General features: G+C 42.1%; 1 protein-coding gene and 1 pseudogene across 1 annotated transcript; both read left to right on the top strand.

The window, feature by feature from the left end:
- Positions 1-19,219: 19,219 nt before the first annotated feature.
- Positions 19,220-50,985, top strand: LOC126145228 (uncharacterized). Its single transcript, XM_049915541.1, has 3 exons — positions 19,220-19,411; positions 28,089-28,224; positions 50,681-50,985. Exons 1-3 carry the CDS (start codon positions 19,262-19,264, stop codon positions 50,878-50,880), a joined length of 486 nt encoding a protein of 161 aa, XP_049771498.1. The 5' UTR covers positions 19,220-19,261; the 3' UTR covers positions 50,881-50,985.
- On the top strand, positions 44,987-45,104 carry LOC126164157 (5S ribosomal RNA; annotated as a pseudogene).
- Positions 50,986-72,089: the final 21,104 nt, after the last annotated feature.

Below are 72,089 nucleotides of genomic sequence, written 5' to 3'. Positions count from 1 at the left end.
TGATATGGTCACGAGCACAGGAAAGGCACTGCAGGCGATGTCGTGCTGTTAGGAAAGGCACTCTCGTCGATCGTCTGTTGCATAGCCCATTAGCGCCAAATTTCGCCGCACTGCCCAAACGGGTGCGTTCGTTGTACGTCCCACGTCGATTTCCGTGGATATTTCACGCAGTGTTGCTTGTCTGTTAGCACCGAAAACTACGCGAACGCCGGTGCTATCGGGCGTTCAGTGAAGTGTTGTCCGTGGTGAGTGGTAATGCCTGAAATTTGATATCGCGGCACATTCTTGACACTGCAGATCTCGGTGTATTGAATTCCCTAACGATTTCCGACATGGAATGTCCCATGCATCTAGCTCCAACCAGCATTTCGCATTCAAAGTCTGTTGATCCCGTTGTGCGGCCATAATCATGTCGGAAACCGTTTCACATGAATTACCTGAATACAAACAAATGACAGCTCCGCCAATGCACTGGCCTTTTATACCTTATGTACTCGATACTACCGCCACATGCATATGTGTATATCGCTATCCCATGGCTTTTATCGCCTCATTGTATACAAGTAAGTATTCAGCATTGTTGAAGGTGTCGTTTATTGCTCTATATATGAAATGGTTGCTCGTAATACAAATCATTCTCTGACGGACTGATTTTGTAACGTTGGCCCTATCTGATGATAAACTCCGTTTTCGAAACGTGGAAAGATTTACAAAATGAATTATAGCTTCTCTGCCTTTTTGAGGATTGTAGTAGGCCTGTTAGCATCTAATCTCATCTTGTAAACACAACACAATTGAGATAATTTTTGAGGACTGTCAGTTTCATTCGCCACGAAATCTAGATTCTGACTTTATGTACAGGGTGGCCAACGAAATGTGTTACCAATTGTTTCTTTCACAATTTACGACGCACATTAGATATCCCGCTGGGATCTCTACAGCAGTACCAGCAGAGCTTGGAAAAACAATTGAGTTACGAAATGACGTGTAATTCACAATATTGCAGCTAGGAGACTAGTAAGCTCACAGTGCAAGACTGACGACACAGCAACGATCGGCAATTGTGTTACTTTTTCATGAAACGAAAAGCCTTGTTGTGACTCAGAGGCGTTTTCGACAACAGTTTAACACACGATGGGTCCCTTGCAAGAAGACCATCCACACGTTGTACGATAAATTTGTACAGGAAGGAACAGTATTGGAAGCGAAGTGACCTCGGCCCAAGGCTGTTTGTTCGCCGGAGAATACTGAAGCGGTACGAGTTGCTGTACAGAGAAGTCCCGGGAAATCGTGTAGAAAGGCAGCAGTGCAACTGGGAATATCCAGACGTTCCGTTCAACGCATTCTTAAAAGTGACCTCCATATGTACCCACACAAGATGACCTGTGCACAGAAGCTCACTGAAGAACACAAGCAGCAGAGACTACTGTTTGCTCAGTGGACGGAGGATAGGTTCAAATGGCTCTGAGCACTATGCGACTTAACTTCTGAGGTCATCAGTCGCCTAGAACTTAGAACTAATTAAACCTAACTAACCTAAGGACATCACACACATCCATGCCCGAGACAGGATTCGAACCTGCGACCGTAGCGGTCGCTCGGTTCCAGACAGAAGCGCCTTTAACCGCACGACCACACCGGCCGCCCGGAGGATAGGGAAGAAACTCTCAAAAACGTTTGGTTTTCAGGCGAGGCGCATTTTCATTTAGACGGCGTGGTCAACAAACAAATTGTACGCTTTTTGTCCACTGAAAACCCACAAGTGCTTCATGAACGACAACATTATGCTCCGAGGATTACAGCGTGGGCAGCAATTTCCAGTCACGGACTTATTGGACCCTTTTTCTTTGAAGAAATGGTGGACATATTGAGCAAGTACTGAGTTAGAACAAATCTCCATAGACAGCTCTTCATTATAGTATATGTTCATTTCAGATTGTATTGACAATAAAGTTTATATTCAAAAACAAAATGGTAACACATTTCGTGCGCCACCCTGTATATTACGACCATTGCATAGCTTTATTGTAACGCAGCGATAGGCCTTAGAACTCAATGTCGAAACCGAGAAACAGCAAAAGCAAACACTTTTTTTCTTTTTAGTTTCTGTCTTTTGATGTGTACAAAACGTGTTTTCTCTAAGGCTAGTTGTCAAACCGCAGATTGATGTAGTGTCATTATTTTCTGTTTATTATTTTTTATGTGATTAAAATGGCTTGGAACTGCGTTATCTGTAAACGATAACGCAACCACCGAAAACGCTAAACTAGTCGGCCAGATCTGCGTGAAGTGCTCATCGGTTCGCGTTCTTTTTGTCTTACTTATTGCATGCATTTAGGGAAATTGATATTTGTAGTTGTATGAACTGTGACTCTTCGTTTTGAGCGCTAATGTACTGCGAAGAAGATACTATTGAAACTATTGACGCATGTTTTCACGTTGTAATAGATACGGGGCGAATTCGAAATGAATTAAGCTCACTGATTCACATTCTAATGACCAGAAATTGTCCATCTCACCCCTCCTACCAACATCCAACAGATTTCTTCCACCACCAGTACTCGAACTGGCCGCCCGTGGACCGCGTTCCAGCGCGTCAGAGCTGTTTAGGGACCTCGACCGCGGGGGCGGCTCCACGTTCCTTGGAAGCAGTAAATTTAGTTTTTTAGTTGCCTCTCTGGGTACTCCAAAACTGTGCTGGCCACATGTTTCTTCTCGATATGGAAGTTACTGTCTTGTTATTATTGCGGCCATGCAGCGTTTAATTATGTAGGTAAATAGCTTGCCAAGTTCTTAGCCGAAAAGTTCCACTGGTCGGATTTTTTTACAGCCTGCCAAACGCTTCACACGTCGTCGTTTGTAAGTACGACTAAATCGCTATCTAACACATAGATAAGGATAAGGCTTGATTCTGTTATACATGTGTCAGGGTCTTCAGGCGCACTTTCTTTCTCGTTCTGGCAGATATTTGCAATTTCTGTTTTGCATTGTGTAGCTGGAATCAGCCCAAACACATGATGCTCATTAAGTCTTTCATGCGACGTCCAGTATCCCCTTACAAATAAAATGGTGAGCAAGATGTATGAGACAGGCGAAATACCCTCAGACTTCAAGAAGAATATAATAATTCCGATCCCAAAGTAAGCAGGTGTTGAGAGATGTGAAAAGTACCGAACTATCAGTTTAATACGTAACGGCTGCAAAATACTAACGCGAATTCATTACAGACGAATGAAAAACTGGTAGAAGCCGACCTCGGGGAAGATCAGTTTGGATTCCGTAGAAATGTTGGAACACGTGAGGCAATACTGACTCTATGACTTATCTTAGAAGAAAGATTAAGGAAAGGCAAACCTACATTTCTAGCATTTGTACACTTAGAGAAAGCTTTTGACAATGTTGACTGGAATATTCTCTTTCAAATTCTAAAGGTGGCAGGTTTAAAATACAGGGAGCGAAAGGCTATTTACAATTTGTACAGAAACCAGATGGCAGTTATAAGAGTCGAGGGGCATGAAAGAGAAGCAGTGGTTGGGAAGGGAGTGAAACACGGTTGTAGCTTGTCCCCGATGTTATTCAATCTGTATATTGAGCAAGCAGTAAAGAACACAAAAGAAAAATTCGGAGTAGGTACTAAAGTCCATGGAGAAGAAATAAAAACTTTGAGGTTCGCCGATGACATTGTAATTCTGTCAGAGACAGCAAAGGACTTGGAAGAGCAGTTGAACGGAATGGACAGTGTCTTGAAAGGACGATATAAGATGAACGTCAACAAAAGCAAAACGAGGATAATGGAATGTAGTCGAATTAAGTCGGGTGATGCTGAGGGAATTAGATTAGGAAATGAGACACTTAAAGTAGCAAAGGAGTTTTGCTATTTGGGGAGCAAAATAACTGATGATGGTCGAAGTAGAGAGGATATAAAATGTAGACTGGCAATGGCAAGGAAAGCGTTTCTGAAGAAGAGAAATTTGTTAACATCGAGTATAGATTCAAGTGTCAGGAAGTCGTTTCTGAATGTATTTGTATGGAGTGTAGCCATGTATGGAAGTGAAACATGGACGATAAATAGTTTGGACCAAAAGAGAATAGAAGCTTTCGAAATGTGGTGCTACAGAAGAATGCTGAAGATTAGGTGGGTAGACCACATAGCTAATGAGGAGGTATTGAATAGAATTGGGGAGAAGAGAAGTTTGTGGCACAACTTGATAAGAAGAAGGGACCGGTTGGTAGGACATGTTCTGAGGCATCAAGGGATCACCAATTTAGTACTGGAGGGCAGCGTGGAGGGTGAAATTCGTAGAAGGAGACCAAGAGATGGATACACTAAGGAGATTCAGAAGGATGTAGGCTGCAGTAGGTACTGGGAGATGAAGAAGCTTGCACAGGAGAGAGTAGCATGGAGAGCTGCATCAAACCAGTCTCAGGACTGAAGACCACAACAACAACAACAACAACAACACAAATAAAATGATCTTTAAAGCGGAATTTCACATCCTCTTTCGATAAAGCTGTCTCAGATTAGTCTCGTGCGATATCGTATGAATAGGGACAGCGAAACTCGAAAAATAAGCAGAACTCCAGCAGCGGCCTGGCCCGCTCTGGCTGCTACCGCCAGACGTGTGGGACTTGTAAGTCGCTGCTGAGTGTCTGTTTGCTCGCGTTTTATTGTCCCTAATAACACATATCGATAAAACAAATATCACACTAGAATAATCCGGGAGCGCTCTCACGATTGGGCAAGTGAAAACTCCATTTAAAAATAATTATTGTTGTAATTGGAAACGAACCGACGCTTTCTGTTGACGCAGGGCACCGCTTGAAAGGCATGACGAGCAGGAATTGTTTAGGCTGGCTCCAGTTACACATTCCAAAAACAGAATAGGAAATACTCGCCGCAACAACAGAAAAAAATGTGCCTGGCGCCTCTTAGAAGAGACACCCGATATATGCCTAGCAACAACATGAAAAATGGTTTTATTTATAAAACGCCGATGCGAATTTTTCATTCTATAGCGGAGTGTGCGTTGTTTGGAACTTCCTGGCAGATTAAAACTGTGCGTTGGACGATTGAAACACTTCTAACTCGCCCTTTGTCATTTTTCAAGGTCTGAGTGAACGTCTGTAAACTCGTAGAATACTTTGACCGGGTAAACTAAAGTGAGCCGAATCCTTACAGTTTCTGTTAACAAGTGATACTTGCGGTACGAGGAATTACGTCTTGTATCGAGCACAACTCAGGATGCCACACATGAATTTGTACAAAGAAATCAGTCATCTGAAGTAATGCCATTCTTGGAATGTCACACACTCTGTCTGAGACTCATGTACTACTTCTCAAATTCTCACTCAACGAACAAAACCGAACAAAATATTAATCGCCTCATTACGCTGGTCACTTAGCAACTCTGTAAACGGTGTAGGAACTCTGTGGATGGTGTAGAAAGGAAGAAATAAAAAGAGAGGTTCAAGAGTAGAATTAAAAACGAAGGTGAAAGGATTTCAGTTATAAGATTCGCTGATGGACATTGCTTCCTCAGTGAAAGTGAAGAAGAATTGTAGGATCTGTTAAATCCAATGAGTACAGAGTATTGATTCGAAGTACATCGAAGAAAGACGAAAGAAATGAGAAGTAGTAGAAATGAGGACAGCGAGAAACTTAACATTAGGACTGGTGATCACGAAGTAGGTGAAGTTAATTAATTCTGCTGCCTTGTCACGTGATGGACGGAGCAAGGAGGACACTAAAAGTAGGCAAGCAGCAGCCAAAAGGGCATTCCTAGGCAACGGAAACCAACTAGTATCAAATATAGGCCTCAATTTGAGAAAGAAGTTTCTGAGAATGTATGTTTGGAATGTAGTCGAATTAAGTCGGGTGAAGCTGAGGGAATTAGATTAGGAAATGAGACACTTAAAGTAGTAAAGGAGTTTTGCTATTTGGGGAGCAAAATAACTGATGATGGTTGAAGTAGAGAGGATATAAAATGCAGAATGGCAATGGCAAGGAAAGCGTTTTTGAAGAAGAGAAATTTGCTAACATTGAGTATAGATTTAAGTGTCAGGAAGTCGTTTCTGAAAGTATTTGTATGGGGTGTAGCCACGTATGGAAGTGAAACATGGACGATAAATAGTTTGGGCAATAAGAGAATAGAAGCTTTCGAAATGTGATGCTACAGAAGAATGCTGAAGATTAGATAGGTATATGAAATAACTAATGAGTAGGTATTGGATAGAATTGGGGAGAAGAGAAATCTGTGGCACAATTTGACTAGAAGAAGGGATCGGTTGGTAGGACATGTTCTGAGGCATCAAGGGATCACCAATTTAGTATTGGGTGGCAGCGTGGAGGGTTAAAATCGTAGAGGTAGACCAAGAGATGAATACACTAAGCAGATTCAGAAGGATGCAGATTGCAGTAGGTACTGGGAGATGAAGAAGCTTGCGCAGGATCGAGTAGCGTCGGGGGCTGCATCAAACCAGTCTCTGGACTGAAGACCACAACAAGAACAATGTTTGGAACGCAGCATTGTGTTTGTAAAAACGAAACAGAGGAGAATCGAAGCATTTGAGATGTGGTGCTACAGAAGAATGTTGAAAATTAGGTGGACTGTTAAGGTAAGGAATGAGGAGGTTCTCCGCAGAATCGGAGAGGAAAGAAATATATGGAAAACACTGAAAAGAAGAAGGGACACCTTGGTAGGACATCTGTTAAGACATCACTTAGAAAACTATAGAGGAAGACAGAGAGTGGAATACATACAGCAAATAATTGAGGACGTAGGTCGCAAATGCTACTCTGAGGTGAAGAGGTTAGCACAGGAGGGAAATTCGTGGCGGACCGCATCAAGCCAGTCAGAAGACTGATGACTCAAGGGAAAAAAAGGTGTAGGACTGGTACTAGGAGGTCATGTGATTCGTCATCACTGACGTGAGTCATAGCATTGAAGAGGTATGTATGTGACAGTCAGTTGTAAGGAACTAACGCAGTAAGACGGGTCGATGAAGAGGCGTGACAGGGTGGCTGATAGCAGCTACCGTGTTTGGGCGTGCCCATGACTACACCGTGAATGAAATTTCCCGATTTGTTCTTGTACCCAAGGAATAGTCTTCCACATGCAGCCGTGTAACAAGGAATAAGAGCAGCAAACAGTTTTGGCATCGCTGTGGAACTACAGTGATGGTGCTTAAAATTTTAATAAAAAGCAGTCCAGATCGCAAGAACTTACCTATTTTTGGTTCCGGTTATCGATCTCGGTGTATAAACCATTCTTCCGAGCAGAGGCTGCAGGTGACGCAACTGCTCAGGTACGACAGGTACCAGTTAGCACCAATCAGCAGCTCCGTGTACTGCCTCTTCACGTTATCAAAAACTCTGACAAGGACGAGAGGAGTTTCGGCCCTTGTCAATGACAATCGGTTTGAGACCCGACAGTTTTCGAGCGAACACTGTGACGGGATCTGCGTGCAATGGCCATCTGGAGTCGGGTACCTCGAAAAAGGCTTTTGCTTACTGTAGGCATAAAGCTGCCCGTCTTCAGTGGACCAAAGAGCTCAGAAATTGCACAGTAACCAAATGAAGGCACGTAGTGCGCTCCGACGAGTCGCAAATAAATTACTTTTCAAATGGTGAAAGGTGTCGGATGCATCGACGGTCAAGTAAGGCGTGAGTGAAAACAGTAGATCACGCTGGATGTGGTTTTGTGGTGTTCTTTTTTGTGTATTATGACTTGTACCTGTGGTATGAATGGGACAGTGCTCAAATGGTTTAAATCACACCTAACTGGAAGAGTGCAGAAAGTTGGAATAAACAGTTCACATAATATGCAAAAAACTGGTGATTTCTCAAACTGGGGAACAATCAAGTATGGGGTGCCGCAAGGTTCGGTCTTGAGTCCTCTACTGTTCTTTATATATATTAATGACTCGCCATTCTATATTCACGAAGATGCAAAGCTGGTACTTTTTGCCGATGATACAAGTATAGCTATCACACCCGACAGACAAGAATTAACTGGTGAAATTGTAAACGATGTTTTTCAGAAAATCATTAAGTGGTTCTCTGCAAATGGGCTCTCATTAAACTATGACAAAACACAGTATATACAGTTCCACACAGTAAATGGAATGACCCCATTAATAGACTTCGATCAGAAATCGGTAGCTAAGGTAGAATGTTCGAAATTTCTAGGTGTATGCATTGATGAGGGGCTGAACTGGAAAAAAACACACTGAGGATCTGCTGAAACGTTTGAGTTCAGCTACTTATGCTACTAGGGTCATTGCAAACTTTGGCGATATACATCTGAGTAAATTAGCTTACCACGCCTATTTTCATTCTCTGCTTTCGTATGGCATCATATTCTGGGATAACTCATCATTAAGTACACTCCTGGAAATTGAAATAAGAACACCGTGAATTCATCGTCCCAGGAAGGGGAAACTTTATTGACACATTCCTGGGGTCAGATACATCACATGATCACACTGACAGAACCACAGGCACATAGACACAGGCAACAGAGCATGCACAATGTCGGCACTAGTACAGTGTATATCCACCTTTCGCAGCAATGCAGGCTGCTATTCTCCCATGGAGACGATCGTAGAGATGCTGGATGTAGTCCTGTGGAACGGCTTGCCATGCCATTTCCACCTGGCGCCTCAGTTGGACCAGCGTTCGTGCTGGACGTGCAGACCGCGTGAGACGACGCTTCATCCAGTCCCAAACATGCTCAATGGGGGACAGATCCGGAGATCTTGCTGGCCAGGGTAGTTGACTTACACCTTCTAGAGCACGTTGGGTGGCACGGGATACATGCGGACGTGCATTGTCCTGTTGGAACAGCAAGTTCCCTTGCCTGTCTAGGAATGGTAGAACGATGGGTTCGATGACGGTTTGGATGTACCGTGCACTATTCAGTGTCCCCTCGACGATCACCAGTGGTGTACGGCCAGTGTAGGAGATCGCTCCCCACACCATGATGCCGGGTGTTGGCCCTGTGTGCCTCGGTCGCATGCAGTCCTGAGTGTGGCGCTCACCTGCACGGCGCCAAACACGCATACGACCATCATTGGCACCAAGGCAGAAGCGACTCTCATCGCTGAAGACGACACGTCTCCATTCGTCCCTCCATTCACGCCTGTCGCGACACCACTGGAGGCGGGCTGCACGATGTTGGGGCGTGAGCGGAAGACGGCCTAACGGTGTGCGGGACCGTAGCCCAGCTTCATGGAGACGGTTGCGAATGGTCCTCGCCGATACCCCAGGAGCAACAGTGTCCCTAATTTGCTGGGAAGTGGCGGTGCGGTCCCCTACGGCACTGCGTAGGATCCTAAGGTCTTGGCGTGCATCCGTGCGTCGCTGCGGTCCGGTCCCAGGTCGACGGGCACGTGCACCTTCCGCCGACCACTGGCGACAACATCGATGTACTGTGCAGACCTCACGCCCCACGTGTTGAGCAATTCGGCGGTGCGTCCACCCGGCCTCCCGCATGCCCACTATACGCCCTCGCTCAAAGTCCGTCAACTGCACATACGGTTCACGTCCACGCTGTCGCGGCATGCTACCAGTGTTAAAGACTGCGATGGAGCTCCGTATGCCACGGCAAACTGGCTGACACTGACGGCGGCGCTGCACAAATGCTGCGCAGCTAGCGCCATTCGACGGCCAACACCGCGGTTCCTGGTGTGTCCGCTGTGCCGTGCGTGTGATCATTGCTTGTACAGCCCTCTCGCAGTGTCCAGAGCAAGTATGGTGGGTCTGACACACCGGTGTCAATGTGTTCTTTTTTCCATTTCCAGGAGTGTAAAATAGTGTTCATTGCACAAAAGCGTGTAATCAGAATAATTGCCGGAGCTCATCCAAGATCATCCTGCAGACACTTATTTAAAGAGTTTGACATCTTCACTGTAGCCACACAATATATATATTCACTTATGAAATTTTGTTATTAACAATCCGAATGAATTCAAAAGTAATAGCAGTGTACATGACTACAACACTAGGAGAAAGGATGATCTTCACCACTCAAGGTTAAATCTAACTTTGGCTCAGAAGGGGGTAAATTATGCTGCCACAAAAGTCTTTAGTCACTTACCTAATAGCATCAACAGTCTGACAGATAGCCATACAGCATTTAAAAGGAAATAAAAAGAATTTCTTAATGGCAACTCCTTCTACTCATTAGATGAATTTTTGGATATAGTAAGTGGGTAATTTCCCAACCTCCACAAATATGATGTTCCACATCATTACGAAGTGTCGTATTCATGATCTATGGAACAAGTACTAATCTAATCTAATCTAATCTCATTAACGTTACTGTGAGCGTGAACCAAAATGTCTATTTCTTCATTCTCGGTGACCCAAGTGTTGCTCTTTCTTCACGCTCAGTTAGCTGTGGACGCTATCATTTTCCAAGATGACAACAGCTGTGTTCACAGGGCTGTACACGTTCTTTTCTGGTCTGACGGACACCCAGGTACATTATCGTATCTCGACTAACCGCTTTTAATCATCCGATGTGATACGCCCTGCTTAAGTCCGCAGGACAGAACAGGTAGTTTAAATTGTGGAAAGAGGCCAAAAGGGGGCTGTCAGTTACATTAAAAGACATATAACTTTATTTAGTTGTCCAAAGAATACAGCAAAAATTTTGGAACTTAGCTATCGGCTGAATAGGCCACATTATCTTATGCCTTAAGGGCACAACTACTTAAATTTAAAAAGGGCTGAAAGCCATTAACTTAAAATTCAGACTCAAAACAGAATATTTAGAAGACAGAAGGCCTCACGTAAGTAAGTTCTATAACTTGGCTGAAGGCTCAACAAATCGAAACTTGAAAAGCAAACAAGTTTAATTTAAAGACGGCTGAAGGTCCGTGATGTAAGACTGCAGATAAAATTAATTAGAAAAAAAACGCACACACAAGGCCCCACACAGTCTGATACTTGAAAGACAAGAACTTTAATTTAAAAACGGCTGAAGGCCGATTACTTAAAACAACTAAAATAACTTTTAGTAGGCAGAAGACCCAAAGCTTTATCTTTAAACAATATTTTACACAGGCTGAAGGCCCAAACAGTCTAAGATCTAACAAGAAAGGAATTTAAATTTTAAAGCAGCTGAAGGCCCCTTGTTGAAAAACACAGCTACAATAAATTTTCAAAAGGTAGAAGGCCCAAAGCTTTATCCAAAAAATATTTTAAATGAAGCTGAAGGCCAAACAATGCAACACTTGACAAGTAAGGAACTTTCAATTTTAAAGCGGCTGAAGGCTCACTATTTAAAACCCAACTAAAAGCATACAAATTCAAACCATCGGCTATGAGCCATTAAAATACACAGTCAAACACCAATAAGAAAATGTAGTACAGCCAGCGGCGCTCAGAAGTTTCCGAGGGTTGGTCTGCACTTGAAATATTAACGTTCGCTTAGGGGAGACAGGTAGTCGGCCGGCCCAACTCTATCCGATCCGCCGACAACCCAACCAAGAGACAGTCACCGGACCCACCGACAAGACGACTTGCCTTCCACTGGACCAGTGCTCAAGGAATTCCAAAGCCAAAACGTAAAAGGCGTAGTAGACAGCAACAACACGGTGAGGAAAGGACACTGCCTGACTTTTACGTCAGTGGCCAGGGCAGGTAGCCAGAACGCTAACGGCCACAAGGCAGAAAATTCCATTGGTGCACTTGGAATTCAAATAACCAAAATACAGTCAAACTCCACCGGATGTTGGCCAAGCTTTCGCCAACTCGAACACTCGCTTTTGCTCACGGGAATACCCCCAACAGCCAACCATGAAAACCAAGTTCTTAAAAGCATTGTGCCATTAAGTACAGTCCAAATTTAAAGCAAGCAACAAATTTGCATTGTGAAACATATAACTCTCCATTATACATAACATGGTATAACGCTCGGAATTACCCGTGGTGCTTTGCTTACTAACGACAATCAACTTACAAATACACTCTAAGACAAAAAAAAAAAAGACAAAACGACACACCACGAAGGAATTATCCTAATGGGACGGAAATCGATAGATGAGATGCTCATGTTTAGAAAAACAAATTATTACAATTTCAGAAAAATTGAATCATTTATTCAAGAGAAAGAACTCCATAAATTCAGAAAGTCAATAACGCATTGATCCAACTCTAGCCCTTATGCAAGCAGTTATTCGGCTTGGCACTGACTGATAGGATGTTGCGATGTCCTCGTGAGGGATATAGTGCAACATTCTGACCAACTGGGGCGTTGGATCGCCAGAATCCGAGCTGGTTGGAGGGTCCTACCGATAATGCTCCAAAAATTCTCATTTGGGAAGCGATCCGATGACTTTGCTGGCCAAGGTAGGGTTTGGTAAGCACGAGGACAGGGTTATAAATTCTCGCTGTGTGAGGGCGGGCATCATCTTGCTGAAATGTAAACCCAAGATGGCTTGCCATAAAGAGCAACAAAACGGGGCGCACAGTATCGTCGACGTCAGCTGTGCTGTAAGGGTGCTGCGGGTGACAAGCAAAGGGGTCGTGCTGTGAAACGAAATGGAATTTCAGACCATCACTGCTGATTGTCGGGCCGTATGGCAGGCTTCAGTCAGACACGTCTTCGGCCTGAAATCTGATTTATTCTAGTACCATTGTCTTCAGTGATGAGTCCCGCTTCGAATTGAGCCCCGATGGCCAGTGAAAGCGTGTCTGGAGACGCCCCGTACAGTGATGGGATTCCAACCTGACTTTCGGCCGCCACACGGCGTGACAACCAGGAATGGTGGTCTGAGGTGCCATTTCTTTTCATAGCAGGATCGCTTTGGTTGTCATTCGCGACACCCTTACAGCGATATGTCGATGATTTTGTTACCGTTCATAGCAGCCCATCCTGCGCTTACATTTCAGCAAGATACTGCCCGCGCGCACATGATGAGAGTTTCTGCTGCATGTATTCGTGCTTGCCAAACCCCTACCTTGGCCAACAAAGACGCCGGATCTCTTCCTCGTTGAGAACGTGTGGAGCATTGTCGGCAGGACCCTCAAGGTGGCTCGGGATTTTGACAGTCTAACGCGTCAGTTGGACAAAATCTGGCATACTATCTTTCAGGAAAACATTCAACAACTCTGTCAATCAATGCGGCAAGAAAAAATGAATGCCTTCTCTGCACGATAGCAATGGAGATACTATCGAAGACAGTGCTTCCAAAGCAGAGTTACTAAACACAGCCTTCCGAAATGCCTTTACAAAAGAAGACGAAGTAAATATTCCAGAACTCGAATCGAGAACAGCTGCCAACATGAGTAACGTAGAAATAAACATCCTCGAAGTAATGAAGCAACTTAAATCACTTAATAAAAGCAAGTCTTCTGGTCCAGACTGTATACCAATTAGGTTCCTTTCGGAGTATGCTGATGCATTATCTTCATACGTAACAACCATATACAACCGTTCGCTCGACGAAAGATCCGTACCCAAAGACTGGAAAGCTGCACAGGTCACACCAATATTCAAGAAAGGTAGTAGGAGTAATCTACTAAATTACAGGCCCATATCGTTAACGTCGTTATGCAGCAGGATTGTAGAACATATATTGTGTTCGAACATTATGAATTACCTCGAAGAAAACGGTCTATTGACACACAGTCAACATGGGTTTAGAAAACATCGTTCTTATGAAACACAATTAGCTCTTTATTCACATGAGGTGCTGAGTGCTATTGACAAGGGATTTCAGATCGATTCCGTATTTCTGGAAGGCTTTTGACATTATACCACACAAGCGGCTCGTACGTGCTTATGGAATATCGTCTCAGTTATGTGACTGGATCTCTGATTTCCTGTCAGAGAGGTCACAGTTCATAGTAATTGACGGGAAGTCATCGAGTAAAACAGAAGTGATTTCTGGCGTTCCCCAAGGTAGTGTTATAGGCCCTTTGCTGTTCCTTATCTATATAAACGATTTGGGAGACAATCTGAGCAACCGTCTTCGGTTGTTTGCAGATGACGCTGTCGTTTATCGACTAATAAAGTCATCAGAAGATCAAAACAAATTGCAAAACGATTTAGAAGAAATATCAGAATGGTACGAAAAGTGGCAGTTGACCTTAAGTAACGAAAAGTACGAGGTCATCCACATGAGTGCCCAAAGGAACTCGTTAAACTTCGGTTACACGATAACTCAGTCTAATCTGAAAACTGTAAATTCAACTAAATACCTCGGTATTACAATTACGAACAACTTAAATTGGAAGGAACACACAGAAAATATTGTGGGGAAGGCTAACCAAAGACTGCGTTTTATTGGCAGGACACTTAGAAAATGTAACAGACCTACTAAGGAGACTGACTACACTACGCTTGTCCGTTCTCTTTTACAATACTGCTGCGAGGTGTGGGATCCTTAACAGATAGGACTGACGGAGTACATCGAAAAAGTTCAAAGAAAGGCAGTACGTTTTGTATTATCGCGAAATATGGGAGAGTGTGTCACAAAAATGATACAGGATTTGGGATGGACATAATTAAAAGAAAGACGTTTTTCGTTGCGACGGAATCTTCTCACGAAATTCCAATCACCAACTTTCTCCTCCGAATGCGGAAATATTTTGTTGACACCGACTTACATAGGGAGGAACGATCACCAAGATAAAATAAGGGAAATCAGAGCTCGTACCGAAAGATATAGGTGTTCGTTCTTTCCGCGCGCTATACCAGATTGGAATAATAGAGAATTGTGAAGGTGGTACGATGAACCCTCTGCCAGACACTTAAAGGTGATTTGCAGAGTATCCATGTAGATGTAGATGTAGAACTCCAAGGGGCAGAGTTGAGCCAACGCGCTATTTACTTGCTCAATTTCTGAAGCTCTTTCTCTTGAATAAATCATGCAATGTTTTTGAAACTGTAATGATTTGTTTGTCGGTACTTGTACACCACATCTACCGATTTCCGTCCCATTCTAATAATTCCTTCGTGGTGCAAATTTTTCCTTTTTTTCCTTAGAGTGCAGGTTGTTCCCCCCCAACTATATTTGTTTCTGTCTGAGATTTAGCCCAACTGTACCTCCCACTCTATAAAAACCTACGTATTACCAAAGCTTTGTTCTCACAAACTGTTGTCCAACTTAAACTCGTTTGCTAACCTTTGACTAAACAGAAGCTAATTTAAACTGAACTGTAACTGATCTAAGGGCAGCTTGTCTTTTCATAACGTGTAGGCTCTCACGGCCGGCGTCTTCATTAGTTAAAACTTCCGGACTGAGAGGAAGAAGAAGTTTTACAGATCGACCATGGCCTCTCAGCCCGGAAGTTTTAATTAATGAGCAACTTGTCTTTATTAAATGGTAACTGAAGTAAAATAATTATCTGGCCCTAATCAAACTTCCAGTTACCTCGCGTCTTGACAACATTGTTGCGAATTTCTCGAAAGCACAACGGCAAGCAGGCAGCGGCTGAGCTAGGTTTCTATTTCTAAATACATATTCAAACTGTTGCATGTGGTAATGCGTAATGATAAACAGTGGGATGGGGAGAGTAACTATTCCTGTGAAATGGTATTCCAATACAACGATATTAGAAAGAAGTATGTATTAAAAAAACACAGAGAAAACTTCGCATCGTCTTCACACATAACATTGGTCTGGACAATACTATGCTTAACAAAGTGAACAATGATTTAAAAAGGGTACAATGTTAACAGAGAGTTTCTATAAAAACCAAACAGCTTAATCGACTAATATGTTGATGCATGGCTCAGGGAAGTGGGGTGGTCTTTCTCCCAGCTCTGAGCAAGTCAAGTAGCTGATAACAATCATTCCTAGCTGCTTAGTCCTGCAGTCTTAGCTCAAACTTCTTCTCTTCAAAAATAATGACATTATTCAAAATACATATTCTCTTCGCTTTCTGATATGTTCATCTTGCCCGTTCTTGCTGTCCTTTATAATCAATCTTTCTTCATCTAACATAATGTTCAATTGAATGTGAATTCCTAAGGGACCAAACTGCTGAAGTCTTCGGTCCCTAGACTTACACACTACTTAAAGTAACTTACGCTAAGGACAAAACACACACACACACACACACATCCATGCCCGAGGGAGGACTCGAACCTCCGGCGGGAGGGGCCGCGCAATTCGTGACATGGTGCCTCTAACTGCGCGGTCACTCCGCGCGGCCTTCAGCTAACAGACACCATCACAAGTCAACACAGCGCTACTGAATACGTCCATCACCTACCACACATCAACTAAAAAAGTATCAGACTGCCTAGAGGCAAAGATTGTACCACGATAAGACCAAAGATTGTTTAACAGTAACGTAACTTGCTCTCTCTGTCTAACGTGCGCAATTATGACATACAAAAATCAAAATGACACGATCACCTTACAAGGTTACTTATACAGGGTGACTTACTAATACAAGCTGAAACATCGCCAGCAAAAAGCACAGGCAATTTGCAGATTAAAATTTCTCTTACATTTTTTGTTTGTTCTACGTTTTAACCAGTAACCAGTAACCCCATCCCTGATTTTTTAAAGAATCTAACTCCTATGTACAAAACAGCTCCGATAGCTCCTTTTTAACAGACGCTAGTTTTGCACCGAGCTCAATGTTTATGATGTCATCTCTCCTAAACCGTGTGCCGTACAATGGTGTAATGTTGCAGGTACACGCGGTGGCATATGTGGAAACTGTGTTGCGAATAGACTTCATGGTTAAGAATTAATAAATGAAAAAGTCATATCTGGTGCTCAATTTTTACTGCATGAACAGCTGAACAGCGCAAATGTAGTAAACGATACACTTTTTTCCTTTCATTATTTTGTGGGTGTGTCCGCGAGAAAAAGTTTCGAAAACGAAATTAGGTGTAAAGTTTGTTGGAAGTCGGTAAGTTCTCTCATTCCCAAATTCTGGATGAATACAGCCTTGGCAATTTGCGCGCCGTGAATTAAGTTACCTGAAGACATACACACAGTTTTTAACTTACTTGACATACTCTGTTAAATCTTTAACGTAAGATCATATTATTAAGTAGATCATGACAGCATCTTAAAATTTTAAATTCAGTCAATAATTGTGTGAAATATTGAAAATGAAATTTTCGTTGCCCCTGGAAAGCATTAGATAGGCAACCTGCACTGTGCATTGTTTTAGCCGCTTAGTAACACAGATTAACATCAAAGTTTATGTTTACTGGAACGACCTTTGCAAACCGCCAGTAGCCGAAACACACTTACCCTGTCAGTCCAAAAACTTTCGAGACTCGATTGCTGAAAAATACAGAAACTTTAAGACGGTGTTTTCCGTGTCTCAAGTGTTGTAGAATGTCTCACTCCACTTGAGTACAACGCACAGAACATTCATAAAACCATTTCAAACTGTCAGACATGTCATTCTTCGGCTTGAATGGCGGCTATGCTGTCATAGCGTCGACCCTACATGTCAATTTCAGCACTTCGTCGTTTTGTGGTAGGTTCGTATTGATAACAACAAATCTCATCAACAGTGATGATTTTCTTCAGAAAAGAATTATCTGCGTTTTGAATTTCAATTAGTTGAGGCAGGGGTGCACGCGTCGTTTTTGTTCGGGGGTCAAGGTATGAGGGACAAACTTTGTACGCAGCTTTCTCTCCATTGGAAAAGTATTGAACGCTTGAGTTAGAGATGTTGATCCATAGTGAGTTGTAACAAAACAATGTTGACATACTTCGGTCGCACGTCCACTTCTTAACACTTCCTGCTCACAGCTGAGTGTTTGAATGCACGCCTGTCGTTTGCAAATGTTAGTTCCAGCTGCCACCGTAGTTACGGCGCTGACGTCACTTTTTTTGGGTTATCAGTCTTCTGACTGGCTTCATGCGGCCCACTACGAATTCATCTTCTGCGCTAACCTCTTCATCTCAGAGTAACACCTGCAACCTACGTCCTCTATTATTCGTCTTCCGTCACAGTTTTACCCTCTACAGCTCCCTCTAGTACTATGGAGATTATTCCTTGAAGTCTTAACACATGTGAAAACCTACGGAATATCAGACCAGCTGTGTGGCTGGATTGAAGAGTTTTTAGCAAACAGAACACAGCATGTTGTTCTCAATGGAGAGACGTCTGCAGACGTTAAAAGGCTCTGGCATGCCACAGGGGAGTGTTAAAGAACGTTGCTTTTCACAGTATATATAAATGACCTAGTAGATAGTGTCGGAAGTTCCATGCGGCTTTTCGAGGATGATGCTGTAGTATACAGAGAAGTTGCAACATTAGAAAATTGCAGCGAAATGCAGGAAGATCTGCAGCGGATAGGCACTTGGTGCAGGGAGTGGCAACTGACCCTTAACATAGACAAATGTAATGTATTGCGAATACATAGAAAGAAGAGTCCTTTATTGTATGATTATATGATAGCAGAACAAACACTGGTAGCAGTTACTTCTGTAAAATATCTGGAAGTATGCGTGTGGAACGATTTGAAGTGGAATGATCATATAAAATTAATTGTTAGTAAGGCGGATGCCAAGTTTAGATTCATTTGGAGTGTCCTTAGAAAATGTAGTCCATCAACAAAGGAGGTGGCTTACAAAACACTCGTTGTACCTATACTTGAGTAGTGCTCATCAGTGTGGGATCCGTACCAGGTCGGGTTGATGACAGTGTAATACCCCTTCTAGCGCTACGTCAAAGATCTTTGTCAAATATATTTGACGGAATATTTGGTCACATCTTAGATCAAATCTTTGACAAAGAAATTTGATAGTGTAATACCGGCCATATTGCCTTGATCTGCTCGATCAACAAATTGGTCTCCAGTGGAGCACGTATGAGACATCGTCGGACAACTCCAGCATCATCCACAAGTGACATTAACCGTACCTGTATTGACTAAGTGAAACAGACACGGAACGCCATCCCAGCTGCGTTAAGCATTCTGACTGTTACGCCAGTTGTTAATGAACCAGCATTTTCCATTTGCAACGACTTATCTTTCATTACCCTGTCATTTTGCAATATTAATCACGTCAGTATGTGGCCTAGACAACGTATTCCCGAAATTTCATTACTCTACATTAATTATGTTTAGATGTTGCGATTTTTTCCGTCAGTGTATATTGCGGGGGCGCGGCCGAGAGGTGAAGATGAGATCGTCGACCCCCGTGGGAGCGCAGCACGAGGCAGCGCGCTTCGCGGAAGGACGGCCGGTCGGTTCGCCGGGCCGGGCGCCGGCTGCGACTGCAGGTCGATATATAAAGGACCGCGCCGACCGGCGCCGCATCCGCCATGGCGCCCCAGCCGCGCTCTCTCTGCTCGGGACTGCTCGTCCTGCTTCTGCTGCCGCTGCTGGCCGCTGCCGACCCTGCTCCAGCCGACACATTCGTCACTGAGGGATGCGTGCCCTACAAGCCAACGGGCACGCCCGCGGACAGCGCGGTAAGTCGCTGCTGAGCTCGCGGCGCCTGCCGACACGCCCTCCTCTCGCACCGTGGACTGGCACAGTTGCTCAAGTTCCTCTACCCTCGTGTCTGCGCTCACGCATTTGTCTCAAGGGGGCACGCGCCGTCTCCATTGTGTGTGTGTGTGTGTGTGTGTGTGTGTGTGTGTGTGTGTGTGTGTGTCGTTCTTAAGGAGGGCAGGTAGGGGGCGGAAGAGTCGGTCTTGTGGGGGCTGGGGGGGGGGGGGAAGGGATAGTAGTGGAGCAAGCGGGATATTAACTGAAGTGTTCGATACCATTTAGCCGACTCAGCAACGTAGCTGCCGTCTTTGAACCTAACCTAGACCTCAGGCTACGATACAAATCAGTCTGTCACTTCATCTAACTTTATGTGATTTATTCGTTGACATAGTTAACTCACAACCAAACTGTCACCTTCCGCTCTAACGTACACCTCGGGTACAGATCAGTCTATCACCACAATACACATTCTAGAAACTCAAATAGAAATGTTGTCAATGCTACGTTCCCTTTCTGTTTGCACAAACACATATGGCGTCACATAACTCACCATCGATATTTTATGGGACGAAGCCGACATCCAGTATCGGTAGGTTCAGTTGTCTCTTAAGCGAGTATATGGCACAGGAGAAGGGACACAGAGGGACACTGAAGGAAAGAAGTATTGAAAATTCATGGTACATTAAAACTTTCTGCCGTACTGAGACTCGAACCCGAACCTCGCCTTGAAAGCAATTCGTTTACCGACTGAGATGTCCACCCACGCCTCACCACTCACCTTCACACCCCGACTTCCGCACCTCCCTTCCAGTGAAATTTAAAGAGCTGCGTCCGAAGCTCAACACAGGCATTCTTATTATGGCATTGCCTTGTCGAATACTGTGGTGGAAATTTTTCAAGTGTCAAGAGTGCCAGTACAGAAACAGTTTTAATCTGCCAGAAAGTTTCAAGGCACTGCCTGCTCCGCTGCACGGTGAAAGAATCATCCTGGAAGTAAATGTTGTTGTTGGGTCGAAACGGGAAATAAAACTGAGGGTAAAAATTTTATACTGTCTGCAGTTTGAAAACACTATTGCTATGTGTTTACCTTCCCACCGCCCCCCCCCCCCCCCTTTCCAAAGAAATATACTGTTCCTCCCTAGATTCTGCCATTTTGTAAATATTTTATGTTTATATTCATAAATGTGTGAAAGAGAATGAAAAGGTAAAGAATAGAGAAATAACTAATATACGAGACATACTTTCCTTATTTCAAAATTAAAAAGCATTTAGTGTATATTAGTGTATATTTTACTTCGTTTGGGATGTTTATACCATTATGTTCATGTATGTAATTGTGTCATGGGATATGCATCTGATTCTGTGTGTGACAATACCTTGCTTCTTTAAGTAAGGGCGCCGTATACGAGAATATGAAATCGAATTTCTTCAGTGACATTCTACATTAGTTTGTGTTCCTCTGAGTACAATAAGGGGAAGGGTGTGTTTGTCTATGTGTGTGTGCGTGCGCGCGCGCTGTGTGGGGGGGGGGGGGGTGTGGGGGAGGGGAAGGTGGCCAGGGCGGGGTAGGCGTCAGCGGAAGTAAAGAAAAATAAACATTGAGATGAGTATAAAAGGATGATTGCGGACAAAACCTGTTACCTGCTCTTAACTTTCTTTTTAACACATTAAGTTACATGCTTGCAGAGGTCAAGTGCCGCTAAATGTGCTAACGTTGTTTTTATATACCGAATGATTTATCTATACTGTTAACCTAAATGTTTCCCAACCGTTGAAAATAACGCAACAAGGAATTCTATAAGTTATGGAACGCGTGTAAAATTTTATCCTCCGAGATACTGAGGCAGATATATTAACTCAGTTCAGTTTTTTAGTATCGAATAGTGTATTTCGGATATGAAATATAAAGTGACATAAAGAGTTTCCTCAAGGAGAGGCGGTAAAATGTGCTAAATATGATGACAAACTGCCAGAACCGCGAGGGTCCCGCTGCACTAAACAATGTTTACTTGGAAAAGTAGTTGAAACCACGCAGTACATGACAGTCTTGCTCCTCACATTTAATATGTAACTCATTTTCCCATCTCCTCCACTCCCCCCCCCCCCCCCCCCCCAATTGCCTACTATCTATGGTTTTTACTGCAATCGAAAGCCTTGAAAAAAGAAGAGAAGGGTATTATGATGCTTGTAATAGGTTGGAGAGCAACTCTATGTAACAGCTGCTCTCCAAAATATAACAAGTATCATATTACTCTCCTCTTCGTTTTCAAAGTTGTCAATTAGAGCAAAAGCCAAAGATAGTTGCTACAATATCTTGGTTATTGCCACTGACCACAAAGCACCTTTTATCAACTTCCGAAAACGTCATTTCAGTAACAGTAGATTCCACTTAACGCTCATGGAGAATTTATCAAAAATTCGAGCAGGTATACTTTAGTTAAAACCTACATTCATTTCTCATTATGCAGAAACAGCTTTGCTCATGCGTGTAAGAGAGAGAGAGAGAGATGATGATGATGATGTTTGGTTTGTGGGGCGCTCAACTGCGTGGTTATCAGCGCCCGTACAATTTCCCAACCTTTGCTCAGTCCAATTTCGCCACTTTCCTGGATGATGATGAAATGATGAGGACAACACAAACACCCAGTCATCTCGAGGCAGGTGAAAATCCCTGACCCCGCCGGGAATCGAACCCGGGACCCCGTGCTCGGGAAGCGAGAACGCTACCGCGAGACCACGAGCGGCGGACTGAGAGAGAGAGAGAGAGAGAGAGAGAGAGAGTGAGGGGGGGAGGGAGGGAGGCAGATTTATTTGTGTGTTTGTTTTTAGCACATAGTAACAGCTAAAATTAATCAGCTGACAGGTCACGGGGAAACAAGAGAAAGAAAATCATCAGTAGAGCATAATTCTCTGTGTTTTCAGCGCACATTAAATGATAGTTTACATCCCGCAGCAGTGTTTAACTTTTTGTCTAATTGATTACTAAAGTATTAGTTTAGTTTAAATGTACCGGGCACAAAATGGTGGAATGGTATAAATAAATAAAAGCACCTATTTCAAACAAAATAAATTTTGTGCGCTTAATATTTAATAAATACCTGGTGAACCCAGTTATTGTTTTGCTCCTTAAGGATTATTTTCTGTTCTAGGAGTTCTATCGCTAGTATAAAAAACAGATGAATCAACAAATGACTATGAACTTTGTTAAAGAATCGTACTGCCACTACTCCGAAGCAACAGAGAACTCGAAGATATACCAGTTATTGTTTGTAAGTGTGCTTTCAAGATGGTAAGGAGGGGCACATTTCAAGATTTTTCTCCTCCTGAAACTACCATGGACGCTTAATGTTGATAATATACAATCACCTAAACTTTTACTAGAAACGAAATTAAAAACTTAAGTAACTATTGCCCAAAAATGTTGAGCTTTAAATGCGTGCCCTTTTCCGTTACTATAGTTTCTTGGCTCCCAATGTCTTTCCGGGTGCATTTTTAAAATTATGTTGTAATGTATGTTACCTAGAGTGCAAAAAATATTCACCCACTAAGTTTTTCCTATAATCGTGGCGTTAGTTGAGGACGTCTTTGCGGAATATTTATAAGCAAGACAACCGTGCCTAATGCTAACCTGACCACTAAACACAAAAACATGACTTTTTTTTGTTTATTTGGTCGTCTTAGATCAGTGGGATAACAAAGGCCTGTTTCAGCTCAGTATCTGCGTCTCAGCAATGAGGCTTTCCTGTCGGCCAATCATTTGCATTCCACACGTTACTCCACTCACGCCATCATTTCTGCACCCTGATGTCATTTCCTTAAAGTCGAAGCGCAACAAAGGAACGAAGTGCGCTCAGGCACATTTCCAGGATGCCGAAATCTTCGCACAGAAAGAGCTCTTTCAGAATGAAAGACGCATAGAGGAATGCTGATTCTTTCCCCGTGTCGTTTTAGCTTACTGTTGCGTGTACATTACTCTGAGACTTGGGCTTATGCTTCCACACGATCATTCGGTAGGTAAAAGTAAGTCAATCCTCAGGTTCCAGTGACATCGATAGCGCCGTGATGCTAGGCTAGCGCACGCCGCCGGCATCTGTCTCGTTTATTGATCCCACCTGTCTGCTTCCAGTAACAACGCACGTGCCTCACCGACCTCCCCTGCTGGGTCATACCAAACGTGTCTTACGCTTCGCGCAATATACTCGTTATCATTCGTTCTGTTAACACTGCACGTCCTGTCAATAACGGATTCGCTACAGACTCGATGGCGGAGGACAAGTTCTGGAACTGTATTTATGCTCTCCTATTCATTATAAAAAGCACGGCAGAGGCTAATTACTCAACCACATATAAGGAACAAACTGAGGGTATCAAAGCGAAAGAAGGAACGCTGAACTCGGTTTTCCAATGTTCCTTTACCAATAAAAATCCAGTAGTATTACCCCAATTTAATCCTCGCACCACTGCAAAGATGAATGATACAGATATTCATGAAATGTAATCGCAGTTGCGAATACGAACAACCGTCAGCTGTATAACGGAAGGACGACAATGAAAATCTGTGCCGGACCGGGGCTCGAACCCGGATTCCCGCTTTACGCGAACGGTTGCCCTTCCAACGAAAACGGTCGCTACCAGAGACATTGGCTGAAATAAATACTAACAGTGACACGAACACACTGACTGCTCCACGAGCTACACACTTTGCATACATCATGTTTTAATCAACATCTCTACGCAGCTGAGGCAGGTTCTGTTTCAGGTCTGGCTCATGACGCCAGGACTCCACCGCCAAGCGAGTTACACATAGGTGATTAAAGTCATGGGATGCCGATATGCACATATACAGATGGTGGTAGTATCGCGTACACAAGTAGAAGGACAGTGCATTGACGGAGCAGTCATTTGTACTCAGGTGATTCATGTGAAAAGTTTTCCGAAGTGATTATGACCAAACGACAGGAATTACCAGACTCTGAAAGCGGAATGGTAGTTGGAGCTAGAGACATGGGACATCTCATTTCTGAAATCGTTAGGGAATTCAATATTCCGAGATCTGCAGCGTCAAGAGTAAGCCCTGATCACCAAATTTCAGACATTACGTTTCACCACGTACAGTGCAGGGCCTCCACTTAATGAGAGCAGCGGCGTTTGCATATAGTTATCAGCGTTAACAGATAAGCAACACTAAGCGAAATAACGGCGTGGTATGTACGAGGAACGTATCCGCCATGACAGTGCGGTGAATTGGCTATGGCAGCAGACGATCGACGTGAGCGCGTTCGCTAACGGCACGACTTCGCCTGCAGCGCTTTTCCTGTGCTCGTGACCGTATCGGTTGGACCCTAGATGGCTGGAAAACGGTGGCCTGGTCAGATTACTGCCGATTTCAGTTGATAAGAGCTGATGGTAGGGTTCGAGTGTGGCGCAGACCCCACGAAGCCATGAACCCAACTTGTCAACTAGGCATTTTGCTGGTGGCGGCTTCATAATGGTGTAGGTTGTACTTACGTGGAATGGACTGGGTCCTCTGGTCCCACTGAAGCAATCATTGACTGGAAATGGATATGTTCAGACTTCATGTCCCAAACAACAATGGAATTTTACGGATGACATTGCGCCATATTGAAAGATTCCCGTCAAACCTCCTCGCCTAGGGACGCCAGATGAAAGTTGATGTCGTCAAGCCCTGAATGAAAATTGCGCAACAGACAACTGGGGAGGGGAGCTTGAGAGCGCTACCTAGAGAGCGTGCCCTTTTTGTATGATACTAGGCAAGGGGCTGGAGGACTGACACGCTGATGTGTGGGTCCCTGCATTCTATATCTTTTATTTTAAATGAATTCCTTTAACTTGACTTCTTTGTGATTTTTAAAGTATGTTAAAGATTGATGACAATTGATTACCTATTTATTTTAAACATTATCACTCGACTTTACAGCGATTGCAGTAATTGTTCCAGTTCACAGATATTACAATTTTACAACGTATAGCTCAGGTATATTATATACTAATCTGCGCGCAAGACGGAATTGCGTTGGCCAAATGTATACCACCAAAGTCTCCCAATATTTTACATAGGACATCCACTACGTGAGGAGGAAAACGGGCAAACTGGGGACCAGATACATTAACACAGGGAGTCAAATTTCCGAAATTAAACGAGAACATTCATTACCTTACACAATCCGAAGCTGGAAATAAAATAATTAGTACAAATGTTCAAATACCTCTCTTTCATTCTTGAATATTGAGACTGACGCACTGAGGCCACGTCTGCTCACTTACCCGTCTTCTGTAACACTCCACCAATATGGCGGGCACCCGGAGGTCTTCCTGGGTCGCGGTCAAAGACCTTGTAAAAAATAACTAGACTCACTGATGGCGCTGCAGTCGCGGGATAGTTGGAACCTTCGGCTGGACGCCATTATAGTGGTTGTAGTCTGATGTGTTGTGTAGTATTGTTGTTTATGAAGACCCTGATTCAACGTTGTATATTTCTTGGGGCATACATACAGTATTTATTACTCGTAATTCTACTGTCTGTACATTCCAATCAAAAGAAGTACAATGGTGAAGAGTTGAGCAGCGATTAATTGTACAAATAAATTCGAGCAAGGAACGAATATTACATTTCACAGGTATGTGGATATTTTAAGTTGTTTTGTATGTCAGTGCACTTGCTTAATAAATGTTTTTGTAACACGGTATTAGCATAATGTGTGTGCATCTATTTGCAGGTTTCCTTTCTCAAAACCACAGCTGTTACAAAAATGGCTACACGCTGTCAGGAGGCAAGATTTCCGACCGACAGAATACCATTTTATATGTTGTGATCATTTTGAAGAAAGTTGGCTGATCAGTAGTGTTTTCATGGTCTAGGTTAGGTTGAAACTTGATAATTTGGCCGTGAGTTACCAAAGCACTATGCCATATATAACGCACTTCTCGTCATAAAATCTAAAGCAACGTAGAGTCAGAAAATATCTATATAGTGGGCAAATCTTCGAGTATTTTGATGCATTTTGCGTACATTTATCGTAAATGAACTACGAAAAATGCTAGGGGTCCAGTACATAACTTTTAGCTACGACAGATTCCATGTAGTACGTAAGATAAATTCATAAACAGTGACTAGTTGCTGTTTGTTCATAAATTAAAAAGTATATTGTAGTAACGTATTTACATGAGACATTATGTTTGTGACCTAACTCAAGGGAAGGCATTTTATAACCAAAAGCGATGTATAAACATTCGGACTCCGCGCGTCAGTTTACCACTCTAGTGGCCGCCGTCCAGCTATTCAATTTGTCCGCTCTTCACAGTCGACCACTCGTGCGGTTGTGGGGGCCTGGCCGCGGTGGAGGGGATGGTCGAACCACTTGGCCGTGACCAGCCTCTCCACCCCAGACCTTGTGACACTGGAACGTCTTTGACTTTTACCTGCCTGTGATGTCTCTCTGATCCCCTACCCAGGAGTGAGGTTGGCACTACTATACTACAGAACTACTTCCCAACTAAGATTTGGCCACGCTTTACGGAAAGGTTGTGAGGAGGATTAGGAAAGTTCATGTGCAGATTCACAATCACGAACAATAAATGCATAATACACGTCACATATAAATACGTATTATGAAGCCTGACACATTTCATTCCACCAGTCCACATGGGTTCTGTTGCACCCGCGGCCGGCCGCGTCGTGCTATAAAATTGGCGGCAGAGCCGCCTCTGTTTGTATTTCTCGGTGCGAGCGAGAAACTACTGTACCGTTTCAATGTCACCTGACCACAGTTGTCTGCGATTGGTTTGAAGACATCCTTGGCAATTTCAGTGAATGATGTTACTGCCCACATCAACCAACATGAATCCCATCGAACATTTGTGAGACATAATTGAGAGGTCATTTCATGCAGAAAATACTGCACTGACAACCATTTTGTAGGTCGCGCGGTAGCGTTCTCGCTTCCCGCGCCCGGGTTCGATTCCCGGCGGGGTCAGGGATTTTCTCTGCCTCGTGATGACTGGGTGTTGTGTGATGTCCTTAGGTTAGTTAGGTTTAAGTAGTTCTGAGTTATAGGGGACTGATGACCATAGATGTTAAGTCCCATAGTGCTCAGAGCCATTTGAACAATTTTTGAACAACCCTTTTGTAATTATGGACAGCTATAGAGGTAGAATGGCTCAATATTTCTGCAGGGGACTTCCAACGACTTGTTGAGTCCATGCCACGTCGAGTGGCTGCACTATGCCGGACAAAATAAGGTCCGACACGATTTTAGGAGATACCCCATGACTTTTCTCACCTCAGTGTACATCGCAATGACGACATGACTCCTTGCTCGATTAATACAGACTGTATCGTTACTTCGGGTTGAACGATAATGTAGTTGTTGTGGTATTCCGATCCGATGAATGATTTGATGCAGCTCACCACGCTAGTCTATCCTGTGTACTCTTTTCTTGGGTTCATATCGATTTTGATGTATCAGATAACAGTCACGTTTTACTGAAATTAGGTTGCGATACTGTATATCATGCAACTGTGATGTCTTGCACGCATATCATTATCGTTTCTCTGCCAGTGCATAACAGCTTCCAGCAAAACCGACCCCCCTCGATTAGCCGTAAATCCTCTGTAACTGTGTCTGTTGCCCGCAGGCTGAAGGCCGTTGGCTGGTGCTGATGGGCTTCTCGGCGTCCAACACAGTGCGCGCCTACTGCCAGAAGGTGACCGCCAAGGCGGGGTCTCGCCCGGGGCTGCTGCGTCTCTACTGGGAGCTCAGCAAGACAGAGGGTGAGTAAGCCCTCCCGCCGCAGCAGGTCGCACGACACGAGCACGTCACTTCTGTTTCAGGTCCAACGTGCGGTTGAAGGTTGTCACTTACATTTCTCCTAGCAATACCAACGCATTTTCTGTAACGTGCTTTACGAAAGGGGTGTGGATGGTGGATGTGGGGATGGTGGGGGTAGAGGGAGCTCACCTTATGCCTATCATAAAAAGATAAAAAAAGAACAAATTCGTTTATAGTGTTGACTTATATTAAAAATATACACTAATGGCCATTAAAATTGCTACACCAAGAAGAAATGTAGATGATAAACGGGTATTCATTGGACAAATATATTATACTGACATGTCATTACAGTTTCACGGAATTTGGGTGCATAGATCCCGAGAAATCAGTACCCAAAACAACCACCTCTGGCCTTAATAACGGCCTTGATACTCATGGGCATTGAGTCAAACAGAGCGTGGATGGCGTTTACAGGTAGAGCTGCCCGTGCAGCTTCAACACGATACCACAGTTCATCAAGAGTAGTGACTGGCGTATTGTGACGAGCCAGTTGCTCGGCCACCATTGACCAGACGTTTTCAATTGGTTAGAGATCTGGAGAATGTGCTGGCCAGGGCAGCAGTCGAACATTTTCTGTGTCCAGAAAGGCCCGTACAGGACCTGCAACATGCGGTCGTGCATTATCCTGCTGAAATGTAGGGTATCGCAGGGATCGAATGAAGGGTAGAGCCACGGGTCGTAACACATCTGAAATGTAACGTCCACTATTCAAAGTGTCGTCAGTGCGAACAAGAGGTGACTGAGATGACTGAGACTTGTAACCAATGGTACCCCATACCACCACGCCGGGTGATACGCCAGTATGGCGATTGTAAGAGGTCCGAGCAGATGTAATTTCGATGTATTGCTCACACGCTGCCAGCGATATGCAAGGTATAAGAGAATCTCAGACCAGAGAGCAGTGCTGACTGCAGTAGGAACTGTGTAGCTGTAGGAGTAAGTTGTTGCTAGCGAGCAGTCTGGTCTGGTGTATCGTGTTGGCTGGGCCGGTCGTGGTGCAGCGATGCGGAGCCTGAGCGTTGTAGTATAAGCTAAAAGCAGCCTCGCGCATATGTACTATTGTTATATCAAGTCCCATGTAAATGTGTCTAAAGAATCTCTTAATAATAATCTTTCTTATAAAAAAGTAACTTTTGACAATCAATCATCTCAATTTAAAGAATTTACTAATTTCTCCAGTCCATGGTCATTCCGATTATTGCAAAGAAAAATCAGTTGTTCTTTTTATGCATGACAAATCCTGCATATCACAGGCAGCGCGTGAGCAATACATCGAAATTACATCTGGTCGGACCTCTTACACGATGACGAATACACGCTTCCAATGTGCGTTCACCGCGTTGTCGCAAAACACGGATGTGACCATCATGATGCTGTAAACAGAACCTGGATTCATCCGAAAAAATGACGTTTTGCCATTCGTGCACCCAGGTCCGTCGTTGAGTACACCATCGCAGGCGCTCCTCTCTGTGATGCAGCGTCAAGGGTAACCGCAGCCATGGTCTCCGAGCTGATAGTCCATGCTGCTGCAAACGTCGTCGAACTGTTCGTGCAGATGGTTGTTGTCTTGCAAACTTCCCCATCTGTTGACTCAGCGATCTCGTGGCTGCATGGTCCGTTACAGCCATGCGGATAAGATGCCTGTCATCTCGACTGCTAGTGATGCGAGACCGTTGGGATCCAGCACGGCGTTCCGTATTACCCTCCTGAACCCAACGATTCTATATTCCGCTAATAGTCACTGGATCTCGACCAACGCGAGCAGCAATGTAGCGATACGATAAACCGCAATCGCGATAGGCTACAATCCGACCTTTATCAAAGTCAGAAACGTGATGGTTACGCATTTCTCCTCCTTACTCGAGGCATCACAACAACGTTTCACCAGGCAACGCCTCTCAACTGCTGTTTGTGTATGAGAAATCGGTTGGAAACTTTCCTCATGTCAGCACGTTGTAGGTGTCGCCATCGGCGCCAAACTTGTGTGAATGCTCTGGAAAGCTAATCATTTGCATATCACAGCATCTTCTTCCTGTCGGTTAAATTTCACGTATATAGCACGCCATCTTCATGGTGTAGCAATTTTAATGGCCAGTAGTGTACTTTTTAAAGAGACACTGATTTGTAAGTAGGGTCCAAAACCGGAAAATCTTTTTGCCCACTCGTATCAATATTAGCGCACTTTCAGTAACGTTTGCTACCGAAGAGAGGGAGAGGAGGGAGGTACTTTGTGCCTACCGCAAAAATTTTATTTAAAATGCAAAATTCGTTACTTGTTGAGTTTTACTCACAACATATTTTTTAAGGAGATACTGATGTATAAGTAACGTACTGAACCAAAAAAAAATTGTAGTTGACATTCATTGTGGAAAGTGACATCTGTACAAAGACTTAAATCTATTGTTGAGGTTAACTGAAAAAATTAAAACATTTGGAGAATCTGGTCGAATTCCTTAAAACTATTAATACTTTTTTCAAAATTTTAATGTATAAATTAACTGACTGTTGTTCTCCCCAACTCTATTCAATACTTCCTCATTTGTTATGTGATCTACCCATCAAATCTTCAGCATTCTTCTGTAGCGCCACATTTCGAAAGCTTCTATTCTCATCTTGTCTAAACTATTTATCGCCCATGTTTCACTTCCATACATGGCTACACTCCATACAAATACTTTAAGAAACGACTTCCTGGCACTTAAATGGCTCTGAGCACTATGGGACTTAACATCTGTGGTCATCAGTCCCATAGAACTTAGAACTACTTAAACCTAACTAACCTAAGGACATCACACACATCCATGCCCGTGGCAGGATTCGAGCGACCGTAGCGGTCACGCGGTTCCAGACTTAAGCGCCTAGAACCGCACGGCCACACCGGCCGGCTCCTGACACTTAAATCAATACTCGATGTTAACAAATTTCTCTTCTTCAGAAACGCTTTCCTTGCCATTGCCAGTCTACATTTTATATCCTCTCTACTTCGACCATCATCAGTTATTTTGCTCCCCAAATAGCAAAACTCCTTTACTACTTTGTCTCATTTTCTAATCTAATTCCCTCAGCATCACCCGACTTAATTCGGCTACATTCCATTATCCTCGTTTTGCTTTTGTTGATGTTCATCTTCTACCCCCCTTTCAAGACACTGTCCATTCCGTTCAACTGCTCTTCCAAGTCCTTTGCTGTCTCTGACAGAATTACAATGTCATCGGCAAACCTCAAAGTTTTTATTTCTTCTTCATGGATTTTAATGCCTACTCCGAACCTTTCTTTTGTGTCTTTTACTGCTTGCTCAATATACAGATTGAATAGCATCGGGGAGAGGCTACAACCCTGTCTCAGTCCCTTCCCAACCACTGCTTCCATTTCATGTCCCTCGACTCTTATAACTCCCATATGGTTTCTGTACAAATTGTAAATACCCTTTCGCTCCCTGTGTTTTACCCCTGCCACCTTCAGAATTTGAAAGAGAGTATTCTAGTCAACATTGTCAAAAGCTTTCTCTAAGTCTTCAACTGCTAGAAACGTAGGTTTGCCTTTCCGTAATCTTTCTTCTAAGATAAGTCGTAGGGTCGGTATTGCCTCACGTGTTCCAACATTTCTACGGAATCCAAACTGATATTTTCAAAAGACGGGCACAAAGTACCCCCTCCCCTCCCAGCTTTAGTATTGCGATGGTTAAACTGCAAATAGGTGTAACATTATTTGCCTCTTCCTGACTTCCATGAGTACTCTGTATCAAAACGTACACATTATGTTGCGTCAGTAGTTTAGATTACGTCAGAATAGAATAAGGTAAAGGAGGCACATTTTACGCAATACAGAACACCGAGAAAATTCTACAGGTCTATTGAAGAGAGTGCCTATAGTGCGCTTGTACGTCCTCTTCTGGAGTACTGCAGTGCGGTGTGGGATCCGCGTCGCACAGAATCAACGGAAGATATCTAAAAGGTTCAAAGAAGGATTGCTCGACTTGCACTGCTACTAAATAGGGGAGAGGGTGCCACGGATAAGCCGTGGGGGATTAGCCGAGCGGTGTGAGGGGCTGCGGTCATAGACTGTGCGGCTGATCCCGGCGGAGGTTCGAGTCCAACCTCGGGCATGGGTGTGTGTGTTTGTCCTTACGATAATTTAGGTTAAGCGGTGTGTAAGCTTAGGGACTGATGACCTTAGCAGTTAAGTCCCATAAGATTTCACACACATTTGAACTTTTTTTTTTTTTTTTTGTGCCACTGGATATGATACGTGAATTGCGGCGGCAATCATTAAAACAAAAACATTTTTCGATACGGCAGGATCTTCTCATGAAATTACAATCACCAGTTTTCTCTTCAGAGCGTGAAAATATTTTGTCGGCGGCCACCTATATGGGGAGGAATGACCATCAAAATAAAATAAGAGAGCTCAGAGCTCGCACAGGAAGACTTAAGTGTTCGTTTTTCCTGCGAGCTGTGGGAAAGTGGAAGGGTAGAGAAATAGCTTGAAGGTGGTTCGTTGAACTCTCTGCAAGAACCTAACTGTGAATTGCAGAGTAACGATGTAGATGAATTTTTAGTCATCGTTCTTCCGACTATTTTTTTTTTTACGTAAGAGGGACCATCTGTTAAAAAGTATACCATTAGTATGTTTAGGCCTTCCCTTTCTACCTGTGATAAAATATAACGCCATGTACCAGCCACCTTTCTGTAGCGATACTCACCCTCTAGCCCAGCGTTTCTCAACTGCCGTGTAGCGACCCACTGGTGTTTCGCGAATAATGTCAGGCGTGCTGCGAGAATTGTAATGTCTTCTAATCTTCCTCAGATAAAATATCTAGAACTTAAAAAAAATTACCACTAAATAATTTCTTAGAGTAGCCCAAGTTGCAAAAAACTGATCATAATTGTACTTGATTACACGCTTCATAAGAACCAGTTTTTACAAATTCACCGACTTGGGGTAGCTCTGCGTGGCGAGCCGCTGGGCTAGCAGTTCATGAATTTGGGATGTGAGGTGATTTGATTCAATCCGCTGGCAATCTTGAAAATGGTTTCTCATTTTCAGTTCAAGCAAATGCCGGAGGTTGGCTCGTCACTGCCAGTTTCTTCGGAGACTCCCAGCATGAAAAGCCGTATGATAAATAAATAAATAATAATCAAAATTCCCCTGTTTTAGGCTCATGGATTTGTCTGTCGGGACATTTTTTAACGCAGAAAATGATATTTCTTACATTGCAAGAAGTGAGAGATGTATGCTTAAATGAGGTTGGATAATTTCAGATAGTTCGTATTTTCGCTACCAAAAATTGATTTAGCTTCTCTGTTGAACAAAGATCTCTTTAGTTCCAAAGATAATCACGGGGTCCCAATAGAGTAGGGTTCGTCCATTGCTGATCACTTCCTCAGCTCAAAATCAAGACTGAAAGAAGAAGAGTATACAATGACTTTGGTGGGTGAAAGGACACTGAAGCATGACTGCTTTTTAGTGGTTTGCCAAAATATAGTACTCCTAAGTAACGATATTATACCTCCGCTTGGTGATAACTCTGAGATCATATTAAAATAAAATGGTTTATTGTTCTTTATAAAAATGTTTTCAGAATAAACGAAAAAAAAATATTTTTAAAGTCCTCTTTAACAAATCGGAACCTCCCTCCCCTTTTGAAACAGTCTTGGCTACGTCTTTGTGTCGTGGCGACGGTTTCAACGTTCTTTTGCAATCTTAGAGAATGTAAATCTTTAAAGAACATTGCCGAAATAGAGTTCCGAATCGTGTCTACGACACTTCCTTACACAATCCGTAATGAGGTATAGTTAGGGACAGTTCCAGCATCTAGCACAGAATAAACATCGCTGTGTTATATCTGCCGACAACTGTTCCAAGTTTCTAAAGAACTTCCCCTAAATTTGCGAACATCTTAACCTCATTAATATGTTTGCATTTGACCCGCCAAGGTTTGCTGGGACTTCATTTAATTCTAAACGGTAGAGTGATTGTAGTATGTATGTATTGTAGTATGAAAAGCACAATCATGTTATGCTGTAAGTGTATTCACCTATAATTCATCTACGGCTCAAAACAGACAAAAAAATACAAAGTTCTGCACTCGAGGACAGGAAAAAATTGTTAAATATCAATATCGGAAAGGCGTTTGGACCTTGTTAACTACAAGGTTCCTAAACAACATATGGAATGTAACACTGCGTGACATCCAGCCATAGAGTTATGAGTTCTGTAGTCTCGTTGCCGTGTCTATACAATAAAGCACCAAACCAGGGAGACAAAGACAATTTCGGTTGAGTCCTAGGCTGTTACGAGTTGATTCTGCCGACTAGTTTGGTGTTTTTCGAAGGTTTGCTACATCCCTACTCATATTAATACTATAAAAAGACATACAGAGGGATCCAAAAAAATGTATCCATTGTTTAAAAGTCCATAACTGGCAAACTAATTGACGGAGTTGTCTCATCTTTGGTAGTGCAACAGTTTGTAGTTCCGGCAATCGCCACACAAGCGTTGTATTGCGATGTTTTGTTTTGTCAGATGACAGTCGCCAGATAGTCAGTGTTTTGTTGTTAGTTGCACCTAGTTACTCGAGTAAACATGGCTGGCGCAAGGCTTACATTCGATGAAAGGAAGTAAGCTTTGAAGTAGTATTTTAAGTACGAAAACATAAATGAGGTTCAACGGCAATGGCGAAATGAGTATCAAACAGAGTCACCGACACGTTTAACGATTCGTCACATGCGAGACAAATTTGAAGCCGAAGGCTGTCTTAAATATGTACACAAACAACGATCTGGACGACCTGTAACAGTAACAAGTCCAGCTAACTCCCGTCGTGTGTTACAACAATTCACTCGCTCACCACAGAAGTCTGTGTGACTGTGAGCCCGTGAAACTGGAGTGAGTAGCTCAAGTCTTCGGCGAATTTTGAAGACAGCAAAGTGGAAGTGCTACATCCCACGATTGCTACACGCAATGAACGAGGACGACCCAGATCGTAGAATGGAGTACTGCGAGTGGTTTACTAACATGGTGCGCAGCCATGAAGAGTTTGCAGAGTTGATTGTATGGTCTGATGAGGCACAGTTCAAACGTAATGGTACAGTAAATCGCCACAACTGCATCTACTTGGCTGCCGAAAATCCGAACGCCCATGTAGACAAAGCCATGAATTTGCCAGGAGTAAACGTGTGGTGTGGGTTGTCTTACCGGGGCTTGATTGGGCCATTCTTCTTCGACGGCACAGTTAGCGGTGAGGTGTACCTGCAGAAACTTCAGACATCCATTTTACCTGCCATCCGAGTCTTGTATGGAGACGGAAGAGTTTACTTTCAACAAAATGGTGCCCCAGCCCACTACCAAAATCGTGTTAGGGCGTATATCGACAAAAATCTACCAGGAAGATGGATAGGCCGTAGAAGTGCTGGTGTGGAGTATCCACCACGTTCCCCAGACGAAACTCCTCTGGACTTTTACTTGTGGGGAACACTAAAGGACGTCGTTTATCGACAAAAGCCAGGCACATTGGATGAACTTCGAGAATACATCGTACATTCATGTGCAAATATCCAACTGAACACGTTGCAGTCAGTAGTTTGTGCTGCAGTTCGGCAGCATGGTTTGCGTGTGGATGTTAATGGTGACCATTTCGAACACCTACAGTGATATCTTTAAGTTGGACTTTAAGCTACACTTTAACCAAAAATGAGACAACTCCGTCGATTAGTTTGCAAGTAATGGGCTTTTAAACAGTGGATACATTTTTTTGGACCCCTCTGTATTTTGGATATACCAATGTAATATGGCTATCTTAAGGTATAGCAGTGATGCACCTCCAATATATGTTGACTGGGTAATTATGAAATGATCAATATACAATCGCCTCGTGTACTTCCTCTCAAATTTATTTCTTGGGGCACGACACGTTCTCAAGCTCAACTAACCAGTTGCATCAAAAATTGAACTTTTGGAATCTTGCCCCCACTTGGATAAATGTCTGCGGACCCCCATGCGCAGAGTCCAGAAAGAATCACAAACTAGGTCTTTATATTTTTCTCTAGGATATTCAGTCCCAGAATGATATTACAAACAGCTTCAGATCCCCAATTCTGAACAAGGTTTTTGAGAGCTTTCCTTGGTTTTCAGACAAATTCCGAAATTGGTAAACCCCTCCTAAGCACAACCAATTGCGAACGCCTCCGTCGCACTACCTTTCGTTGCAATACGCTTTCGAACCATCTTAACTAACCATTTTCCTTTATTCATGATACCACTGTAAATTCAAAAACAATTTTGGGCATTTTTCCAGTAGAAATTATAACGTATTTTGGATTTTATTTACTGTAGCATTCTCTGGAGGTAAAAGTGAATGATCTGCGTCGATTTGCAGCCATTAAAATGAGACAAAAAGATCTGTACCGAAAACCAGTTCGAATATTTTTGTGAAGAATGAACACGCCACATATTCCACGGAAACCAAGGCTTAAAAACTATTCGAAAAATTACAACGTAACGGAAGAATAAAAGGAAACGTCCGTTAATCCTGATTCTGTATTACGGCACCGAAAGTTGTTTGGATATTAAAAAAACTAGCTAGACATTCTGTGCCTTGAAAGAAAGCGGATTACCTCTATTTATGAATGTAATATTCTGCAAGCGCGGGAAATATTCTTGTGTATGACGAACAGCTTACATAAATCAGCGACACGTTCTCCTCCATCACCCCTGCCTCCCTCCAATCGTTTCATAAGTTTCCAGACTCTACGTGTGAAGAAACCTACTTGTTTGTAATGGAGGAAGTCATTAAGCTCAGAATGAAAAAGTCATTACTGTGGATTATGAGATGACGAACGGAAATGTGAAAGTCTGATGTAGCAAGACCGGAAGAATGTGGAGGACGTAGAATCGCTTTCTAACAAAATTCTTGGGTAGCTGCTTTCGTGATGTTTGAGATGTAGGCCTACAGGATTGTTTTCTGTTGCTACTGCAGCAGCAGCACTTAATACAGCTTCTTGGCCGTTTTCCTTCGACTGCAGCTACAGGGCGCGTAATCTGTTGACAATAAATGACAGCACTTACGAGATGGAATTCACACTACACGAAATTTTTATACCACCAACCAGATGCAATCTTATAAAACTTTTATATGAGATCTTGCTTTTCTTCGATATTCAGGAACATCATTCCCTTTTGTGAGAAAGCATAGCACCTCTTTTCTTGGCTACGAGTGGGCGATATCGTTTAACCACTTATGAAAGAGACGCTAGCACAAATACGCATATAGTGGTTGTGGACTTTCGATTTTTCACTAAAAGTGCTCGCTACCCGTACTTTTTTCTTTCTTTTCACTCGTCAGCCTGAAAATTTGCGAACTGCGCACCTTATTAACTGCAGTAGGACTCTACATCTGCATATAGATACGTCTATACACCGTGAGGCACAGTCGTAGCAGAAGATAGCTTTGTCCCAATTTTAGCTACTCCCCTTCATTGTTCCATACCCACAGGGAACGGAGGGAGCAGAAAACCTGATTGTATATAAGAAATTAAATGAGCGTATGGCATCGTTGGCCGGGAGGTCCCATCCGGGGAAGTTCGGACGCCAAGTGCAAGTCTTATTTCAGTCGACGACACTTTGGGCGACTTGCGCGTCGGTGATGAGGATGAAATGTTGATAAGGACAACACCCAGTCCCCGAGCGGAGAAAATCTCCAGCCCGGAAGGGAATCGAACCCGGGCCTGCTTGCATGGGAGACGAGCACGTTACCACTCAGCTAAGTGGGTGGACATTGAATACACACTATGTGATCAAAGGTATCCGGATATCTGTCTGAAAATGACTTACAAGTTCATGGCGCCCTCCATCGGTAATGGTGGAATTCATTATCGTGTTGGCCCACCCTTAGCCTTGATGACAGCCTCCACTCTCGCAGGCGTACGTTCAATCAGGTGCTGGAAGATTTCTTGGGGAATGGCACGGAGTGCTGCACTGAGGAGAGGTGTAGATGTCGGACGGTGAGGCATGACACGAAGTCAGCGTTCCAAAACATCTCAGAGATGTTCTATAGGATACAGGTGAGGACTCTGCGCAGGCCAGTCCATTACAGGGATGCTATTATCGTGTAACCACTCCGCCACAGGCCGTGCATTATGAACAGGTGTTCAACCGTGTTGAAAGATGCAATCGCCATCCTCGAATCTCTGTTCAACAGTGGGAAGCAAGAAGGTGCTTAAAACATCAATGTAGGCCTGTGCTGTGATAGTGACACACAAATCAACAAGGGGTGCAAGCCCCTCCATGAAAAACACGACCACACCATAACACCACTGCCTCCAAATTTTACTGTTGGCAGTAGACACGATGGCAGATGATGATCACTGGGCATTCGCCATACCCACACCCTGCCATCGGATCGCTACATTATGTACCATGATTCGTCACTCCACACAATGTTTTTCCATTGTTCAATCATCCAATGTTTACGCTCATTACACCAAGCGAGGCGTCGTTTGGCATTTACTGGCATGATTTCTGGCTTATGAGCAGCCGCTAGACCATGAAATCCAAGTTCTCTCACATCTTGCCTAACTGTAATAGTACTTGCAGTGGATCCTGATGCAGTTTGGGATTCCTGTGTGATGGTCCGGATAGATATCTGCGTTTACACATTAATTGCCGAGTGCACCAATCTCGATTAACAGTTAACCGCGGTTAAGTCGGTATATAATCCTGTTCAACGCAAATTCCTGGTGCAGCAACATCGATCTAAGTTAAACGAGGGAATCGACTGCGGTTACATTTAACCGTGGCTCTTTCCCGGTTTTCTCGACATAACCGCGGTTTCAGAATCATGCGCTATTAAGATGGCAGCACGTTTTGATATTATGTTTGGCACTGTGGAAGAATTGTTATACGTTGAGCTTTTAAACGTGGCCGAAATCGGGTTGGAGTGATTGTGGAAAGGGAAAACCCTTTTGAAGATTTTGATGAAAGGAAGTTTGAAGAGAGATGTCGTCTGACGAAAGAAACAGTGTGATGGTTATTCAACCAAATTAATGATAGGTTATAATTTCCTACTGATCGGAATAATCCTATTTCACCGATGAACAGAACTTTATTAACGCCATTTTGTCAAAAACTGATATTTTGAGCCCGTGGCTGTATACAAAATATAGGTTGACTCTTAGATAGAAGATTACAGCAACCAGTCACTTTTTATAATGCTATTTATTTATTTAAGCAGTGCCGTTACCGGTTTAGATCCGACAGATTCATCATCTTCAGACGGCTAGTTCACGTTTTTGATTAGATTTTGCCTTTTGTTTCCCCACATGACGAAATTTCCTTGGGGTGGTGGTGCCCTACAACCAAAAAAGATGTAAGACAACGTCTTTTTAACTGTAATTGTGCCTCACAACGATTTTAAGTGATGTAAACAGATTATTATTATTAAAGGGACATAATGGCGCGGATTCTTCGTCGTAAGTAAACGAAACATCTTCCCTTTAATAATAATGTCCGAAAGGACAGATACCATCTTCATAAAGTTAAGTTTTGCCGGCACGGTAGTTCAGCGTGTTCCGTCAGAGGCTTTAGCTACCCTTTGTAATAAAAAACTTAGTGAACGGATCAACGAACAACCTGAACGAGTGTAATTGGACGTCCGCCACGAACAACTTCAACGAAAAATATAGAACAAAATGAGACTAAAAAAATGGATAGCGCGTCTGCCATGTAATCAGGAGATCCCTGCTTAGAGTCCCAGTCTGGGCACACATTTTCAATTCTCCCCTTTCATGTATATCAACGTCTGTCGACAGCTTAGGGTCTTGATTTAATTATCATTCTAAGATAGCTGCATGGTCACCGACGGCATCTGTTCTTTCGAAAGAACTGATACCATCTTTATATATTTGCGAATATGTCCCTCTGCCAAACAGTGGCAAGGCAGTATTACGCTTTAACACACACTTTAAACACAGAAATCAACATACGTGAATTTTTCTCCTGACTCTGGACACAAGAACAGCTCTTTTTTTATCCGTGGACAAAAGTAATGTGGAAATAAACGAAATACGCTGTTTCAGTCAATAGGTATGAGAATAAAGTATGTGAAAACGAGACCTAACTATTTGGAATAGCAATTATTATGATCGAGCGGTATTAGTGGAACCTTTTCTGTTTGTTAACTTTCGTCAATAAGGATTTAAAGCTATCAGTAGTAGGAAAATACGAGGTATCCGCACTGTAAGCAGAAATAATATGCCAGACATATTTTGTACAGACGGTGTCAACAACGCGTAACTATTTATTTATTTCTTTAACCTGATCTGTTTAGGGCCCTCAGTCCTCTCTGATATCGGACCAACGTTTCACAAATGTTCAAATGTGTGTGAAATCTTATGAGACTTAACTGCTAAGGGCATCAGTCCCTAAGCTTACACACTACTTAACCTAAATTATCCTAAGGACAAACACACACACCCATGCCCGAGGTAGGGCTCGAATCTCCGCCGGGATCAGCCGCACAGTCCATGACTGCAGCGCCTGAGACCGCTCGGCTAATCCCGCGCGGCAACTTTTCACACGTACAGTATATATTACATAATAGTTACCTAAGAAAATAACAATTTTAGTATGACAACTAGTTTTAATAATAATAATAATAACCTATTAATAATAATGTAATAATACTAATTACTACAAATATTGGAAATATACAAAGTAGATCCTAAATTGATACAGTTCTTAAACATAGTAATGAAAAACTGGAAAACCACACTTAATATCCAAGCAAATTCAAATAATGTCACATCACAGCCAATACAGATTAAGCGTGGAATATACCAAGGAGACTCATTAAGTCCTTTCTGGTTCTGCCTTGCTCTGAACCCACTATCCAACATGCTAAATAATACAAATTATGGATACAATATTACTGGAACATACCAACACAAAATCACACATTTGCTATACATAGATGATCTAAAACTACTGGCAGCAACAAATCAACAACTCAATCAATTACTAAAGATAACAGAAGTATTCAGCAATGATATAAATATGGCTTTTGGAACAGACAAATGTAAGAAAAATAGCATAGTCAAGAGAAAACACACTAAACAAGAAGATTACATATTGTATAACCACAGCGACTGCATAGAAGCGATGGAAAAAACAGATGCCTATAAATATCTAGGATACAGACAAAAAATAGGAATAGATAATACAAATATTAAAGAAGAACTAAAAGAAAAATATAGACAAAGACTAACAAAAATACTGAAAACAGAATTGACAGCAAGAAACAAGACAATAGCTATAAATACTTATGCTATACCAATATTGACCTAGTCATTTGGAGTAGTGAAATGGATTAACACAGACCTAGAAGCTCTCAATATACTTACACGATCACAATGCCACAAATATAGAATACATCACATACATTCAGCAACAGAAAGATTCACATTAAGCAGAAAGGAAGAAGGAAGGGGATTTATCGACATAAAAAACCTACGTTATGGACGGGTAGATAATTTAAGAAAATTCTTTATAGAAGAGCAGAAACTAGCAAAATACACAAAGCAATCACTCATATGAATACATCGGCTACACCACTGCAATTTCATAACCACCTCTACAACCCTTTAGATCACATAACATCAACAGATACAAAGAAAGTAAATTGGAAAAAGAAAACACACATGGCAAGCACCCGTATCGTCTAACACAGCCACACATCGATCAAGACGCATCCAACACATGGCTAAGAAAAGGCAATATATACAGTGAGACAGAAGGATTCATGATTGCAATACAGGATCAAACAATAAACACCAGATATTACAGCAAGCATATTATTTAAGATCCCAATACCACAACAGATAAATGCAGACTTTGCAAACAACAAATAGAAACAGTAGATCACATCACAAGCGGATGTACAATACTAGCAAATACAGAATACCCCAAAAGACACGACAATGTAGCAAAAATAATACATCAACAACTTGTCATACAACATAAACTAATAAAACAACACGTTCCCACATACAAGTATGCTCCATAAAATGTACTGGAGAATGATGAATACAAATTATACTGGAACAGAACCAATATAACAGATAAAACAACACCACATAACAAACCTGACATCATACTCACCAATAAAAAGAAGAAATTAACACAACTAATCGAAATATCCATACCCAATACAACAAATATACAGGAGAAAAAATTGAAAAATACACCCAACTGGCTGAGGAAGTCAAGGACATGTGGTTCAGGATAAAGTTGACATTGTACCAATTATACTATCAACTACAGGAGTCATACCGCACAATATCCACAAGTACATCAACGCAATACAGCTACATCCAAACATATATATACAACTACAGAAATCTGTAATTATTGATACATGTTCAATTACCCGAAAGTTCCTAAATGCAATGTAACATATACCGCACAGTTAAAAGGAAGTCACGCTTGATCAAGGTCCGCGTCGCTTTCCATTTTTAACCAGACTTAACGTCTGAGAAAGGAAAGAAATAATAATAATAACGTCTGAGAAAAGAAAGAAATAATAATAATAATAACCTAATAATAATAATAATAACCTAATGATAATAATAATTATCTAATAACAATAATAATAATAATGATGGTGGTAGAGAAAAGAACAGTTTATAGGTCTACTAAATGTAGGTTTTCTGATACAGCGAGTTCTGGGAAAAGGAAATTTAAAGAGACTGTATCGGCTAAGAATAATGGGAAGCGAGGAAGATCAGGTTGGAAAGGGGGATCGAACAAGGGCAACGGATGCGTATAGGGACAATGTTAATCTTATCGTTGCTTTAGTAGACATATCATATCCTGCCTTCTGAAGATGGAGATATTATTTTCTTCTCTAATACTCGTATAATTCAGGACAGTGTTCTAGAGGCGCCTCCTGCTGCAGAGGATTTGGAGAAGACGGCTGAACGATGGAATGGGACAGAAAAGATTTTGGGCTCTCGGGAAGAGGCATTTTTATGCGACACCGTCAGATGCTATTACACAAATATTGATGTGCTACGAATTTTTATATCTGTAGCTCTCCCAAGTTAAAGGAATTCGCTGTCCTTCTTTTTAAAAAGAACCCTCCCCGTTCTGCTGTATCTATTTTACTTAAAACCGAGAAAGTAAGTCAGCATTGATAATTGTTAATATCATCGTAGAAAATTATCTATTTAATAACTGTAAAACACTTTATTTTTTTCATATCTTTGTTTATATTGTTTCCCTCTATGTCAACTGATCAAAGAAGTGTAACATCCGCAAATCCGCAAACGGGTGTGTGCTTGGATTCAAAGGGGACAGGGTATGAAATACTAAGCCCCATCATCTTCTTCTTTTTTCTTTCTTCTTCTTCTTCTTCTTCTTCTTTTTCTCCTCCTTCCTCTTCCGTGCCTCCTCCCGTGTCTCTCTAGGGTCGACATTATTATACAGGTTGTGACAGTGGTTGCCCTTCAAGAACGTTTTCTAAATTTTTGTGTAGCTTGTATCTGAGGCAGGAAATGGATACTAGCCTGGTATGCACCTAGTTCCATGTCGGAAACCGCCTGAATACCACAGCCAGGCACACTGGACTCGCATTCGGGAGGACGACGGTTCAATCCCGAGTCCGGCCGTCCTGATTTAGGTTTTCCGTGATATCCCTAAATCGCTCCAGGCAAATGCCGGTATGGTTCCTTCGAAAGGGCACGGCTGACTTCCTTTCCTAATCCGATGAGACCGATGACCTCGCTGTAGGCCGGCCGGTGTGGCCGTGCGGTTCTAGGCGCTACAGCCTGGAACTGTGCGACCGCTACGGTCGCAGGTTCGAATCCTGCCTCGGGCATGGATGTGTGTGATGTCCTTAGGTTAGTTAGGTTTAAGAGTTCTAAGTTCTAGGGGACTGATGACCTCAGAAGTTAAATCGCATAGTGCTCAGAGCCATCTGAACCATTTGAACCTCGCTGTATGGTCTCCTCAACCAAAAAAACCCAACCCAACCACAGCCAGGCTCGCTGGCTCACCATCTGTCGACGTTAACCGTGATACGGACCAGAACCAGCCCAGAATCCCGGAACCGGAGAGCTAACGCGTTCGGCTATCCGGGCTGATATGGAATAAGCCGCATTTAATTAAAAATTACTGTGAAATAAAAGCAAAATAAAGTTAATCTGTGCGAAAGTGTAAGCCTGTTAAATCAGAATCTACTGCTGTACTTGGATCAGAATAACGAAGTGATTGACAGCTACTTGTTCACAGGACAGCTATTGCAACAACCACCAACCAGAGGATCAGGTTAAGGAAGGGTGCACACGACCGACAGTAGGTGGCCGACAGAAATGTTGGCAAATAAACGCACACGTCAGACCGTTTCTGGGAACGCGCTCACGACCTATAGTTCGTTGATAGTTATGAATTAAGATGAATGCACAACTGCAATGCATAGGTATATATCTGAGATATCGACGAAGAAGACAAAAGCGACGAGCGCAAGTTCATCTCTTGAGAAACGTTAAGATGAAGGTCGCTTGAGTAGACCAGGCGGTCGACATGATGAACAGGGTAAACTTCTCTGATTTGTTTTTTTAGATCAGCTTCAACGCACGTTTTGAGACCTTATCCTAATCTATATTTGGTGCGAAGAAAAGGATTTTTTATAGATTATGTAGTGCAAGGGGCAACGGCCTTGCCGCAGTGGATACACCGCTTCCCGTCAGATCACCGAAGTTAAGCGCTGTTGGGCGTGGCTGGCACTTGGATGGGTGACCCTCCAGGCGGCCATGCGCTGTTGCCATTTTTCGGGGTGCACTCAGCCTCGTGATGCCAATTGAGGAGCTACTCGACCGAATAGTAGAGGCTCCGGTCACAGAAAACCATCATAACGACTGGGAGACCGGTGTGTGCTGACCACACGCCCCTCCTATGGGCATCCTCAGTTGACGATGACGCGGCGGTCGGATGGTTCCGATCGGCCACTTGTGGCCTGAAGACGGAGTGCATGTAGTGCAAGGCTTATCATGGAATGCACATTTAGAATTTTGGCTAGTATTTGGAGGATATTCCACAGAAGGTTAGGCATTATTCTGGCACATACTGTTCAAATGTGTGTCAAATCTTATGGAACTTAACTGCTAAGGTCATCAGTCCCTAAGTTTACACACTACTTAACCTAAATTATCCTAATGACAAACACACACACCCAAGACCGAGGGAGGACTCGAACCTCCGCTGGGACCAGCCGCACAGTCCATGGCTGGCACATACTATTCATATTTTTCAAGCAGCACACAACTCTGTAAGAAACAAAGGCGGTATTAGATTTGAAGGTAGATTACATGGACCAATCTTTGAATATGTCACTGCAAGGCACAAGAGGTACAAATGGCGAAATGCCAATTAGGGATTATTTCGCTTATTACTTTGTCACCACAAGTGTCAGTTCATTGGCGGTATGATGAAGCATCTAAGTAATACATAAATGAAGTTAGAATTTCCTTACCTCGCTTTATTTTATCCTTCAAATCCAGATCATTTCAGTTACCAATCAGCTCCACACATACTTCCTCCCACAGTTTTTCTATTTATGTTTCTGCCATGATATTCTGCACCGCAAGTATGATAACAAAGGACTGTATTAATATACATTGTTAACACAATGCATCAACACAGAGTGACAGCTCAACCGATAGTAGTGTGCTTACAGCCATTTAAACGCGTATGCATATCGGATCAGGGTCGAGTCGGTAAGAAAATAGAACTTGTCTCATCTTTTTTGTCGGCCCGACTGTTTTATAGGTAGTGTGCTTGCTTCTATTACAATACATGATGTCTATTACAATCAACAAAATAGCCGCTGACCGACAGCCTATCGTGTGTACCGTCCACAGTACCGCATTCTATTCTGCTCTGTCCGCCGTTGTCATATCGCTCTGCTACCTCAGGTGCTAGCTACCACTGTCAGTTGCAGACGACTCTTGCGGCCGGTAACGTAACACCAGTGATTCGTCTTTGTTGTTTGCATTGTTTCTCTGTGCGGCGTGTCTATTTTAATTGACGTAATACGCTAAATTAGTTGTGAAAGTGCGCAGAAAAATGAGAAGACTACTACCACCCGACGAAGCAAACCGATGCTGCACGATAACGACCAGCGTATCCAAAACGGAAATGCCCAGATGTTGCGGCAATAGCCATATTGTGTGCGCAGACAAACTCACATCGCCCCTCCATAACCCGTTGTTATTTTGATCAGGGTATAGGTAACATCCACTGCGTATCTTCATCCCATGCATTGCAACGTGCTCTGATCCTCCTTGGCATCCGCAATACGTTCGAGACGTTGCCGTTCAAGCTTATCTCACTCTTTAACGACGACCATCCTTTCATCATCCAGCGTCAACCTACATCACATTAGGCATGGTGATGTGTTGTGTTTTTCTTGTTTCCCTATTTTTGTCCTCCCCATATATATCGCTTACATGGAAGTCCATTATTGAAGTGATCGATACTCACTGGTGTCGAAAGGTTCCTAATATGCACGAGGCTTGATTATATCACTAGGTAGATTGTAGTACTTATGCAGATATGAAAACTCCTGCAAGGACAACCTAGCTTCGAGAGCTGCATCAATCCAGTGTTTGAAGACCACAGCGGTAATAACAACAGCAACAACTGGTAGTAATATTAGGTCATTAGGGTTGCGTGACTCAGTCTCTAAAAAACATAACTCTTATACAATCGCTTTGTGAACCGTATATCTGTCTGTGTGTCCGGCCGTTAATACGCCTTTTCCTCAGTAACGGGTAGACTTTTAAAGTTCAAACTTACGTCGCATATTAGGGTCCTTGGTCCGTTAGCAGTATAAAGCTTCTAAGTGAATGCAATCTAAAAGATACAGACATTTGTCACATAATTTGATACTCGAGAACTCACTCATCAAAACCTACAGAGATGAAATTTGGCAAGAAGCAAGGTTTAACAGTAAAGGAAAGAAAACAATGCGAAAATTGTTAATTTGTAATTACATAACACGAACAAATATTTTGTCATTTTTTGTCCATCTCTTTGTGTCTGCCCATCTGCTAAGACACTTTGTCTCTATAACCAGTTGCCGTATAAAATTCAAAGTTATGTCACGTACTAAAGTCTAAAGCCCTTTGGCGGTGTAAAAATTATAAGCTTTCTAAGTTAGTGCAATCAAAAGAAACAGCCATTTATGTCACATATTTTGATACTCGAAAAAAACTCCCGTGCTTTCCGCTGCCCTAGAATCATGAAATTTGGCAAGAAGCAAAGTTTCACAGTACAAGTAAGGAAAAAAATGTTAAAATTATTAATTTGTAATTACATGACACGAAAAAATATTTTTTGTCTTTTTATCCGTTTGTGTCAGGCTGTGAACAGGATGGCTTATAAAAATCAAATTTATGTCACTTACTAAGGTCTACTGTTCCTTGGCAATGTAAAAGATTCAAGGTCCTAAATCAGTGCAATCAAAATGTGTTGCAACTTATGTCATATATTTTAATACACACAAACTCGCTCATCAAGACCTATAGGGCCTTCCCGTTGACATTGAATCATGAAATTTGGCAAGAAGCAAAGTTTCACAGTACAAGTAAAAAAACCGGGAAGTTGTTATTTTGTAATTATATCACATAAAAATAGCTTTCCGCCATTAGAACATAGACTGCATTCATCATCCATCAGAAATATAGTAGACGATCGTTACTGCATGGAAACTTAAAGTGTAAGTTGTAGTCAACTTTTAGTAAGTAAATAAATGTTTTATTAAATCTTCTATATCAATACACGAGGGTAGCCCCAAAAATAAGGTCTCCTATTGTTTTATAAGTACAGAACTCTGTTTGTGTGGCAGTTGGTCACACTGTTATGAAGAGTGCTTCACGCGCTGTGTGTAAACATGCGCACGCCGCACTGAGACGCTCGGTCTTGGCTTGGCAGTCGTTGAGAATGGAGCAGCCGTTGGATGTTACCGCCAAGTGCGAATTGCGCGCAGTTATTCGGTTTTTGAACGCAAAGGGAACTGCGCCGTCTGAAATCCATCGCCAATTGACGGAAGTGTATGGTGAGCCGTGCATGGATGTCAAAAATGTTCGTAAGTGGTGTAGAGAGTTTGCAGCTGGTCGGATCGAAATTCACGACGAACAGCATGGCGGCGAGCTGGTATGACATGGGCATACAAAAACTTCCACAGCATCTACAAAAATGCATCGACAGAAAATGGTGATTATGTCGAAAAATAACTAAATGCTCAAGGTGTAAACTGATGTAAACCATTGTAGAAATAAACAGGTCTATGTACTTACAAAAAAATAGATGTTACTTTTGGGATTACCCTCGTATATAAAGTGAAGTCTTCTGCTCGCTTCTTTCTGTATGTCCAGACTAGTCTGACGAATTACTGTAGATATTTTGATACGATTTTAGAATTCCTGGAACCAATATCTTCCCAGTGTCTATAAGAAAACATGCAAAAATCTTGGAGATTCTTATATATATAATAGTCTTCGAACCGAGAATCTCCAAGATTATATATATAATAGTCTGCGAACCGAGAATCTCCAAGATTTTTGCCTGTTATACACTACTGGCCATTAAAATTGCTACACCACGAAGATGATGTGCTACAGACGCGAAATTAACCGACAGGAAGAAGATGCTGTGATATGCAAATGATAAGCTTTTCAGAAGCTTTTCAGAGCATTCACTCAAGGTAGGCACCGGTGGCGACACCTACAACGTGCTCAAATATGGTTCAGATGGCTCTGAGCACTATGGGACTTAACTTCTGAGGTCATCAGTCCCCTAGCACTTAGAACTACTTAAACCTAACCAACCTAAGGACATCGCACACATCCATGCCCCAGGCAGGATTCGAACCTGCGACCGTAGCGGTCGCGCGGTTCCAGACTGTAGCGCCTACAACGTGCTGACGTGAGGAAAGTTTCCAACCAATTTCTCATACACAAACAGCAGTTGACTGGCGTTGTCTGGTGAAACGTTCTTGTGATCCCTCCTGTAAGGCGGAGAAATGCGTACCATCACGTTTTCGACTTTGATAAAGGTCGGATTGTAGCCTATCGCGATTGCGGTTTATCGTATCGCGACATTACTGCTAGCCTTGGTCGAGATCCAATGATTGTTAGCAGAATATGGAATAGGTGGGTTCAGGAGGGTAATACGGAATGCCGTGCTGGATCTCAACGGCCTCGTATCACTAGCAGTCAGGATGACAGGCATCTTATCCGCATGGCTGTAACGGATCGTGCAGCCACGTCTCGATCCCTGAGACAACAGATGGAGACGTTTGCAAGACAACAACCATCTGCACGAACAGTTCGACGTTTGCAGCAGCATGGACTATCAGTTCGGAGACCATGGCTGAGGTTACCCTTGACGCTGCTTCACAAACAGGAGCGCCTGCGATGGTGTACTCAACGTCAAACCTGGGTGCACGAATGGCAAAACGTCATTTTTTCGGATGAATCCAGGTTCTGTTTACAACATCATGATGGTCGCATCCGTGTTTGGCGACATCGCGGTGAACGCACATTGGAAGCATGTATTCCTCATCGCCATACTGGGGTATCACCCGACGTGATGGTATGGTGTGCCATTGGTTACACGTCTCGGTTACCTCTTGTTCGCATTGATGGCAGTTTGAACAGTGGACGTTACATTTCAGATGTGTTACGACCCGTGGCTCTGCCCTTCATTCGATCCCAGCGAAACCCTACATTTCAGCAGGATAATACACAACCGCATGTTTCAGGTCCTGTACTGGCCTTTCTGGATACAGAAAATGTTCGACTGCTGCCCTGGCCAGCACATTTTCCAGATCTCTCACCAATTGAAAACGTGTGGTCAATGGTGGCCGAGCAATTGGCTCGTCACAATACGCCAGTCACTACTCTTGATGAACTGTGGTATCGTGTTGAAGCTGCACGGGCAGCTGTACCTGTACACGCCATCCAAGTTCTGTCTGACTCAATGCCCAGGCCTATCAAGGCCGTTATTACGGCCAGAGATGGTTGTTCTTGGTACTGATTTCTCGGGACCTGTGCACCCAAATTGCGTAAAAATGTAATCACGTGTCAGTTCTAGTATAATATATTTGTCCAATGAATACTCGTTTATCATCTGCATTTCTTCTTGGTGTAGCAATTTTAATGGCCAGTAGTGTATGTAGTTAGGTCTGCACGTAATCCTGAGTACGCGAGTTCTACTCCCACTTGGCCGGTTTTCCTGATGTTACAGTTTGCGTGGAGCAGCGTATATGTACATGGTAATACGATTTTTATTTCCGAGTGCTGAAGTTCGTCCGTGAGAGTGGGACGTGTGGTGTTGCAGACGAGGTGCCGGCGTGGCTGATCCGCGAGAAGCGCGTGCTGGCGGTGAGCATCTGCAAGCCGGACGCGCCGCCGCACCTGCTGCTGCTGGGCCGCAAGCCCGAGTACCCGCTGACGGTGGCGGCGCGCCTCGGCCGCTCCATCACGGGCGCGCGCTTCCGCTCCGGCTTCCTCTGCACCGCCACCGTGCGCTTCACCTGAGGCCGCCGGCGCCACCGCCGTCGCCGTCGCTGCACCCCACCCCACCCCGCACCGTCCCACTCTCCCATCGCACCATCTAACATGTAAAACTCACCAATAAAACTTTTTTTACCCGACTTCTTTGTACTTTATTACGAGCGACCACTAAATCCTTCATTGAAATTCATCCATGCAAATTATAAAAATGGATGTACGTGTGTGTGTAAGGATGAACGTATGTATGTATGTTCCACATCTCCTCTTAAACCACTGGACTGATTTCAACCGAACTTGGTACACATATCATCTATTGTCTCCGAAGGATCACTGTTGGGGTAAGAACCACCCACCTTTCAAAAGGGTGGGGGTAGGGGTGAAAAAGTAGTATAGCCTATGAAGCGTGAATACCCATGCTTAAGTTATCCAGTATTTAAGAGTGAGAGCACTTAAAGACTTGCAAGAAATTTTACATACAATTTCATACCTGAGCCGGCCGGGATGGCCGAGCGGCTCTACGCGCTACTGTCTGGCGCAGGATCGCATCCTGCCTCGGGCATGGATGTGTCTGGTGTCCTTAGGTTAGTTAGGTTTAAATAGTTCTAAGTTCTAGGCGACTGATGACCTCAGAAGTTAAGTCCCGTAGTGCTCAGACCCCTTTTTTTTCATACCTGAACGAAATTTCTCTCGCTGAAGACCCTAACAAAATAATAAAAGGAAAAAAGTTTGTTGCTTACACGTTCGCTGTTCATGCAGTAAAACTGCTAGACTACAAGAAGCATGACGTTTTAATTTGTTACTTCTTTACTGATACCTCTATTCGCAACACATTTCGCATACGGCATCCACATATGTCGTTGAAAGTACCTAGATAAATGTCGTCTTACGGCGTGTAGTTCAGGACGTGTGATCTCATAAACACGGAGATGTGTGAGCATGCATGACTTTTTAATTTATTACTTCTTCACTACTAACTCTGTTCATAACACATTTCGGAGACACAACGCACATATAGCACTGGATGTACCTCCAAAATTATATCATTGTACAGCACATAGTTCAGGAGATATGACGATGTAGACATTAAGGTGGGTGCAAATGAAACTGCAGGGCGAAATTTGCTATACATACAGGTGAAATATGTGTGCAAATATGTTAAATATGTACGAAATACCGGGTGATCAAAAAGTCAGTATAAATTTGAAAACTGAATAAATCACGGAATAATGTAGATAGAGAGGTACAAATTGACACACATGCTTGGAATGACATGGGGTTTTATTAGAACAAAAAAAAATACAAAAGTTCAAAAAATGTCGACAGATGGCGCTTCATCTGATCAGAATAGCAATAATTAGAATAACAAAGTAAGACAAGGCAAAGATGATGTTCTTTAAAGGAAATGCTCAATATGTCCACTATCATTCCTCAACAAAAGCTGTAGTCGAGGAATAATGTTGTGAACAGCACTGTAAAGCATATCCGGAGTTATGGTGAGGCATTGGCGTCGGATGTTGTCTTTCAGCATCCCTAGAGATGTCAGTCGATCACGATACACTTGCGACTTCAGGTAACCCCAAAGCCAATAATCGCACGGACTGAGGTCTGGGGAACTGAGAGGCCAAGCATGACGAAAGTAGCGGCTGAGCGCACAATCATCACCAAACGACGCGCCCTAGAGATCTTTCACGCGTCTAGTAATATCAGGTCGTTCTAATAAAACCTCATGTCAGTCCAAGCATTTGTTTCAATTTTTATCTCTCTATCTACATTATTCCGTGGTTTATAAAGTTTTCAAATTTATACTGACTTTTTTATCACCCGGTACATTTGACATGTGCGTATGCCAGCAAAGTCATAGGTAAAACCCTCATCCTAGACCCTGGGACGATTTCAGTCAAATTTGGTACATATATTAGTTGCAATTTGGAAAGAATTACTTTAGCCTCCAGCTTGAGTGAGTGTAATAATGTAGAGAGGGAAGCGAGGACGAAGATATGGACAGGCAGTGAGGGAGAAGAAGGAGATAGGCACATATAGGAGGAGGTGGAGATGGACAGAGATAGGGGAGGGCGAAATGGACAGACAGATGGGACAGGACGAGATGGACAGAGAAAAGAAAGAGGAGGAGATCGGCAGACAGGGGCAAGAAGAGACAGGCAGAGAAATGAGGCAGGAGGAGATGGACAGAAGGGGAGGAGGAAATGGAAAGACAAAGGGGAGGAAATGGAGGCAGAAAGGAAAGAGGAGGAGATGGACAGATGAGGAGGGAGGATGAGATGGAAAAAGAGAGAGAGAGGAAAGAGGAGACTGACAAGGAAAAGGGAAGGAGGAGACTGATAAAGAGTGGAGGAGATGGAATTAGAGGGAGAGGAGGAGATAGACAGAGGGGGCAGGAGTAGATTGACAGAAACAGGGAAGAGGAGGACAAGGGAAGAGGGAGGTGCAGGAGGAGATGGACAGAGTGGAGGCGGAGGAGATGGACAGGGACAGGGAGCATAGATTAGAGGAAGAGGACAGGTGGATAAGGAGAGGGGTGGGTAGAGAGAGACAGGAAGAAGTGGATAGAGAGAGGGGGGAAGAAGGAGATGGAAAGAGAGTGGGTGCAGGAGGAGATGGATAGAGAGAGAGGTAAGGAGCAGATCTAGAGCGACAGAGAGGAGGGAGAAGGGGATGGACTAATAGAAGACTGAATAAATAAATACCCAGGTAACACTGGCATTATTACCTAGTAGAATTATACAGAAGCTCATATGGTGTTGATGGATTATGAAACAGAATTCTGAAAAGTCGTTCCACCTTAATAAGTCATGTCCTTAGTTACAGGTACATATGTAATGCATCACACACAGGGAATCTTTTTCAGACAGGAACAACTCATGCAGCTATTAATCATGTTTGTAAGAAAGATGACAAGTAACAGTTAAACCGTTATCATCCAATTTTCCTAGTGATATCTTTTCTCAGGATATTTCAAGAGTAATCTCACATTTAATTATAATTTATTCACTGTATCACAGTTTGGATTCCAGAAGGTTTGCTCAACTGAAATTTCTGTTTACACGTTCAACAACCAAGTGAAGGTTGACGCAACGAAAACCGGCCCTGAGCAGTGTTGCCAACTCTCAAAAACGAAATACACTAAATGTTTATACAAGGAAAAGCCAAAAAGAAAGCGGAAATAAAACAAGATGCATTAGTGCACTGTTTTATTTTTGCAACAATTATACTGTGTTACAGACTAGCCTGAATTTACATTTATTTTCAAATTGTCGAATCTACTGGGCATTATAGTAATACAAACAATTAACTGCGAGAGTATATCATTATTTGAATTACATACACTTGCTACTGTGGGAACAATAGATTTGCATTGTGAAAAGTTCAAAACAGATCATATGTGGCACTATACATATTAATTTAAAGACTAATTTTTATCCATGAAACATACATTGAGAGAGGACGAGTTACTCTCACTATATTCAAGGGTACAATTTGACTTTTATTTTACACCCAAGACATTTCTGTGAGTTATCACCCTGAGCAGACATTGATGGTAGCATGTATGTTGTTAATGTATGTGGGATATTTATGGTGGCTATCCTTCGAATAGTATTGTCTGGAGTTGAGGACAAGCAGGCAGTTTGGTCACTTAGTAATAAAACTTGCAGTGGACGTTTGGGGCTTGAAAGCCATGTGCAGGTATTAGGAAAAGGAATATCTCAAAGCACTTACCGGGAACAGAATGCTGGGCCCAAGAATTTCTTGCACTGGTGTGCTGACTACGCATTCGGTCAAAGAGGCGAAAAAAACTGCCTAGCTGGACCTACCTGTTAGGTGCCTCTTGCCACAGCGGGGGCAGGGGCGTGAGAGAAATCTAGGTCGCTATAAAAATTTGCGAGTTTCCTTATTCACCATGGGCCGGACACTGAAACGTCCCCTTAGAAAATTCAATGAATTACTGTGCTGATAAACCTCTTACATTATTTGATTTTCAAACAGCTGAGCAAAACTGAACGTACTCAGACATTTCTCTCTTTACTTATTCTGATCATCACTAAACTGACACACAATATTTTTAGCGCAACGCAATCTGACTTTCAATAATTCCTACAAAAGAATGGCCCTGACTAACAATAACCTATACCTTTTATGAATCACTTACCTCACAAAAATCTTCGTTACTCGAACTACTGCAAAACAGCGAGTGCCAATACTGCCAGCTAAATAAAAGATTCTAACTACTCAAGGCGCTAACTACTGCTAGGCATACTGAGCAAATGAAGGATTTTGATAGATAACAAACAATGTATTTACCTTAATAGCGTTCAAAAATAATTTTATATATATATATATATATCAGTTCATGACATCCAGTCTTACAAATTTACTGTCTCTGATGGACACACATCCAGATCATCTGCTCTCAAAACTCCGCCATCTCTCTCCCTACGTCCACCACTGCTGGCGGCTCACCTCCAACTGCGCAACGCTATGCGCTGTTAACAGCCAAGTGCGCAACACTACAATAGCAAATTCCAACAATGCCACCCAACCACAGACTGCACACAGCACAACCAGTGATTTTCATACAGAGCGCTACATGGCGGTGGCGTTACCAATATAAGAACCTAAACCCAGCCTACTTACACAGTCCCCATGCTCCCCACAACAAATTTTACAAATTGTTTTGGGCACTGGCCAATATATATTTGTTAAAATTTTTTCACAATAACAATAACAAAGAAATGGAATGCACACACTTATTGATACAATGTTGGTCAAAAGCTAAAATTTTCTCACAGTTCATAAAGACAGTCCTGATCGTTCATCACAGTGTTTTTCTCAAAGTCTGAGCAGTAAAAGAAAATTCACATGGAAGTAGTAGATTTCCATGCAGTCTTGAAGAAGTAGTCCTTCCAATGGAAAGACAGTGCTGACTCTTGACATGCAGACAGGTAATGGGCCACAACAGAGCAAACCCACAGCAGAGTCATTCGAAGTTTTGAAGAATATTGGTAAGTAGGTCATCACAGAGTGTTTTTCTCCACTATACACTAGTTGTTTTGCCAAACCATTTTCTTATAGCTTTTCAATGCATTTCTTCCAATTCATCACAACTCGTTCTCTTACATAGCGTACCCCATCTTAAGCTAACTTAAATCTACTGAGCTCAGATATAAACTAAGGGACAAGGCAATGCAGCAGCACAAAACAATTAACACAATCAGCAGTGACAAAAAAATGCAAATTGGCAAAGCAAGCAGCAGTAAATCTAAATTAGCAGAGCCAATGCAATAGAGCAACAAGAAAAATAAATCAGTAGTAAAACTGGCTTAACAGAGTAACACAAAGTCAAATTCAGTAACACTATGCCTGACAGACAGCAGCAGTAAATTCTATAACTTATACCTAAACATGACAATGCTCAACCAGAAAAAATATTACACTAAAGACAACAATGCAGATAAGGGAAATGTCTATTCAAATCTTAATGTCTATGTAATTAAAGTGGTGCACCACAACTTATTCTACAAAAGAAATTACCAAGTACTTGAAAAGAAAATTATGTATGCAATTCCTGTGAAGGGAAATGTCCTTTTGTGCTCCTTCGTTTTTTTTTTAAGTAGATCGTAAAGCTATTATTTACTGGATCTGTAGGCATAAAATATTTATATTAGTTCATCTATAAAATTTTATTTTAACCAATGCTGCAGTGCAGCTAGAAACTAGATATTAAACAAAATGAGCAATCTCTCAACTACAAAGACAATAGATGTAAAATGTTTCTCACCATTTCATTAGGCATTTTAGTAAATATCATAAATTAAGAGCTCCACAGTGTAATCATATGTTTTCAAGTTCGAGCGTGTCGTATTTGCGATGCTTTCTAGAAAGGAATGTCAGTAGAGAGGTTAATGGTCTCTTTTTTTACACCTAATGGCTTTTTCTCCAGGCAGGGGTCACAACTGGGCGCTCACGATGCATTACTTGAAGGTCACTTAACTTTCTTACTGAAATATTTACAACAGCAGTGACAGTCTCATATAAAAATTTCACAGGTCGAGAATTTGCGTTGCAAATGTTGCATGGAGGCTTAATTAAATACAATGCAAATAATTTTAATTTTGGTAGCTGTCTGTCCGGTTACACAGTCTCGTAACCGGTTGGCCCTGACTAGTATTAGTCCGCAATCTGAGTGCATAGAATAACAACAAAAAATGAAAGGAAATTTCCGTTAACACAATTAGTTAATTAAGTCCCCAGCAACTATAAAAGCTACGAAACAACAAAGCACAAGTGTAACTGTTTTGTGTGCGGAAGTGTGATTCAATGTACACATCTGGCACGGTTCTTCCTCAATGCGACAAGATGCTTTAAACGCCATTTACAATGAAGTAATTAAAGAACCAGAAATACTATGATTGCACATAGAAACCAGAATTACACTCTAATACATGAACACAAGCCAGATGCTTTGTTGACTGAAACTGTGACCAAGAGGCATTGTTCTTTAGGAAATTTGAAATACCAAAAATTTTTTGTTACCTCATATATATTGACGAAAAATACACTCTGATCATTACAGCATCCCCAATCGAACAGCATCGGCTGTCTAGCCCATCAGAACAACTGCACACGACGTGCTCACAACTAGTACTGCTATCGACATCCTCTCAACAAGCACTGCCCACAGCAACCTCAGAACTACTACTGCCCACGGCAACTTCTGAACTACCACTGTTCAAATGGTTCAAATGGCTCTGAGCACTATGGGACTCAACATCTTAGGTCATAAGTCCCCTAGAACTTAGAACTACTTAAACCTAACTAACCTAAGGACATCACACACACCCATGCCCGAGGCAGGATTCGAACCTGCGACCGTAGCAGCCTTGCGGTTCCGGACTGCAGTGCCAGAACCGCACGGCCACCGCGGCCGGCAACTACCACTGCCCACGACAACTTCTCAACTACTACTACCAGTGGAGGCGGCTGAATAATACTCTCTGGTGCAATCTCTGGTGGTGTGACACAGTGTAGCCAACCTTTCATACGCCCGTCCTCCACGGGCTAGAATTTGATGGTATTTTTGCCAGCATTGGTGGTGAAAATACCACCAAATTTGCCCAAAAAAATACAGACAAAAATAAAAGATAATATTAATAAGTAAATATCACATAACTAAATAAATTTTGGCTTTGCACTGACCCTTCAATAACCTAATATATAAAATACAGTAAGGAACACAAATGCTTTCATACATGTGATATTACGTAATAGTTTACACAAGTATGATTCAATCAATGGCACCAGCAATGACGAATAGGTGTAGGTAAGAGTCTCATAATATTTCATAAACAGTAAATACACAAAAATCAGTTTATACAAATATTCACATAAAATCCTTTCAATAGTTCAATAAGCAAGTAGCACTCCTCAAAGTAGTTGACAGTTCCAACAGTAGCACCCAGCAATGGTGAGCAGGCGCAGACACCAACAAGTGACATCATCTCAGTAGAAGCAGTTCCATCAGTGGCACCCAGCAATGTTGAACAGGTGCAGACACCAACAAGTGACATCATTTCAGTAGAAGCAGTTCCATCAGTGGCACCCAGCAATGTTGAACAGGTGCGGACACCAACAAGTGACATTATTTCAGTAGAAGCAGTTCCATCAGTGGCATCCAGCATTGTTGAACAAGTGCAGGTAACAGTCTGTAATATTCACTATCACTAATCAGACAATTCATCAGAGTTCATTAGCAGAAATTAAACATTTCCAAGTGGCACCCACCAATGTTAATACGTGTAAACACGAACAACAGTTTGAATGCACACACAATTGCTTTTACAAAATTATTATCAATGCTCTTAGGCTAAACATACAAATTGTAATAAACACACATATGATATCAGATAATTGTCATATTAACTATTACAAATACACAAATATCAGTAAACCTATAATATTTATGGGTGTCAGTGCAAGCCACAACAAACAAGTAAAATAATATTTAGGAGATAGGTCGGTACCAATTATTTGGGATTAGGAAAGGAAAACACACAAAACACACTCACTCATCTTTCATCCACATTTAAGTACTACTGTGTAATTGAATAGTGTTAACTGTGTAAATGCAATTCTGTCAAAATTTGATGTTCAACATGTGTATCAAGTAGTAGTGGCAACAGTGTATAACAGTCAATAATAGTTAGTCAACGTCATAGTCATCATGTCAAGGCCAATGTTTGCCAAGCCAAATCAAAATGTACGGTTGCAGAACAACTGTCAGTGTGCCAAGATATGCAATTACTTCATCTCTCCAAAAAAAGTATATAATGCTTATTGATTTAACAAAATGTGTCTGTAGACAATCTTCCTTCGACTTGAGTGTTCTAGTCTGCCATCTTTATCCTCCTTGTTCCATATAAACCAACAAAAAAAATATGCTCCTAACTTACTTTACCTCTTATCCACCAAAACTCCAATAATCATCAACATCACATAATCTTAATACTTCAATAATACCTTTTCAATACATCGATACATATAAACCTTATCGCCAATATCATTTCACTTCCATAACAACTCTTTCCTCTAGTCAGTCTCCTCGAATAAGTACAGATAAAATCCTAGCGCAAACTTCAATTTATCATCCAATGCAATCCGAAGACACAAAGTCCACACACAACCTCTGTGTAATCCACCTTACCCAAATCTTCTACTCATTATGAATTATAAAATACATTTTGGTCACCTTGTCCATCATTAAATAAAAGAAATGCATACATGACCTCTAACAGCCTTTAGTTTGAATAACTCTCAGTAAGTAAGTACGAGTACGGAGTGTGAATGATCGTAATATTTCACAGTGTGTACACCACTTTAAGAATCATGGCAAAACAGAAGCAAACATGTGGAGTATTTCTTGTGTCAAGTGTCACTTGCTATTTCAATTGCTCACGAAGAATGCAGTGTAATAACTGTCAATGGTCTAAACCTAGTATTGGTATGTCATGTCGTTAGCTTCCTTCCTATTAGCATAAATTTATACAGCTTCCATAAAACCTCCAGCTCATTTGACTTCAATGAAGTTTTTTGTACCAATGTCGTTCGTAGTATTATAGAAGTTCATTTTCTTATCTTAAAATATAAGGCACTGAGCGTAAGCAAAACATGCAATAGCGAGTAAATATACCAGTAGAGAACAGAATGTCAACAAGTGGATGCGGCACAATCCCTACAACGAGGCTCTGCCAAGCAAACAATCTATAATTAATACCATAGTGTGACCTAAACTCCATGTTCGTACACAGTATATCAGCATTTCTATATACCAAATTAAAGAGTAGGTATGACAACAAAATAGAAATGTGTAAATATGCAATCCATACGCAGAGCAGCAAATATATATTTTACATAATAATCTGGTCATTAGCATCATACCAGCATAAGCAAATAAATGTTCACATGTAATCTTAATAAGTAAACATGAAGGCGCAAGCAGATAAATCACAAAGTATAACCTACATACATAACCACATCAGCACAATTAATCAGGTGTAATTATAATTTAAATAAATAAGCACAGCAGGCACATAATAAAAAAAAGTGTGACATCAATGAAAAAGCATAGCAGCCAAGCGATGCATAATTTATGAGGACGGGTGGTAGGGACAGAGCATCGAGTGACATTATACTGAGTGCACTATCCGAAAATTACCTCGAGCAATCAAACAGAGAACCGACTCGTGGAGATAACATCTTGGACCTACTGATAACAAACAGACCTGAACTTTTCGACTCTGTATGTGCAGAACAGGGAATCAGTGATCATAAGGCCGTTGCAGCATCCCTGATTATGGAAGTTAATAGGAATATAAAAAAAGGGAGGAAGGTTTACCTGTTTAGCAAGAGTAATAGAAGGCAGATTTCAGACTACCTAACACATCAAAACGAAAATTTCTGTTCCGACACTGACAATGTTGAGTATTTATGGAAAAACTTCAAGGCAATCGTAAAATGCGTTTTAGACAGGTACGTGCCGAGTAAAACTGTGCGGGACGGGAAAAACCCACTGTGGTACAACAACAAAGTTAGGAAACTACCGCGAAAGCAAAGAGAGCTTCACTCCAAGTTTAAACGCAACCAAAACCTCTCAGACAAACAGAAGCTAAACGATGTCGAAGTTAGCGTGAAGCGTTCAGTGAATTCGAAAGTAAAATTCTATGTACCGACTTGACAGAAAATCCTAGGAAGTTCTGGTCTTACGTTAAATCAGTAAGTGGTTCGAAACAGCATATCCAGACACTCCGGGATGATGATGGCATTGAAACAGAGGATGACACGCGTAAAGCTGAAATACTAAACACCTTTTTCCAAAGTTGTTTCACAGAGGAAGATCGCACTGCAGTTCCTTCTCTAAATCCTCGCACAAACGAAAAAATGGCTGACATCGAAATAAGTGTCCAAGGAACAGAAAAGCAACTGGAATCACTCAACAGAGGAAAGTCCACTGGACCTGACGGGATACCAATTCGATTCTACACAGAGAACGCGAAAGAACTTGCCCCACTTCTAACAGCCGTGTACCACGAGTCTCTAGAGGAACGGAAGGTTCCAAATGATTGGAAAAGAGCACAGGTAGTCCCAGTCTTCAAGAAGGGTCGACGAGCAGATGCGCAAAACTATAGACCTGTATCTCTGACGTCGATCTGTTGTAGAATTTTAGAACATGTTTTTTGCTCGAGTATCATGTCGTTTTTGGAAACCCAGAATCTACTATGTAGGAATCAACATGGATTCCGGAAACAGCGATCGTGTGAGACCCAACTCGCTTTATTTGTTCATGAGACCCATAAAATATTAGATACAGGCTCCCAGGTAGATGCTATTTTCCTTGACTTCCGGTAGGCGTTCGATACAGTTCCGCACTGTCGCCTGATAAACAAAGTAAGAGCCTACGGAATATCAGACCAGCTGTGTGGCTGGATTGAAGAGTTTTTAGCAAACAGAACACAGCATGTTTTTATCAATGGAGAGACGTCTACAGACGTTAAAGTAACCTCTGGCGTGCCACAGGGGAGTGTTATGGGACCATTGCTTTTCACAACATATATAAATGACCTAGTAGATAGTGTCGGAAGTTCCATGCGGCTTTTCGCGGATGATGCTGTAGTATACAGAGAAGTTGCAGCATTAGAAAATTGTAGCGAATTGCAGGAAGATCTGCAGCGGATAGGCACTTGGTGCAGGGAGTGGCAACTGATCCTTAACATAGACAAATGTAATGTATTGCGAATACATAGAAAGAAGGATCCTTTATTGTATGATTATATGATAGCGGAACAAACACTGGTAGCATTTACTTCTGTAAAATATCTGGGAGTATGCGTGCGGAACGATTTGAAGTGGAATGATCATATAAAATTAATTGTTGCTGAGGCGGGTACCAGGTTGAGATTCGTTGGGAGAGTCCTTAGAAAATGTAGTCCATCAACAAAGGAGGTGGCTTACAAAACCCTCGTTCGACCTATACTTGAGTATTGCTCATCAGTGTGGGATCCGTACCAGATCGGGTTGACGGAGGAGATAGAGAAGATCCAAAGAAGAGCGGCGCGTTTCGTCACAGGGTTATTTGGTAACCGTGATAGCGTTACGGAGATGTTTAGCAAACTCAAGTGGCAGACTCTGCAAGAGAGACGCTCTGCATCGCGGTGTAGCTTGCTCGCCAGGTTTCGAGAGGGTGCGTTTCTGGATGAGGTACCGAATATATTGCTTCCCCCTACTTATACCTCCTGAGGAGATCACGAATGTAAAATTAGAGAGATTAGAGCGCGCACGGAGGCTTTCAGACAGTCGTTTTTCCCGTGAACCATACGCGACTGGAACAGGAAAGGGAGGTAATGACAGTGGCACGTAAAGTGCCCTCCGCTACACACCGTTGGGTGGCTTGCGGAGTATAAATGTAGATGTAGAACAACCCTGTTCATTAATAAAACATTGTCAAAATCAGCAAATGTACGCAAGCACGTCGCTTCACAAGTAAAGTCATAGAACATAAAATTTAGCACAAAGTATAAATCACGTAATCGTGAGCAGCAAATTACGTCTAAAGTACGTACCTAAGTGGAAATATGTTACCTGAAAAATAAACTCAATCAATAGTTACCTTTTTAGTTTATTAGTTTCTTCTTCGAAATTACATTCTTCCTGAAATTTTCTCGATAGCAAGTCCTCTTAACGTCGGACACACACAGAATTTACCTGAAGTTCTTAAATATTTTATACAACTGTATCCTGAAAAATACTGAACGTTAATAACATAATTTATCAAGTCACTGTAGCTTTATACTGAATTTAATCAGAGAAATCAGACTGTGTATTTGTTTACGGCTGTCAGTGCATTCGCACTGAGCGCTCGATCAGCTGTAGGTACGCGTGACGTAGGAAGTAATTGTTTGCGGTCAACGACTGCCTTGTGCGGCGCGCAGACTTGACTGTTGCTTTGAGTATGTGCCGCCGCCGGAACACGGCGCGGTATCCTTGTATTCTCTGCATGTTTACGTATAACTGTTAAGTTTCTCGAAGTATGTCATTCCACAAAAATTTTAACGTTCGATATATGATGTATTCCCTTAGAGGGCCGAGATTTAAGAGTTTCTACTTCAACAGTGTTATCATGAATAATTTTGCGAACTCTATATGGACCGTTATAAAGCAGAAAAAATTTGCGACACAAGCCCTTTCCTTTGTGAGATAAACGATGAGACTTAATTAACACCTTTTGACCAACTGACAAGGTTTTTAAACGACCAGGACGTTTAGCTGATTTCTATCTTCTAGCAGCCACAGATGTAATATTTTGTAGAGCCAGGTTGACAATTTCAGAATGAAGGCGGAAAAGGAACGATTTCAGAAATGCGACTTCTCGGTGCTTTATTTTTTAATATCAATATAGGCGGTAAAGAAGTTGAATCATTAGGGAGTTCATTCAGAATGTTTTGAAAAATATGAAGATACTGATCCCACGTTCTGCGATTCTGATGACAATAAAGACGGCCCAAATTTATTGATTTCCTTCATCCATCTCTCTGAAGCGTTAGATTGAGGGTGAAAAAGTGAAATGAAAATTGGTTTAATCTTACGACGCCGTAGAGTACGAAGCCAAATTTTAGAGCGAAACTGTGATCCATTATCTGATATAACCTTATCAACATGTCCCACTTCTTTAAGAAAATGTTTGATGAAAGCATTAGATACTGAACGAGCTGTTGCTTTGCGTAAAGGTGTAAAACACACATATTTTGATGTCAATTCCACTGCTACCAAAATGTACGCAAAACCATTAGTAGAACGAACCACTGGACCGAACAAATCGACTGCAGCCATCTCCTTTAATTTTGCTGGAATGATAGGAAACAACGGTGCTCTGTGAGAAATAGTTGGCGGCTTAGCCTTTTGACATAATTTGCATTTGGCAAGAACAGATCGAATACGTTTCTCCATATTACTGAAGTAGCAATTTTCTCGTAATTTATGAAAGCATTTTCTGGGACCAAAGTGTGCATGACTGAAATGTGTATACCAAATCAATTTATTAACCCACTCATCAGGAATGCAAACTAACCAAACAGAGTTGTCGACCGATTTTCGTTTAAAAAGAATATCATTGAGAACTAAATAATACTGTCTAATCGCTACACTTTCCTTTCTCCTCCACTTCTCCTTAATGTCCTTCCAGATTGGATCCTTGTTTTGCTCCTTAGCGATGTCCTGGAGCGAAGACGAAATAAAATTTTCAAACGCAACACCTTGAGTATACATCAAACAATAATTGTTTCTTTGCAGTCCTCCTCAGCACTTTGTTTCAAACCCATAGGTGCATGTGATAAAGCATGAGCAATAATATTTGAAGAACCCTGTATGTAAACAATACTAAAATCAAATTCCTGTAGATACAGCGCCCATCGTGACAATCTTCCATGTGTTAATTTTGTTGACATAAGAAATTCCAGAGCTCGGTGATCGGTGTAAACCTTAGTATGTCTGCCATACAAAAAGATGCGAAATTTTGTGAAAGCCCAAACAACAGCCAAGGCTTCAAGTTCCGTAATCGAATAATTCTTTTCTGATTTAGAGAGAACACGACTTCCAAATGCAATAGTTTTCTGTACTACAACGCTGTTTTCTTCTATCTCTTGAAATAAGTGTGCACCTAGGCCTTTGTATGATCAGTCCATCGCCAAACAAAAACCTTTAGATAAATCCGGATGTGAAAGAAGTGGAGCAGCAACTAAAGCATCACGAAGTTGTTCAAATTCTGATTGAGCTTCTTCATCCCAACACCAATTAGAATTATTTCCAGATAGTTCACACAAACGAGGTGTGGCCAAATTATCCAATCTAACAAAGCGTCTAAGCAAATTACAGACACCAAGGAAACTACGAATATCACGTTTTATGGCAGGAACAATATAATTACGAATAGCGTCTAGTTTCTCTGGATCAAGAAGAATACCTTCTGTAGAAATAATATGACCAAGAAATTTCACCTGAGAACGAGCAAATTCAGATTTTTCCAATTTCACTGTAATGCCAACTCTTGCAAAAATACGTAATAATGAATCCAAAATTTTGTTGTGCTCACTCCAAGAACGTTTAGCAATAAGAATATCGTCAACATATGAAGTAATATTGTCACGAAGATAAACAGGTAAAATTTCGTTTAAACCACGAATGAATGCTGCTGAATATACAGTAAGTCAAAACGGTAATTTCCGAAATTGGTAACAGTTACCAAAGGCTAAAAAGGCAGCGTATTTTCTACAATCAGGGTGGAGTTCTATTTGCCAAAAACTTGCGCGCATATCAATCGTGGATAAAACTTTAATTCCATGGAAATGTTGAAGAAGTTCATCTAAATTTTGTGGACGGTCAGTTTCAGGAATGATGATATTATTTATCTGTCTGGAATCCAGAACCAAACGAATTGACCCATCCTTTTTAAGAACGACATGTAATGGGCTGGTATAAGGACTGACTGCTGGCTCAGTAATGCCTTGATCTAACATGTATTGAAGTTCACTCTTAACCTTGTCTCTGTAAGCCAAAGGAATAGCGTACGTTTTCCTCGAAATGGTGTGTGTTCTTTTACTTTAAATAAATATTGTAAGCCTTGTATAGTTCCTGTGTGATGACTAAATACTGTAGCATGTGAAGTCAAAATTTGGTGCAATTCTTCTCTTGCAACGTCATCTGGCACTTCAGTTTTGTTAACCTTTTCATTAATTAATTCTTCACTATTAATTATATCATCCATCGCGTCTCTGTATCTATTGTCGTTGTCATGAATGAACACATTGTCGTCATAATGCTCAGCGAAAACATCAGAAGTAAGAAACCTTAAACACTTTGCGTCTGATTCAGATTTCGTTAAACACTCGAAAAATTTCAAACATCTCGGCATTCCAGCAACAGTCAAGTTCACACTTCCTCCCTTAAAGTTTAAAATTGCCTTATGTGTGTTAAGAAACTCCATACCTAATATAATTTGTGTACTGAGTAATGGAACAACAATAAAATTAGCAGAAAATTCATATCCTTGACAAATGAAATTTAAGTTGGTCTGTTGTTTGACTTCCACACTTTTCCAGAAATAGCTCCTCGAATTGTAGTTTTAGAAACAGGTAACACAGGACAAGCAATAATTCTTACACATATACGAAAAACAGATTCACTAATAACATTCAATGGGCTCCCAGAATCTAAAACCGCAGTGAACTTATTCTTACTCACACATACTTCAATAACAGGATGTAAAAATGCGTCTACTTTATTTTCCTTTTCGTCTAGCAAAATCTCTCTCATGTCTTCCAGGCGTACGTAGTGTAAAGTCGTAGTGTTATTGCTTTCTGAACCGTCTATATTGCTGCCAGAAGCCGAAGCTACAAGTCATTGTCGGTTGTTTGCGTCACGTCTTTGATTATTTGCGTCATTTTGCGGATCAGTTCCTACGATTTGCACTTGTCTCTCTGAATTTCTGTCACGTGGAGGATGCCAATTAGGTCTGTTACCTGTAAATTCTTAGTTGTGTCTGTTATTAAAATTTCTATTTTCCTGTCTATCTGCATGACTACTTCTTGTGTAATTTCGACTGTCACTTCTGATATTATTGTTATATCTACTACCCTGGCTATTTCTGTAGTAAGAATTCCCATTATTGTATGAATAATTTCTGTCTTGATGATACCGATTACTGTTTCCGTATGATTGATCATTCCGGCAGGAGTTTCCGTTATTATAATTGACTGTGTAATTTCTGTTAGACCGTCTGTTATTGTCATAAGGCTGGTATCTATTGTCCTGTCTGTTTCGTCTGTCATTTTCAAAATTACCGCTATAACGTCCTTTCCGATCACTATCCCTTTTCTCTGAAAAATCTATTGTAATTACTGTTACTGAAAAAATTACAAGAAGTCCCGTCGTCGTTGTCATACTCAAGTTCTTGTAGAAAAGTTTTAAAAGTCTCAATGTCGTCTTTACATCTTCCGGCTAAAGCAATTTGTCTTATGGATTGTGGCAGCTTAGTTAAACAAATGCGAATTAATTCAATCGGGCTATAAGGGTTGGAAAGGAACTGATTCTTTCGAATCATGTCTTCAAAGTATTCTGCTGGCATGCGGAACTCAGACTGTTTAAAATTACGCTGCATAATAAGACTATGTTTGACTCTTTCTTGCGTGTTTTTGGACCAATATGCAGATAGAAATGCATCATAAAAATCATTTAAATTACTACAATCTCCAATAAGTGCGCGCATCCGCGTCGCCGGTTCGTTTTCTAAATATCCACACATAAATTCCAGTTTGTGACTTAGTGGTCAATTTGGTGGAAGTGCGTACATAAATTGCTCTAACCATGAACATGGATGTATGTCATTCTTAGAATTGCGAAAGATCTTAAATTTCCGAACAGTTAAAAAGTGTTTATAGTCAAAGTTTTCGGCCTCGTGGCGACAAAGACCTACCGCGTCTGTCCCAGTCCGAATGTCGATTATTGTCAAGTTCGTGCGCCTGGCGCTCTCTTGTTGCATCTCGTAAATGAAATAAATTATTATCTTCAAAACCCGCTGCTATCGGTGATTCCAAATTTCTTCTACCGTCTTTTCCTACGATTTCGCTTTCAATTTGTTTTACTTGCCTTCGTAACGCCTCAAATTCCCTTTTAACGCGTTCATTAAATTTTCCCTGATTTTCAACATGTTTATCTATGTTCTGGTACTCTTCGGTTTCTGCAAATGGCAATGGAGCTGTATCATCTGAATATCTGTCCCCATTTAAACGAAGACTTGTCAGTTTATCTGAAATCTCCTCAACTCTTTCCGATAAGTCACCTATTTGTTCTTTCTTTTTATTTACGTCTTCCGTAAGTGTCGCGAAACTGGTTTCAGTATTGACACATTTAGTAGTTAACTGTTCATACTGTTGTGTTAGGTTATTTATTCTGTCATTTGGTACGGATTCCTAGATTCTCTCAAATATTTCTTCCTTATCGTGTGCACGTTGTAAATTTAACTCTGAAAATTTTTGTACTATCACGCGATGTCTTTCTTCCTGTTCTCTATCCTGTTCCTTTTGTCTAATTTCTATTGAAATTAATATACACTCCTGGAAAGGGAAAAAAGAACACATTGACACCGGTGTGTCAGACCCACCATACTTGCTCCGGACACTGCGAGAGGGCTGTACAAGCAATGATCACACGCACGGCACAGCGGACACACCAGGAACCGCGGTGTTGGCCGTCGAATGGCGCTAGCTGCGCAGCATTTGTGCACTGCCGCCGTCAGTGTCAGCCAGTTTGCCGTGGCATACGGAGCTCCATCGCAGTCTTTAACACTGGTAGCATGCCGCGACAGCGTGGACGTGAACCGTATGTGCAGTTGACGGACTTTGAGCGAGGGCGTATAGTGGGCATGCGGGAGGCCGGGTGGACGTACCGCCGAATTGCTCAACACGTGGGGCGTGAGGTCTCCACAGTACATCGATGTTGTCGCCAGTGGTCGGCGGAAGGTGCACGTGCCCGTCGACCTGGGACCGGACCGCAGCGACGCACGGATGCACGCCAAGACCGTAGGATCCTACGCAGTGCCGTAGGGGACCGCACCGCCACTTCCCAGCAAATTAGGGACACTGTTGCTCCTGGGGTATCGGCGAGGACCATTCGCAACTGTCTCCATGAAGCTGGGCTACGCTCCCGCACACCGTTAGGCCGTCTTCCGCTCACGCCCCAACATCGTGCAGCCCGCCTCCAGTGGTGTCGCGACAGGCGTGAATGGAGGGACGAATGGAGACGTGTCGTCTTCAGCGATGAGAGTCGCTTCTGCCTTGGTGCCAATGATGGTCGTATGCGTGTTTGGCGCCGTGCAGGTGAGCGCCACAATCAGGACTGCATACGACCGAGGCACACAGGGCCAACACCCGGCATCATGGTGTGGGGAGCGATCTCCTACACTGGCCGTACACCACTGGTGATCGTCGAGGGGACACTGAATAGTGCACGGTACATCCAAACCGTCATCGAACCCATCGTTCTACCATTCCTAGACCGGCAAGGGAACTTGCTGTTCCAACAGGACAATGCACGTCCGCATGTATCCCGTGCCACTCAACGTGCTCTAGAAGGTGTAAGTCAACTACCCTGGCCAGCAAGATCTCCGGATCTGTCCCCCATTGAGCATGTTTGGGACTGGATGAAGCGTCGTCTCACGCGGTCTGCACGTCCAGCACGAACGCTGGTCCAACTGAGGCGCCAGGTGGAAATGGCATGGCAAGCCGTTCCACAGGACTACATCCAGCATCTCTACGATCGTCTCCATGGGAGAATAGCAGCCTGCATTGCTGCGAAAGGTGGATATACACTGTACTAGTGCCGACATTGTGCATGCTCTGTTGCCTGTGTCTATGTGCCTGTGGTTCTGTCAGTGTGATCATGTGATGTATCTGACCCCAGGAATGTGTCAATAAAGTTTCCCCTTCCTGGGACAATGAATTCACGGTGTTCTTATTTCAATTTCCAGGAGTGTATTATTGTCAGCATTCAAAATCGGTTGTACTTCATCTCTAATTTCTTTCTTTAATTTATCTTTCATGTTTTTGATACATGTTCCTATTCGTGAGTCTAACCGTGTTTCCATTGTTTCCATCTCTGTTTTAATTGTTCCTATTTGTGAGTCTAACCGTGTTTCCATTGTTCTCATGTCAGTTTCTAACCGTGTTGCCAAAGTTCCCATCTCTGTTTTTAATTCAGATCCAAACTGTGATCCCAGGTTTAGTATTGCACTCATCAACTGCTCCATATTAACTGGTTCGAAATTCTTTTCACCCCTAACATTTCCCGCAAAGCCAACTTCTTTCGTCATAGCTGTAAAGCTATCTGTGTTCGATACTGTTCCAGAATCTTCTGTCGTTAATCTCGTATTCTGAAAATTTTTTGACTGTGAAAAATTTTGAACTGGTTCTGGACTATTTTCCCGACTTATTAAATTGTTTTCTACGTCATTATTCATCATACTGTTCTCCTGTGTTGGCGAGTTCGCCATGTTAACATTTTCGTCATTCTCCCTATCCATCATTTTTGCCTTTTTCATCGATCGCGTAATCATTTACAAAACATACAAAACTCGTCACTATACGAAAATTACACACAGTATGCCACTTTATCACCAACAATGCCATTCACACGAAATGCTTCCCGACAAACACCATTAACGAACAATTGAAATCTTCATAATTCCACAAAATTGTCAAACCCCTATACAAGACATCAAAAATTAAATTCTGCAATAATACCATTAGAAGAATGACAATACAACTACAAATGTTCAATTACCAAATCTACACATGCAATATAGACTACAATTACTAAACTACAAATTACTACATCAATACTACTGTCTGCTATTTTTACTATCAAAAGAATTCCAAGGGACGATCCGAAGCAGCGGTCACCACGTGCATGGGGGCTTAATTAAATACAATGCAAATATTTTAATTTTAGTAGCTGTCCGTCCGGTTACGCAGTCTCGTAACTGGTTGGCCCTGACTAGTATTAGTCCGCAATCTGACTGCATAGAATAATTCGTCGATACCTCTTCAATATTTCATCATAGTAAATACATACCATAATCAAATTCCTCATATAGCATCAGCTTATTAATCATAAACATACCTCAACAGCATAATACACATTGTCATCGTAATAATAACATCATAAAACCTCAGCCAAATCTCAAAATCGTCGTAGCTTCCTCCAATAATTTCAAAACCTAAAAAGAATTCTCTGCTCATTTCAATAGTGTCATCTACCTCAAACGTACTTTAAAAATCATGATCCCATACCAAACACATCATTCAGAGCTCTCATAGTATCACAATGGTTCCGAAAAATATATGAACAGTTCACAAAGTACATACAATTTCATAAGTGTGACGTTATCCAACTGCGTAATTACGTAAACATCTGTCACTGATGTAGTAAAATAAATGTTTGTCTCTCTCAGTTAAATGATCAGATAGCTGTGTCATTTATGTGTTAGAGAAATATGGTACCGATGTGTAAAGTTGTATAAGCAAATACCATGTTAGCTAGGACCCCTTGTGCTTGGCACACACATGGTACACAAAGTAAGTATGTACTCCCCTGAGGATTAAAGTAATTATACCCTCAGGTGTTACAGATCACAGCAATGGAATGAGATGTATCACGGAAAACCTTTGTATCTTTGTAATTCAAAAATCTTTAAAAAAAAATGTTTTAAGTACAAAATTAATCACTCAAATGCGTGTCGTGTAGCGCTAAATGTGCGTCTTGCTGTAAGATAATTCTGTGGAAGTGTCGTAGTTATCGTCCTCCGAAAGCTAAGTTCTGCAGAAGTCAATGTACTTACCTCATCAAAAACAAAAGTGAAATGCTTTGCGTATAGATATCGTAATTATTACGTACCTTACCGTGACCAAGAAAGTACTATAATTTAACGTATTGTTGTGCTAGGGAAAAGGCTGTCTCATTATAGCTATACCACGAAAATACACCGCAAACGCAACAATGTAAATTGTGTCACACATTAGTAGCGTCGCGATATAGTCGTGTAGCTGTCAAATAAACTAACCACTGTGTCATCTGGTATCTCTCAGAAAGCAATTTAAATCCATAATGTATTTTCAAGT

The sequence above is a fragment of the Schistocerca cancellata genome, chromosome 2, assembly GCF_023864275.1.
Source record: "Schistocerca cancellata isolate TAMUIC-IGC-003103 chromosome 2, iqSchCanc2.1, whole genome shotgun sequence".
Lineage (NCBI taxonomy): Eukaryota > Metazoa > Arthropoda > Insecta > Orthoptera > Acrididae > Schistocerca > Schistocerca cancellata.
Note: the sequence above shows the minus strand (reverse complement) of the source record. Positions and strands in the feature narration are given on the sequence as shown.

Coding starts and splice junctions, on each gene's coding strand:
- LOC126145228 (XM_049915541.1), top strand. CDS start 19,262: ATGGCGCCCCAGCCGCGCTCTCTCTGCTCGGGACTGCTCGTCCTGCTT. Junction 19,412..28,088: donor GCACGCCCGCGGACAGCGCG/GTAAGTCGCTGC, acceptor TGTTGCCCGCAG/GCTGAAGGCCGTTGGCTGGT. Junction 28,225..50,680: donor GGAGCTCAGCAAGACAGAGG/GTGAGTAAGCCC, acceptor GTGGTGTTGCAG/ACGAGGTGCCGGCGTGGCTG.